Below are 72,089 nucleotides of genomic sequence, written 5' to 3'. Positions count from 1 at the left end.
GAAGAATCATTTGGATATGTTCCAGATATGGTTACCTTTCCACTGAGCAGATCCATTAGCAAATCCAAGAGCAGTTGGTTACCCACCATGGCTGTGTGCCACTATTGCACAGTGTGAGCATCACATCAGTTGCTTATATTTTACTTTTTAAAAAATATTTTATTTTTATTTATTTAATTGAGAGAGAGAAAAAGGGAGAGAAAGAGAGAGAAATAATGGGCATTCCAGGGCCTCTAGCCACTGCAAATGAACTCTAGACACATGTGCCACCTTGTACATCTGGCATATGTAGCAAGCGTCTTAACTGCTAAACTATTTCTCAAGCCCTGGTTTTACTTTTTCAAGTATTGACTGAATTTGGGGCTTGCTATTGAGTAACACATAAAAATGGTCCTACTTTATTTGCTGTTATTTTCATCCAGTTTTCATAGACATAACCATACTTTTAAAAAGTCAGTGTTGCCTGAAGTTCATATTGCCAAAAAGTTTGGAAATGTTGATTTAGATGTGGGTATAAGTAGCCAAAAATTGTTTTTGTATACTAACCCCTAATTTTGCTTTGGAAAGATACTAAGTGTAGATGAGGACACTGAAAAAGAGAGATTATTTTAGACTGGAGGGCCATCATTATGCAGATAATATTCAGCTTTATTCAGCCATACGTCTTCCTTTCCTTTAGCCCAGATGGTAAAATGACTCATCGATTCCACTGGCCAGCAAAACAAGGGAGAGAGATGAGGAGCTGTTATAATCCAGATAAAAAGGATGATGTTTCAGAAGCAAGGGGAAAATATTTCTAGGCAATGATGATGGTACATTGATAGTACTTGTTAATACTTTGCATTCCTTTTTAGATTCACAGCTTGGGTCTCACATTGCTTCCAGGATTCCTGGGGAGTAGTTTTAACCAGGAATTCTTTTTATGTTACGGGTGTGCATTGAAGTTGTAAATATTTTTGACCTCCAAATGACTTACCATAGTCATTTCTCCTTGTGAAGCCTAGAGATTACTTTGTGAGTATATGACTTTTTTTTATTACTTTTCTTGAAAATTACCCAGCAGTTTTATGTAGGGTATATTTTAGTTAATGACATAACTAGGATGAATGCATAATTCCTTCACTGAAGACCTGGGGAAAATGCCTACTAGATAGGAAGAAGCAGGAGATAGAAAATTGTGAGAACTGGTGTACACAAATAAAGGTAGAGAAGAGACTTATGTGTATGCTTGTTTCTGGGGTTATCATTATGTGAGGTTATACTGATGTTATATGTTGAAGTTTATAGATGTGTAGTCATAGAAAATCTTTTTTCTTTCCCATAGTGGTTATTGAACCTAGGGTCTTGCATGCATCAGGCAAGTTCTCTGTCACTGAGCCACATTCTAGCACCTGACAAAGAAAATCTCAAATCTTCCTTCTTTCCCCACATATCTAAATAAAATCTCTACTTTCTAGGAAAGATGACTAGGCTGTCATTGACCAGAAGTTCACTTTCTTTTTTAAGAAATTGTATGCATGTATGTATGTGCATATGAGAGAAGAGAGAAAGAGAAAAGTAAATGAATGAGGTACTAGGGCTCTTGCTGCTACTGTAAACAGAGTCCAGACACATATGCTCATTTTGTGTATCTGACTTTATGTGGGTACAGGGGAATCAAACCCAGGTCCAACAGGCTTTACAAGCAAACACCTTTAACCAATGATCATCTCCCCAGCCCAGAAGTTAAATTTCTACTATAAGAAAGAGTGAAAATAAATAGCTGTGTTCTGAACTATTAGTGGTACAAATGTATCTGTGAAGCTAACTTCCTGTTTGATTTGCTAAGGAAGCCATTAATCTGAGCTTCTTAAACAAATACAACAACATAACATTTACAGTTGCCCATTTTTTCTGACATTGGGTAAAATATTCCTTTTTTTAAAAAAATATTATTTTAGGGCTGGAGAGATGGCTTAGTGGTTAAGGCACTTGCCTATGAAGCCTAAGGACCCAAGTTTGATTCTCCAGGTCCCATATTAGCCAGATGCACATTGTGGCTCATGCATTTGGAGTTCGTTTGCATTGACTAGAGAACTTGGCATGCCCCTTCTTTCTCTCTCCAGCTCCCTCTTTCTCTGTCAAATAAATAAATAAAATGGGTTTTAAAAAAATTATTTGAGAGAGAGAGAGCGAGGACAGAGAGAATTGGCTAGTCAGGGCATCAGCCACTGTAATCCAACTCCTGGCACTTTCACCACCTAGGGCGTCTGGCTTATGTGGGATCTGGAGAATTGAACATGGGCCTTAGGCTGTGCAGGCAAGTGCCTGAACTGCTAAGCCATCTCTCCAGCCCAGGTAAAATAGTTCAACTGAGACATTGAGGGATAGTTCTCCACATTGGAGTTTGCTTTTCAATTGTTACCTGGTGAGGGCTATTTACAGGCTCCCTTCCAGCCAAACTGAACTTTTTCAAAAAGTATACACTTTATTAGGATTCCTCTACAAACTAGCTGATGCTGCTTGTATCACCCAAATGGTGTCTCTCTTAAAGTCATTTTATTTTATTATTTATTTGAGAGAGGGAGGGAAAGAGGGAGATAGAGAATGGGTACAACAAGGCCCTCAGCCACTGCAAACAAACTCCAGACACACATGCCATTTGTGCATCTGGCTTATGTGAGTACTGCTGAACATAGGCTTCACAAGCAAGCACCTTAACTGCCAAGCCATCTCTCTATGCCCCCAAATGTGTCTCTTATACAGTGGAAATCTCTTGTTTTGCCCACCTAAGGGGTTTTTTAGAAACATTTTTATTTATTTGTTCATCAGAGAAAGAGGGAAAGAGAGAGAGAGAGAGAGAATGGACATGTCAGGGCCTCCAGCCATTGCAAACAAACTCCAGGTACATACAACCCATTGTGCACCTGGCTAACGTGGGACCTGAGGAATCGAACCTAGGTCCTTTGGCTTTGCAGTCAAACGCCTCAACTACTAAGCCATCCCTCCAGCCCTTCCTAAGATATTTTTGTATTTACTCTTCTTATAAGACCTAGATTTTCCATTGTGAAAGAACATCTTTTCTATTGCAGACAATCATGGTGGGTTCTTGAATTAAATTGCTCATCCCACCTCCAAGAAATGTATACTCAGTGTTAAACCAGTGAGATTTGAATTTGAACAACATAAGACTAAACATTTATGAAGATGATTCATCAAGATAGTAATGTTTGTTAAAAAGAGATTGCCAAATATCTCACATACGTTCTAGATATCCTGATTTCACATTCTTTTTTATTAATCAAAAATATGAAGCAGCTTTTCTTTAACCCTATTAGCCTTTCCCCATCTATTAAATTCCAAATCTGTTTAAATTAAAGTTAATTTATATTGCTTATAAACAAAGGCCCTGATGTGTGATAAATAATATCTCTTCATACATAGCCACATTTACTCTCAGAAACATGTTAATATTTTATGTTGCATGTCAAAGGAAAATTAATGTTTCAGATGAAATGAGTTCCTAATAACCAAATTTTAAGAAAATGATTTTATCTTGGAAATAAATAGATAGGTAGATGCATAGATTAGATAGATAGATGATAGATGATAGATAGATAGATAGATAAATAGATAGATAGATAGATAGATAGATAGATAGATAGATAGATAGATGGGGTTCTATCCTGGATTATCCAGGTGGTCCCAATATACCTAAATGGGAAAGAATCTAATGAATCAAAACTGGAGCTATGAAACCATGAAAAAGACATAAACAGTCATGGCTAGTGTTAACAACGGAATGGGGTGCAGGGAAGAGACATGAGTCAAGGACTTTAATATTTTTTAAGATTTAATTAATTAATTAATTAGAAACAGAGAGAGGGAGACAGATGCAGAGAGAGAAAGAAAGAGAGAGAGAGAGAGAGAGAGAGAGAGAGAGAGAGAGAGAGAGAGAGAATGGGCGCACCAGGCCCTCAAGCCACTGCAAATGAACTCCAGATGCATGTGCCACCATGTGCACCTGACTTACATGGGACCTGGAGAATTGAACCTGTATCCTTTTGCTTTGCAGGCAAGCATCTTAACTGCTAAGTCATCTCTCCAGCACTTTAATATTTTTAAATCATGAAATAATTCAAATAATTATTAGATTTTAGAAAAATATAACTATACATGTTTCCACCAATTTTATTAATATTTTTGAATTTTAATGTTTATTAAATTGTGAATTTTCCAGAATTTTTAAAACGAAATAAAACTTCAGATGTTAACTATCTTGAGTATAGTTTTCTTAAGTCTATTTCCCAAATTCTGAAATAAATTTCTTAGCCTAAATTTGTCATTCCTGTGGACCCTTTTTATAATTCTTTTTTTAAAATTTTATTTATTTATTTATTTGAGAGCGACAGACACAGAGAGAAAGACAGATAGAGGGAGAGAGAGAATGGGCATGCCAGGGCTTCCAGCCTCTGCAATCGAACTCCAGACTCGTGCGCCCCCTTGTGCATCTGGCTAAAGTGGGACCTGGGGAACCAAACCTCGAACCAGGGTCCTTAGGCTTCACAGGCAAGTGCTTAACCGCTAAGCCATCTCTCCAGCCCCCTTTTTATAATTCTATTATTTACATGTAAATAATACATGCACATTTTTAAATTTAAGTTATATCTTTCTATAGAAATGATTCAACAACTACTTTTAATTCACTGAGATCTGTGTTTTTGAATTTTATCCATTGTAAAATATTTATTTCCTCTAATTTGGATATCTAGTTATGGATAAGCTAAGAAGCTATAACAACCCCCCTTAAAATAGGGCAATTTAACACTAGTTAAAAGTTTTCTTGTGGGGTATAATGGTGCACACCTTGAATCCCAGCAGAGGTAGGAGGACCCCTGTGAGTCTGAGTCCATCCTGGGACTATACAGTGAGTTCTAGGTCAGCCTGGCCTAGAATAAGACCCTATCTCGAACCCCCTCCACCCATAAAAGTTTTCTTTCTTGTATAATAGCCCAGGGGTGGATAGTGCAAGGCCTTTCTACCATTCTTGGTATGTGGTTTTCATTTGGAGAGTACATTTAGGCTCTCCTCATTCCTCACATTGGCTAGGGAAGGGGAAGAGCAATAGCAGCATTCTTTTCTGGCAGAGATATGATATAGATTACTTCAGCTCATATCTCACTGCTAAACTAACTCAGAAAATGCCACCCAGCAAAAGAAGCTAGAGAATATTACCTCTAACACAGCAGCAAAATGACCAGTTATGATTTGTAAATTATGTTACTAAAGAGAGGACATGAAAAAAATTTGCCAGTCATGGTGGCCTTTAATCCCAGCACTCGGGAGATAGAGGTAAGAGGATCACAGTGAGTTTGAGGCCACCCTGAGACATTGTGGTCAGAAGCTCATCAAGGATATAGGACATTGAATATTATAAGCCAACTGAATCATGTTGATGTAAATTATTATAGCCAACAACAGCATGATACACATTAATTTTCTCGGGAACTTTAATATATGAAAATACTGAGAATTGGTTATTCCCGGGGTTATCCTCTTTTGCCCCCTCTCCCATGCCTCCTACAGGGGGTGTGGGGTCCCACAATCACTGGAAGGTCATGAATGCACCAGTAAGTCCTTGTGGGGAAAACAGTACTTCACAGTACACCTTCTCAACCTGTGGCTCTTACACTCCTTCTGTACCCCTTTCCCCTTCCACAATGATCCTTGGGCTTGGGAGGGCATATGAAAAATCTCCTTTAGTGTTCAACTTTTAGCAGTCTTTTATTTTCTACTTTTGAGTTTCCTCAGTGTCTAATGCCACCTTTATAGAGATCTCTGACCAGCAATAAAATCAGCACTGATAATTAAGCCATCACTTCTCCTGGAATATCCTGGACCAAGTGGGTGTGATTGAGATGATTCGTCCTGTGTTAAATGGTCAGCTTTATCTTCTTGTCATTTTGATGGGTCTTGGGTCTCCCAGGTATTTGCTGCCATTTGCAAAAAGCTGATTTTCTAAGTATGGGTGAGAACACCATTGATCAAAAAGCTTACACATTTACATTTAGAAGTCTTTTTGATGAGCATAGAAACTCTATTTAGCCAAAGAATAGTAGAAGCTTCCTTCTAATGTCTATGACCTCCCAACCAATACGTGTCTGACTTGGTTCTCTACCCAGGCATGAATTTCCTCTCAGAGTGAGCCTTATATCCAATCAGAGAGAAACTGATTAACCCCATAATTTATGTACCACAGTTGTACAGGTGGGTACAGCTTGCCTTGCTGGTTGATTCTGTAGCTTGCGGGATGCACACACTGCTCATTTACCCTGTTGGTAACTTTCATCTTCAGCTGCCTGCATGGGACTTTCCAGCACTATGAGAGCTAGCTGGCAGGGAGATGGCTTCCATCTCAATTCAAGATTGATTTCTAAATGTTCTGCAGCTGCACTCTGGTATCTTCAGCAATAGGGTTTTGCCACATAGTTCTGGTGGGCAACCAAGATACATACTTATTTTGAAGGATGTAACCATTCACTATGATAGACAAGATCCTGCATCACAAAGAGGAAAACAAATATTGAGCTAAATAAAAATGAAAATATAAACTATTAACATCTATAGGATGTAAAGCAGTTCTAACTGAAAATTATGTTCATAAATATTTATATTAAAAAACTAAGTGAAAAAAATCCAAGATTCTATCCTAAGAAGTAAAATGACACCCTATTCCTAGTTAAAAAAAATAGGGAAATAATAAATTTAAGACCAAAAATTTGCGATAGTAGAAACATGAACATATTAAGTAAAATCATCTTTCAAAAAGCTTTCTCAAACAGGTTAATAAAATGACTGCTCTCTAGCAAAACTGACACAAAGAAGAGATACTAATTACCAGTATCAGGAATTTAATAGAGAATATCATTATAGATGCGGAAGAAATTCAAATGATGATAGAAGATCACTAGAAAAAATTTACATTAATGGCTGGAGAGATGGCTCAGCAATTGAAAAGAACTTGTTTGCAAGGCATGATGGCACAGGTTCAATTCCCCAGCATCCGTGTAAAGCCAGATGTAAGCCACAAAGTGGCACATGTGTCTGGAGTTTGTTTGCATTGGCAAGAGGCTCTGGCATGCTCATTCTCTCCCTCTCTCTCTATTCAAATAAATAAATAATTAAAACAACAAACTCCAGGGGCTGGAGAGATGGCTTAGCTGTTAAGGTGTATGCCTGCAAAGCCTAAGGACCCAGGTTCAATTCCCCAAGACCCATGTAAGCCAGGGCACAAAGGGCACATGTGTCTGGAGTTTGTTTGCAGTGGCTATAGGCTGTGGCATGCCCATTCTCTCTCTCTGTCTCTCTTCTCTCTGTGCTTGCAAATAAATAAATAAATAAATAAATATTTTTTTTTTTTAAATTATTTATTTATTTATTTGAGAACGACAGACACAGAGAGAAAGACAGATAGAGGGAGAGAGAGAGAATGGGCGCGCCAGGGCTTCCAGCCTCTGCAAACGAACTCCAGACGCGTGCGCCCCCTTGTGCATCTGGCTAACGTGGGACCTGGGGAACCGAGCCTCGAACCGGGGTCCTTAGGCTTCACAGGCAAGCGCTTAACCGCTAAGCCATCTCTCCAGCCCAATAAATAAATATTTAAAAAATACAAACTCCAGTGGCATTTAAAAAAAATTACTTTCACAAATTCCATAACTTCAGTAATATGTAAAAATGCCACACCATAATGACATTTTGGTTATGAATGGATCATATATGGTAGCAGATTCATAAAACTATAATGAAATGGAAGAGTCATATAGTGTAGTAATTTGTAGCTGTGCTAAAGTTATAGCACAAGATATTATTCTAGTGTTTAGGGTTATGCTACCAATTATGTAAAATATATAGTTCATAAAATTATGTACAGTACATAATGCCTGATAATAAATAACTAGGTTACGGGCTTATGTATTTGTGATATATATATTTAAATATATAAAATATATAAATATATAAAATATATATATATATTTTAAAATTTATTTATTTATTTGACAGAGAAAGAGGGGGAGAGAAAGAGAGGGAATGGGTGTGCCAGGGCCTCCAGCCACTGCAAACAAATTCCAGATGCATGCACCCCCTTGTGCATCTGGCTAATGTGAGGCCTGGAAAATCGAACCTGGGTCCTTTGGCTTTGCAGGCAAATGCCTTAACCACTAAGCCATCCCTCCAGCCCCTGTATTTGCTATATTTTTAATCACTATTTTAGAATGTTGTATCAGATGTACCAATCAGAAGCAGTTTATGGAAGGAAATGGCTTATTTCAGGTTACAGATACAAGGGAGAATTTTCATCATGATGGGGAAAGCATGGTAAGGGCTGATAACCAGTGCCACATCTTCACATTAGCAGGGAAAAAAATAGAGAGTAGCAAGGCCCACACCTACTGGTATACTTTCTCCAGCAAAGCTTTGCCTCCTAAAGGTTCCACAGCTTTCCCATACAAAGCCATCAACTGGAGACTAAGTATTCAAACACATGAGCCTATGGGGGACATTTTATAGTCAAACCATCCTAAGTGTGCTTCTTCTTGGTTATACTGACAGCAGCCTTCCACATCTTGTATTTATCATGCTTCTTAAATGTACATTTTTCTTTGTGCTTGCTTCAATTTCATGGTTTTTTTTTTGTTCATCATGGCCCTAGAATCAATAGACTATACACAATCTATGTAACCTATATCCTAGTTTTATAGTTGGCTTTCCAAACTACGTATGTATGTCTCTATATCTACATACATATATCTTTTATCTATCTATCTACAATTTGTGAGATTGAGACAGGATCTCATGTAGCCCAGACTGGTCTCAAGCTTGCTATGTAGCCAAGGCTGGCCTTAAACTTTTGATACTTCAGCCACCATCTTGCAAGTACTGAGATTATAGGTCTGCATAATCATACTTAGCTTACATCCTGATATTCACATGAGAGAAAAATGATATACAATATATTTCTCAGAATATCACTTTATCATTAAGTGGTTCATGGCTGTATATAATCTGAATAGTCCCATACATGCTAGATAAATTAAATAGCTAAAAACCTTGTAAAAGCTCTCTCTACCCACATGTTTTAGTAGCAAAAGTATGCTGAGTAAAATTAATAGCATTAATTCTACAGTCTCTTCTAGGACACAGAAAAGAGAGGAGTATTTCACAACTTATATCAAGAAGCCACTATACATATAAAATTAAATCTAGCCCAAGCATACACACTTGGTCTAATGTCCCCAAATCAGTTAACATAACATATCAATAGAATACAGGCATAAAAGTTAAATAATAATCTCAACACATACTGAACACATAAATTTTTAAGAAGTGATAAATATCTGAATAAAGCCAGTGACTACATTTACTTCTTTATAAATTTGTTAAAAGAAAGAATTTCAAGATTTAAATATATGTAGATAGACTGTACCTTACAACTCTAGCTTAGTGGATGAGGAGTAGATAATGGACTTATAAGATTGCAAGATTTCAAGATTTTTCATGAAATTGTATACTATTAACTACGAGTAGAGCAAAAAATTAAGGTGAAAAATATCCTAATATACAAAATATCGGTAAGAAAATAACCAAGCAGTGTATCTTAAATAAGCAATTTAAAAACTAAAATGAATTTATAAATGGTATTAAAATGTCAAACTTAATAAAGGATAAATTGAACTAAAAAGCAGAAGATATAAGTAGAAAGGAAAATGTCCAAACCTAGGTATATTGATAATTACAATTATTGTTTTTCTTTATTAGTTATGTACATACTCAGTGTGTGAACAGCCATGTTGGTACCATGGTTAGCCTCCTCCCTGTCCTCCCCCCTCCAAAAGGACCCTCCTCATTGGGGATTGTGGGTCATGCATTGTGGGGGTAGCCAGCACTTATGGGGAAGAGGCAATGTCTCTGTGTATAACGTCCCAACTTGTGGCTCTAACAATCTTTCTGCCCCCTCTTCTGCAAATGTCCCTGAGCCATGTTGGGTTTGTTTCAGTTCTGCTTCAGTGATGAGGTCTTGGGAGTCTCTGTATCTCTGGACATCTGGTTTGGTAGGAATTGAGTGTTTTCTGTATCTATCTTCTTCACCCTTGTGCTGATAACAGGTTCACAAAGAAAGCAGCACTCTTGCTCAATTACTCTATGATTTCATTTGGGGCCCCGGTGAGGTGTGATGGGCTTATACTCATCAGACTCTGCATCCATCTGAGAAAGAGAAGTGGACTCTCCAGTAGAGAGTGAAATCAGCACTGGATAAATGGGATAACCATTATTATTTCAGAGAGAATTTAATAGGTGTAGGCCCTCTTGTAGCCCAAGATTAGTGGGAACTTGATTTTGGAGTGCAAACTTGTTTTTTGGATATGGTTCTGACTTGCTTCCCAGTTCCAGCTATGGGTTCCGTTCCACTGAGCAGATCCATTCGCCAATTTAAGAGCAGTTGGTTACCCAGTGTGGCTGTGCACCACTATTGCACTTGTGTGAGCATCATGTCAGGTTGTTTGCTGCTGAGTAGCTTAGACCATGAGTTGCTTGGACAGATGTTGGCCATTTTCCCCCAGTCACTCATGTAGCACCTTCTGGCTCTAGACAAGCTAAGCATCTGGGGACTGACTCTCTTCCAGATTCCAGCCAGTTCTCTCTATGTTCCTTATCAACAGCAAATGGTATCTTTGGCAGAAGGGTCTTACCATTAACCTTTGATGGGTAATCAAGTGCTCTGACAGTAATCTGTTTTCTTTTGGGAAAACTTGTAGGTCTTTCTGATCAGCAGCTCCTTGTGGATGTTAAACACATCCTGGTACTGGGAGTTACAGGCCAGCACTAAGGGAAAAGAAGGAAGAAAAAGATAGGTAATATAAAAGAGAAAGAGGGGCTGGGCGGGGGAGAAACAGGATAAGATTAAAGTTAGTCTTCATTGTATCCTCCTCTCCATGGCCCTTGATTCAGGTGTTCCTTCTAAGGACCTGATGAAGGTTCAACCTTTTAGTCTGCCTTTCAGGATATAGGGTTTTATGGTGCCAGTTCCATTTGGGTCCAGTTTTGTGTGCTCCCCTTAACCTCCCTCCCTATTTTCCAGTCCTCGAGATGCCTATTGGGTATGTCAGCCTCTTGGGCAGATTCAGGTTAGGAGCCATAGATGAGTGAGAACATGCGGTGATTGTCTTTCTGTGATTGGGTGGGTTTTCTGAGAATGATCTGTTCCAAGTTCGACCATTATCTTCAAATTTCGTTGTGTCATTTTTCCTTACTGCTGTGTAGAATTCCATCATGTAGATATACTCCATCTTTGTTATCCATTCATCTAATGATGGACATCTGGGTTGATTACAGTTTTTAGCTATTATGAATTGAGCAGCTATAAACATGGTTGAACAAATTTCTCTGAACTGAGGCATGGAGCTTTTAGGGTAAATGCCCAGTATTTGAGAGTAACAGACAGACAGAGAAAGGGGCAGACAGATAGAGAGAGAATGGGCATGCCAGGGCCTCCAGCCACTGCAAATGGACTCCAGATGCATGAGTCACCTTGTGCATCGGGTTTATGTGGGTCCTGGGGAATTGACCTCCAACCAGGGTCCTTAGGCTTCACAGGCAAGTGCTTAACCATTAAGACAACTCCCCAGCCCCATTCATTTGATTTTTTAATGTTTGCTATCCTTCCTGGGATAAGGCAGAATCTCATAGTTGTCTTAATTTTCATTTCCCTGATGGTTAGAGATGTTGAACACTTTCTTAAGTGTGTGTTTGCCATTTGTATTTCTTCCTCTAAGAACTCCCTGTTCAGTTCTCTGCCCCATTTTGTGAGTGGGTTGTTTGACTTTTTTTTTTTAATTTTTATTTATTTATTTGAGAGCGACAGACACAGAGAGAAAGGCAGATAGAGGGAGAGAGAGAGAATGGGCGCGCCAGGGCTTCCAACCTCTGCAAACGAACTCCAGACGCGTGCGCCCCCTTGTGCATCTGGCTAATGTGGGACCTGGGGAACCGAGCCTCGAACCGGGGTCCTTAGGCTTCACAGGCAAGCGCTTAACTGCTACGCCATCTCTCCAGCCCTTGTTTGACTTTTTATTGTTTAGGTTTTTGAGTTCTTTGAAGATTCTAGAAATTAGGCCTCTGTCAGTTCTATAGCCAGAAAAAAATTTTCTCCCATTCTATGGAAAATCTATTGGCTCTGTTTATTGTATGTTTGTCTGTGAAAAAACTTTTCAGCTTCATGAGATCCCGATGGTTGAGTGATTGTTTAATTTCCTAAGCTACTGGTTATTATCACAGTTTAAAAACTTTTTAAAAAGATTTTGTTTTTATTTATTTATCTGAGACAGAGATAGGTAGAGAAAGAGAGGTTGAGAATGGGTATGGCATGGCCTCTAGCCACTGCAAATGAACTCCAGATGAATGTGCCACCATGTTCATCTGGCTTATGTGGGACCCAGAGAATTGAACTGGGGTTCTTAGGCTTCGCAGGCATGTGCCGTAACTGCTAAGCTATCTCTACAGCCCTGGTTAGCACAATTATTAATGGACTAAACACATTATTTAAATAGCAGAGATTTTATGTAAAGGATAACAGAATCCAACCACAAAAGCTCTACAAGATATCCTCTTTAAACATAAAAGTACAGCAAGTTGTAAGTAAATGGAAGGAAAAGATATGAAAAGAATAGACACAAGAAGAATGCAGTAACTTACTGATGTAAGACTACATAACATTTGGAGAAGAATACATTACCAGAGGAAAAGTGGATATTTCATGTAGTGAAAATGTTAAGTCATTAGAAAGACACAAAGCATAAAACACGTAATGTACTCAGTAACAGAACTTCAAGTGCATGGAGCAAAAGCTGCAAGAATTAAAAAGAGGAATAGACAATTCCACAGAGATAGCAGGTTATTATAACATTCCTCTCTCAGATTTACAGAACAATCAGGTAAGAATCAATAAAGACAGGGAAGACATGAGTACTAGCAGCCATCTTACTTGATGTATTGATGACATTATACCCACTAAATGTAGCATGGGCATTCTTTGCAGGTGCATGTGTCTACAAATTTAAAAACACTGCGCACACACACACACACACACACACACACACACACACACACAAAATGTTTTCTAGGCTACAGAGATTGCTCAGGGGTTAAGGTGCTTGCCTGCAAAGCTCAAGGACCTGAGTTTGTTCCCCAGTATCCACATAACACTAGATGAGTCTGGAGTTTGTTTGCAGTGGCTAGAGACCCTTGTGTGGCCATTCTCTCTCTCTCTCAGATAAACAAATAATGAAACATATAAAAAACAATGTTTTCTGACTAAAGTAGAATTACATTAATAAAAATATATTAATAAATAAAGCATAAAATTTGGCAATTAAATCTTATATTCCTGAGGACAAAGAAAATCAGAGATCTAAACTTAATTATATGTAGATAGAATATGCAAAAATGTGTTGCATTGAACCAGCTATGCTTAGAGGAAAATGGGTACCAGTTAGTGTTCGTATTAGGAAAGGAATGTCACAAATCAGTTTTCAGGGAAAATGTATCACCTTCAGAAAGCTAAAAAAAAATAGAGGAGGAACTTTAAAAATATTTTTAAAAATTTATTATTAACAACATATTTTGTATGGGTACATCACTCATGGGTGCCCGCTTTTTCCTTGTCTCTGCCCCATTCCATTGGGGACCCACCTCAGTGGGGTTGCTGGTATTCCCTGTGGGGTTATGGTTTATGCATCGTGGGAGCAGCAGCCAGTTATTTTTGGGATGAGGGAATGCCTCTGTGCCTGATGTCTCCACCTGTGGCTCCTACAATCTTTCCACCCTCTCTTCTTCAAAATTCCCTGAGCCAATGATGGGTGAGTTTTAAGTCTACTTCAGTGATGAGCTCTTAGGAGCCTCTGGATCTCTGCTTTGGTGGGTGTTGAGTGTCCTCAGCATCTGTCTCCTACACGGGTGCTGACTGTCAGGCTCAGCATGGAAACAGCACTCGTGCTCAGTGCCCCAGTTCCTCTGTGGCATCAGCTTTGGCTTGGCTGAAGGGTGAGGGAAATTCCTAGACAAGGAACTTTTAAAAAATCAAGTATATTAAACAACAACAAAAAAAGAGGTAGAAATAAATAAAACAAAAAATGAAAATATGGCAAAACAGTGAGCCCCCAAACTTGTATTTAAAACATATGTTTACTTATTTATTTATTATGAGAGGAAGAGAGAAAGAGGTCAATCAAAAGAGAGAATCAGCATGCCAGGGCCTCTATCCACTGCAAAGAAACTCCAGATGCATCTGCCACCTTGTGCGTCTGACTTACATGGGTACTACGGAATTGAACCTCGATCTCTAGGTTTCACAGGCAAGTGCCATAGCTGCTAAGCCACCTCTCCAGATCACAAACTGGTACTTTGAAAGATCAATAAAATTGATAATGTTCTTGACAAAACCATCAAGAAAAAAAAACCAGAAATTGTTAATACCAGGACTAAGAGAGATACCATGATAGATCATAGATACCCCAGATATTGTATATATATTAAGAGTGTAATCTGAAGAATAGTATTTCAATACATTTGGCAGCCTGGATGAATTACTTGTATGTTTTAATTTTTTATTTTATTTTATTCTTTTTGTTTTTCAAGGTTGGGTCTCACTGTGGCCCAGGGTAACCTGGAATTCACCATGTAGTCTCAGACTGGCCTTGAACTCACAGTGATCCTCCTATCTTGGCCTCCTGAATGTTGGGATTAAAGATGTGCACTACCATGTTTGGCATGTGTATCTTTTAAACACACCATCTTTAAATTCCAATTAAAGTTCAATACTGCTGCAAGAACAACTTGAGAAACTTTGTGACAATGATGTTAAAACTAAATAGAATTACAGAGGGAAATACCTTGTCAACACAAAAATAAATATCCTCAACAAAATTTATCAAACTGAAGTCAACAATATGTAAATAGAAAATATATTATGTGAAAATGAGTTTATTCTGGAAGTTCAAGGTTGACTAAATAGCTGAAAATCAATCAGTATGATTAACTATATTCATAAAAGATAAAATTCAGCTTTTTTAATAGATAAGGAATAGTGTTTTAATAAATGTAAGTCTATTTTATGATTAAAAACCTTAGAGTAGAAAAGAACTTCCTCCAACCAACTCTCCTACAAAATCTCCTACAATTAATATCAGTATTAATTAGAAACAGTCCCATTTAAAAAATATTATATATTTTTAAAATTATTTTGTTTATTTTTATTTATTTATTTGAGAGCTACAGACAGAGAGAGAAAGACAGATAGAGGGAGAGAGAGAATGGGCGCGCCAGGGCTTCCAGCCACTGCAAATGAACTCCAGATGCGTGCAACCCCTTGTGCATCTGGCTAACGTGGGTCCTGGGGAATTGAGCCTAGAACCAGGGTCCTTAGGCTTCACAGGCAAGCGCTTAACCACTAAGCCCTCTCTCCAGCCCAATTTTTTTGAGAGAGACAGGAAGAATCAGGGAGAGAGAGAGAGAGAGAGAGAGAGAGAGAGAGAGAAAGAGAAGGATAGAGGGAGAGAGAAATATAGAAAGAAAGAATGGGAGCAACAGGGCCTCCTGCCACTAGGAATGAAGTCCAGATATATGTACCACTTTGCACAACTGACTTTATGTGATTACTGGAGAACTGAGCCCAAGGCCATAGGGCTTTGTAAACAAGAACCTTCATCCACTGAAAATTTCTCTAGTCCTCGTTTTTTGTATCTATGATTAGGAACAAGCTAATTTATGTTGATGATTACTAATAAAATTAACTGTATGATCCAGTTGTAATGTGTAAAGAAAGTCTAAAAACTTAGACTTTGAAAGATGTAAAACTCTAACTTGTAAACAACATGATTAGATATGTAAGAAGCCCTAAGGAATCTACAAACAAGGTACTAGAGCTATTATAGGAAATTCAAATTTCTAACATATAAAATAAGTGTTTATAAAATTATTATACACTAACAAAAAGTAATTTTAAAAAATAAACCTCTTGTACAGTAGAGTTTAAAATATGTTAGACTATACATTGAAATTTGTAGTAGAATTATACATTGAAAAGTACAAAAAATTACAGATCAGACTTATAAAGGCCTAAGCAGCCAACTCTATCTTCACAGATACCTATCCTCCAGTTGAGGGTGGATGTCAATCCTTCCAAGTCATCCATAGCTTTGATGCATGGACATCTTACAACTAACTAGTCTTTTATTTGTGAAGGAAATGTTGAATTGGTTAAAATATCATATGGAGGCTGGAGAGATGGCTTAAGAAATGGTTAAGGGACTTGCTGCAAATCCTAAGGATGCACGTTTGATTCTCCAGTACCAATTTAAGCCAGATTAACAAGGTGGCATATGCATCTGGAGTTCCTTTGCAGTGGCTAGAGGCGTTGGTGTACCCATTTTCCCACTCTCCCTTTCTCTGCCTCCTTTTCTCTCTCTCTCAAATGAATAAATAAATAAATAAAAATTTAAAAATTATGTGGACCTAGGGGCTGGAGAGATGGTTTAATGTTTAAGGCACTTTCTGGCAAAGCCAAAGGATGCACAAGGTGGCACATACATCTGGAGTTCATTTGCAGTGGCTAGAGGCCCTGACATGCCCATTCTTTCTCTTTCTGCTTGTTTCTCCCTTTTGATCTCTCAAATAAATAAGTTTGAAAATTATATGGACCTAAATATAAGAAATGAAACTACACCATTACAAGAAAACATCATGTATTTGTTGCTTTCTGGTTGCTGTGAGCAAATACCTGACCAGAAACAAGGAGGGAAAGGGTTTAATTTGGCTTACAGTTTCAAGAGGAAGTTTTATTGCACGGAAGGCATGGCAGCAGGAACCAGTCACATTCCATTTAAGAAGCAAAGAAGCAGGGAGTGAACAGAAAGTGGGGCTAGGCTACAAACCCTCCACGCCCACTGCCACTGACTCATTTCCTCCCACAGGGCTCTACCTCCTAAAGGTGCCACAACCTTCCCCAAAAGTGTCACCAGCTGAGGACCAAGTGTTCAGACACATGAGTCTGTGGGGGACATTTCACATTCAAACCATAACACATGGGTAAATGACATTTTAGTGTTATTGTGAAAAAGGCTTCAAACGATGACACAAAATGCAGTAAGTGACATTTTTATTACATTACTATAAAATGTTTATGCATCAAAGACATCATGACTTCACAGAAACATTTGACAAACTTTGAGAAAACATACATGAGAGAGGAAGCACTTATATCCCAAATATTTTTTTAAACTCTATATACAAACCACCCCTCACACTTCAGCCAAAGCCCAGGTGAAACCACAGAGGAACTGGGAGACAAGCAAGAGTGGCGCTTCCATGGTGAGCCTGACAAGCAGAGCCTGGGTGAAGGAGACAGTCAACACACCAAAGCAGTAATCCAGAGGCTGCTAAGAGCTCATCACTGAAGTAGATTGAAAACACATCCACCAAGGCTCAGGGAATTTTGTGGAAGAGAGGGTGGAAAGATTGTAAGAGCCACAGGCTGGGGCGTCATACCAAAGACATTGCTCCCTGCCAATATCTGACTGCTGCTCTCACAACACATAACCCACAACCTCATGGGGGATACCAGCAATCCCACTGAGGAGGGCCCCTGCAGAATGGGGGCAGGGAGAAGGACAAAAGATGGTACCAACACATGATATATCCATAAAAAGTATATCCTTAGTAAAATATACTATTTAAACAAATAGAAGGAAAAATATCTTAGTATATAAAAAAAGTACTCCCATCTGTATTATAGTATCTAATACCATTATCCACTAAAAGAAACCAATGATTCTTGGAGAATTGGCTAATTCTACAACTTGGGAAGGTAAGATAACAAGCAACTTGAGACCACCTGTAATACACACATACACACACCACACACTAAAACTCACACTGATGAATGTGTGTCAAAGGAGCTCTGCAGCTCACTCAAAAAGTTCTTAATGGCTGGAACAGTAAGATATTGAGTGAAAATTCATTTTTATAGATTTATTGCCCACAGTATAACCTAGTTATCCATAAGTCCATACTGATGTAAGGAAATGATTGGCTAAAATAATTGGGAGAGAAGAGATAAAAAATCTTTGCAGAAAAATTCCAAATGATTTATAAAGCTGATCCATCTCCAAGGAGACGAGGCATACTTCCCACTGAATAAGTCTAGGCTGTGCATAGCAACTTCCTTTTGAAGAGGAAGGCATAGAAAGAGGGAAAAGGAGTAATTTTAAGGCAGAGAAAAGTGACAAACATGACTTTAGCGGTGTAATCAAGATCAACATTCATATTCATATCATTTATTGGACATCATATGATGAGAATGACATTACACCCCTGACCCAACCTCATGATGGGAAATACATCAGCAAAACATGCTTCTTAAAACTTCCTGAGAAATTGCATGGTGAATAGGAGCAAAGGGAGCTGGGGAGATGGGTCAGTGGTTGAAAGTGCTTGTGGCACAAGCCTGATGACCAGAGTTCAGATCCCCTGAGCCCTCATAAAGTCAGTCACAAGTAATGCGTGTATCTGTCATCCCAACTCACCTGCACTAATGTGAGTCAGGAAAATCCTGATGCTTGCAAACCAGCTAGTCTGGCATGTACTGTAGCAAACCATGAGAGAAACCCTGTGTTAAACAAGGTGGAAGGTGAGAAGCACCACCCCAAGATTGTCCTCTAACCTCCATATGTGTGCCATGGCACAATGCACCTAGACATAGTGTGGTGGTTTGATTCAGGTGTCCCCCATGAACTTAGGTGTTCTGAATGCTAGGTTCCCAGCTGATGGAGATTTGGGAATTAATGCCTCCTAGAGGCAGTGTATTGTTGGGGGCGGGCTTATGGGTGTTATATCCAGTTTCCCCATGCTAGTATTTGTCACATTCTCCTGGTGCTATTATCCACTTTATGTTGGCCAGGGGGTGATGTCCACCCTCTGCTCATGCCATCATTTTCCCTGCCATCATGGAGCTTCCCCCTTGAGCCAATAAGTCAAAATAAACCTCTTTTTTTTTTTTTTTTTCCCACAAGCTACTCTTGGTTGGGTGATTTCTACCAGCAATGAGAACCTGGCTGCAACACATAGACACATCCAACACACACACACACACACACACACACACACACACACACACATGCACGCACACTAAATTTGAAAAACAAAATGATAAGGAAATATGCAATTAAATATTTTTATTTCCTGGTTATCACCCTAGCACAGAAAAAAATTATCATTAGGTAAAAACTGAGGGAAGCTGAATAAACTAGAAACTTTATTTAAAGTGTTACTATGGGGGCAGGAGAGATAGCACAGCAGTTAAAGGGCTTGCCTGCAAAGCCACAGGTCTCAGGTTTGATTCCCCAGGACCCATGAAAGCCAGATGCAGAAGGTGGCACATGCATCTGGAGTTCATTTGCAGGGGCAGTGGTGCACACATTCTCTCTCTCTTAAATAAATAAATAAAAATAAAAATATCACTATTGGCTTATAATTGTAAGAAATATGCCATGATAATAATGTATGATGTTAGTTATAGGAAAAGTTGTGGTTTGGGACTTATGCAAGAACTCCTTGGGCTATCTTTTCAAGATTTCTGGAAACTGAAATTGTTCTACAATACCTAATCTCCTTTTTAAAAATATTGAATAAAATAAAAATAGGATAATGTATTAGAAAAATGAGGGAAGGATGGAAAGAGGAAACTTACAAAAACATATTTAGATGACTCTTACATTTGTGACAAAGTATGCAGTTACACTCATATTTAGAGAAGTGCAAACTGAAAAATTTACTTTTGTCTTTCAAAACATTTTCCCTATTTTGAAGATAGTACTCCCTCCTGTTAATTAAAAGCTCTTCTACTTGAATTCTAGTAATAAAAAAAACCTCAGTCACAAACCCTAACATACACTAAATGCCCAGTTATTAACAGCTAGCAACTTGTTATTTGACCTGTGGCAAAATCCACCCTCGTGGGCAATTGGGAAGAGAGTAATCATCTGCACAGAGTGTGCAGTAGAGGCAGCCATGCTATTGAGGATGATAAACGCACACATATATGGATGAATAGTGGTTAATTAACTGAGCTGGACCCAGGATCTAGGCTATGCTGCTAGAGAGGAGATCCCTTGATTCTGCTCCTCGTTCCATTTTCAATGTTCATCCTATCAACCATCACTGTAATATGTTTGATTTCTATCAAGAAAAGTCACTATTAAGAGATTCTCTTCCTTCTCTTTTCTCTCTCTACCTCCCTCCATCTTTATTACCCATAAATTAGGATAACACTGATTAGAACATATCCCATCAAAAGCCACCTGAGCCATCATATTCCCCCTTCAGGCTCTGAGAAGATGCTTGTTTACAGTGGTTGGGTTCTTGATGTGGTTGGGTTCTTGATAGAGTGGGAAATATTGAAATCCAGCTTGTGTGTCTGTCATCTTCTGATTCTTTTATTCATAGCAAATCTCTTATTGCTAATATTTGCTGTATTATATGTATTGATGGCTTAGCCTATCAAAGAAGTCACTAGATAGCCTAGAATTTTCAGGTGGTCGTAGGGAGAGGCCACTAATAATTATCAATTTCTATAAGTCTTGTGCAACTAATTAAAGATCAACTACTCAGGAGATTGCAGGACACATCGCAATGTGAATTTATTAGCTTAAGATGATAGCAACTGCCACGGGAATAGAAGACCCCCAACCCAAGTGGAGAGTTTGTTCTCTTTCTACTTTCAACGTGCATGTGACTAGAAGGCTCTATGCTAAGCATAGACACCTTAACTGGCATCAACTAAACCACATAGTTGTAATCATGGACCCAGTCTTGCCATAGAGACCAAAGTACTCAAATATGATACAATGATTCCCTTCAGACAAGAACCTGCTGATAGAAAACCTGTCAATACCATCCTCTTTGTGTGTGTGTGTGTGTGTGTGTGTTGGGAAGGATTCCAAACTGTCTTCTGTGACTGTCATCTGCTGGATTTCCTTGGCTGATCTGACAGCATCTTTATGTTATGGTTCTGAAGGCCTGGGAAGTTGTCTCCTATGCAGGAGCATTTGCCCATTGAATATCTGGCACTTGTGCTTCTTTTACAGCTGAGATCCAATAAAGTAATTTATTTGCTTCTTTTTAAAGTTCTTGATGCCTACCTATGTCCTCAAAGCACAATACCTTTAGCTTCTGAAAACACAACCTTTCAAATTTGTTGTCATATGGAGAAAAACTCATAAGAAACTGACAAATGATAGACTTTGAAATTTCTCTTCATATGATGAAATGCAATAGACAGGCATAAAAACTGTTAAGTTGCCAAGTTCAATTAACTATAAAGGATATATTTATAAAGTCAGCAAAGCAGAATTTTTGCTTAGCCTTCTTGCGTGCAGTCCTTTTGGATAATTCATCATCTTTTTGTGATTAATTGATTCTTTAAATATTTGATACATTGTTTTTCTTAATAACCTTTTAGTAGTGATTAGCATCAGATGAGGATAAATTTGTGTTTAGAATGAGTGGATAATGCTCTGAAAACCTTTTGTGAAGACTGTAGTCCACATTTGAGTGAAAATCTGAACATAATGTTAGAAATGCCAAAAGAATCACATTATCTGCTAAACGTTATTCGGATCCTGTTGTCTACACATCTTTTTTTTTCTTTATTGAACTTTTCATATGAACGGTACTAATAACTCTCAATTATTTTCCAATAAGGCAAAGTTTAAGAATATTGAATATTAACTCACCGCAAGTCTACATTATGACTATTTGCCAAGTTAATATCATTTTTCACATGGCCCTTGTTTTACACTGGTTTTTTTTTTTTTTGAGAGAGAGACAGAGAGAGAGAGAGAGAGAGAGAGAGAGAGAGAGAGAGAGAGAGAGAGAGAGAGAGAGGGAGGGAGAATGAGAGAGAAACGGCACATCAGGGCCTCAGCCACTACCTTGAAATGCTAGATGCTTCCACCATCTAGTGGGAATGTGCAACCTTGGGCTTGCCTCACCTTTGTACATCTGGCTTACATGGGAACTGGAGAGTCAAATATGGGTCCTGGGCTGGAAGGATGGCTTAGCAGTTAGGGCATTTGCCTGGGAAGTCAAAGGACCCAAGTTCAATTCCACAGGACCCATGTTAGCTAGATGCACAAGGGGCACATATGTCTGGAGTTTGGTTACAGTGGCTGGAGGCCCTGGCATGCCAATTCTCTCTCTCTGCCTCCTTCTTTCTGTCACATAAACAAAAATAAAATATATTAAAAAGAAAAAATGGGTCCTTAGGCTTCACAGGCAAGTGCCTTAACTGCTAAGCCATCTCTCCAGTCCTACACTAATTTTTAATAGCTTACTATATAGTAGATAAATAAAATAGTTCATAGCCCAGAAGGACTCTAAAATGGACAACTTAATTTTACCTCATTATCGGTTCATATTGACAAGTTTTAGGGCTTTGGAGAGGAACCAAACCTAGAGTAAAAGTAGGCTCTGGGTGTGGTTAAAGAAGTGCTTGGCTCTGTGCCTATGTCAGTAACATCTGGGCAGTCATCCTGAGGGACCCCCAGTAAACAGTGAGTCACATGTACATTGATGGCATGAAAGACCTAGAACTTTCACATAGAAACTCACCTCAGACCTAGCTCTCCCCCTCCCAATTTCTAGGAAAGAAGGGCTCAGCCTTTCCACATCCTTATAGCTCTCAAATATTTTTGTCTTTTTGTTATATCAGGTTAATCTCTCAATGCTTGCATTGCATAAAAATAATACAAAATCTGAAGGAAATGCAAGAAGAAACAGGTGGAAATATACTAATCATATAAATCCTTCCTATATTTCTCCCATTTTAAACCAGAAGAAATGGACAAATGTAGAATAAAAAAAATTACAACTATTAAAGCAGAACTTATATCTAATGTGTATAATAGGTAATATATCTTATTGGATATATATCACATATCAAGTATATAGGACATTTATTTAAATTGGCTATATATTAACCCCCACCCACATCTGAACAAAGTCACAACACAAGTAGCACTTTACAAACACAAAGCAATAAAGGTAAAATTTATTAAGATTTTTGTTGCTTGCTATTTTTTATGATTTGAAGACAGGGTCTAACTCTAACCTAGGTTGACCTGGAGCTCCTGGTGATCCCCTACCTCCGTCTCAAGAATGCTGGGATTAAAGCTTGTGGGCCACCACACATGGCCAGTATGATTTTTTTAATTTTTTTTTTTTATTTTTTGAGGTAGGGCCTCACTCTGGCCCAGGCTGACCTGGGATTCACTATGTAGTCTCAGGGTGGCCTCGAACTCATGGCAATCCTCCTATCTCTGCATCCCCAGTGCTGGGATTAAAGGTGTGTGCCACCACTCCCGGCTCCAGTAAGAAATTTTTAAAGCCACATACCACAAGCACATATTTTTTTTTCTCCAGTGTTAGGGATTGAATCCAGGGACTGTGCATGCTGACAAATAATTGACCACTAAGTTACATCCCCAGTCCTTACACTGTTAATAATTACACTTAATAACAATCATTGAATCAAATGAATCATCAAAAAATTTTAAATGAAAAATAAACTAAAGTTATACAATGATAATACTTACAAATATATTCTGAATTTAAGCTGGAGGAAACCTACTCTTCAGGTTTTTTTTTAAAAAATATTTTATTAGCCAGGCATGGTGGTGCACACCTTTAATCCTAGCACTTGGGAGGCAGAGGTAGGAGGATCACCATGAGTTTGAGACCACCCTGAGACTCCATAGTGAATTCCATGTCAGCCTGGGCTAGCATGAGACCCTATCTCGAAAAACAAAAAAAAAAAATACAAAAAAAAATATTTTATTTATTCATCTGACAGAGAAAGAGGTGGATAGAAAGAGAGAGAGAGAGAGAGAGAGAGAGAGAGAGAGAGAGAGAGAGAGGGAGAATATGGGCATGTCATGGCTTCCAGCCACTGCAAATGAACTCCAGATGTGTGCACCCCCTCTTGTGCATCTGGCTAACGTAGGTCCTGGGGAATTGAACCTGGGCCCTTTGGCTTTGCAGGCAAATGCCTTAAATGCTAAGCCATCCCTCCAGTCCCTACTTTTCAGTTTTAAACTATTAAGCTATGTTAGGGAGGGTCAAATGCTTTCATATGTAGGTAGCATGATGTGTATTCTTTTAGATTTCTTTTTTTAAGCTGGGCTACTCAATGTTTAACTGCTTTAGTGTTTACAAAGATGTGACCTTAAAAGCAGATCAACTCATATACAGCAGGGCAGCAGTGTAATGTAGTTAAGAACTGTATGCTTCTAGAAGGGCTCTGAGTATGGTCATCTACATGCTATCCTTTCATTTCTATCTACTTTTGTTTCTTTCTCTTTGGTTAAGAGTTTTAAATATGTGGGCAAATCTATAGTCAAACAGAAAGAAAATAGCACAAACTTGCTACTTATAGAAGGAAAATAAAAGTTTCTCTCCCTGTGAGGAAAAAATGTCTTCTTTTTCTTTTTCCTCAGTTCTTGTCTGTCTCCAATGGAATTTGTTTCTGTCTTCCCATCTCGTTATCGTTTGTTCCCCAAACCAAGAAGGCAAAATAAATATGATTTTGCACAGTGCTGCTTTTCTGGTTCTATAGGGTGTTGGGGTGGACTTGAACATAACACAGGCAAGGGAGGGATCATGGCTGGAATTAGCCACGACTTGTCATTCAGTGAACCCCAGGAAGCAGTGGGCAGACAGACCTAGCTCAACTCCTCAGTGGGACCCAGTAAGATCAGGGTGGAGTTCTGTGATGAACAGGGGATGATTTTGCCCCTCAGTATCCTTTGTTGATGGTTCATTTGGGACTGCTACAACTTTATGCCCCAGGAAGTGAATATAGCAGATCATTAGTTCCCAAGTCAAGAGAGCAATATTAAAGCACAGTACATGACCTCAGCCATGCCCATAATGGTTAGATTTGGAAGTTTTTGTAGAACCCACTGAGAAACTCTCCAACCTCTTGAGGCAGGTGTTCAGGCATTCAGGTAAGTCCTTGAATCTGAAACCCTGGGTTCATGTCTACTTTTAACCAAAGAATTCAATAAAATAAGACCGAGAAAGATAGTTATTAAATTATTATATTTATTTAGGGAAGCACAGATCCAAAGGAATAAAAATGAATATCCCATGTAGTTTGAGAGCCCATGGGGTGGGCCTGTAAAAAAGGTGGAGAGGGCAGAAAAGAAAGTACAAAGAACTCCTGCCATGTGGAGGGAGGAGGGGTTAAGCACTCATGTGAAAAGTAGGGATTATGGGGTCTGTGGTACTTTGAATAGCTGCCCCCAATATACTCAGTGTTTTATTAGGTTGTAGTTTGCATCTGCAGCCATCTGGCTGGAGGAGGTATCACTGGGTGGATCTTAAGGTGTGGTGGTGGGTTTAGAATTCCAATCTAAAGATATTCAAAGTGCCTAGTTCCACCTGGAGTTCCTGAAGTATGCTGTGTGGCTTTTGGCTTGTGGCCTCTCTCTCTCTCTCCTTGGTCTTGTGAAAGCAGACCAGCTTCTTCTGCCATTATGGAACTTCCTCTGGATCTGTAAGCTTCAATACATATCCATTCCTCCATAACTGTGTCTGTTCTGGATGTTCATCTCAGTGAACCTGAAGCTGTCTGCTACAGGGTCCTTCACTCTCCTTGGCCCAAGATGATGAGAAACCAGAATCTAGAGGTTCACCAGTGGTCAGTCATCTGAGAGTGAGAAAGAGAGAGAAAAAAAGAGACAGAGACAGAGAGTGATACAGAGAGAGATTGAATCCTCTGATAAACGGTATTTATAACCTCCTTATGGCAGTAGGTTTCACCTACTGGCTCAGGTGAACCAGAGAGAAGCCATTGATTGGTCTGGGCTGGAGGTAGGTTCAGGCAGAGGCCAACTATGATGTCAAGTTCTGGATTTGAAGCTTGACCAATAACAGTGTCAGGATTCTAGATAAAGACACACATATGTCACATTCCATTATTATACTTTCCACATTATACTCACACATATAGACATTGTGACTCTAAATATAACTCCTATTTTATTTATGCTAATTCTATCAAATGGTCACTACTTGGTTTAATAACTTAGGTTTAAGTAATTTAATTTCAGTCAGTATAACCTTTATCCTAGTGTTAGATAAAATATGTTGGAATAGCTTGCCTAAGCTTTATGAATGTTAAGTCATGTGTAAGACAATGTTGTTTTATGTCAATAAAATTCCTGTTATGCATAAGATCAATTGCTATTCAAGATTAAGCTAAAAACATTGGTTGTCAAATAGTGTTTTCTCTTTCAAAACAGATTTGTCAAAGGTTGTATTAGAGCTTAGCTGTTTTGCTTCAACAATGACCAGATTTCTGCTCCATTATCTGGAAAGTAACTGTCTCATTTCTGACATCTCAAGTCCAGTACTTATAACAAATTAACTCTTAAGCATATTCCCTACTTTATGGTACAGCCTCATCCTCCTCATCTGAAAAAAAAAAAAATTTCAAGCTCCAACCCACACAGGTATCTGAACTAATCAAAGATGTTTTCAAACACAGTTGCCAAGACTTTATACTCTCTTACTTGTTATTTTTGCTGATAACTTCTAGGTTAAGTTAATTGATTTAGATATATATTATTTTCAATACTGGTAACAGGTTCTGCCTGTATTTATAGCTATTAGAAATTTAAAGGATAAGATGTGCCTACTTTCTTTGCTTCAGACATGGCCTATGCCAACTCAGGACAACTCAACTTAAAAAGGTTGGACAAAATGACTTTATCTCTTGTGCCATTCTTTATCTAGATCTGTTTCCATAATCAAATGTACTGTATGTTACATCCAGGTTGATGTAACTTCCTTTCTAAATGTTATAATAACCTATGTAAAAGCCAAAGTCAATTACATTCACCAGAGCTAAAAAAGCCAACATTTTAGTCCTTGCTCCCAGGTCATGAGGCCTCTAGAGATGGTAGGACACATCTATACTGGCCCCATGACAAGATATCTGTCTTCCTGATCAAGGAGGATGCAGAGACTCTAAAACAAAACAGTCAGAACTGAAGAAAAATGAGTCTTCTTGGCTCCTCCCACCCACAAAATAAAGTCTTGGCCAACACAACCCTGACACATCCTAACAGACAACACCAGTATTGGAAAAGCTGTAGGACTACTCGTGGGTCCCTAAAGTCTCCTTTGGAGAGCCATTAGTGACCTCCAACTAATTGTTCTAATTCTATAATTTAAAAAATCCATAGATGTCAAAATGGTTATTTTCAAATCTAAACTATATATATATGACTCTAAGCAAGGGTCACTAACTAAAAAAACTTTCTTATACTGAAAATAATGGTAGATCTCTTCTAACTTGTACCAGAACATCGTTAAATAATTCCTGAGGTCAAAATATATTTGTATAGCTCTTAATGGCACTCAGTGGCTCTGTGCTATGAACCTGTGGCCCTGGCTACCCCAAGGACAAATTAAAAAGGTACACTGTACAAGGGCATTATACAAACTATGGTATGTTCACCACTATAAAAGTTAAATATTATGTATATATTCCTGATAATGCTGCTAAAATCTCATCTGTTTTCCAAGGCATACAAAAATAGATTCAAGCCATGTCAAACATTATTGTGCCATTTGATGAATATTTCTGGAAGAAACTCCCGGCCAGTTCATGCTCAAATGGTCCTAAAACAATTTAACTCCATCTACCTGGGTTCCCTCAAAGCTCCCCAAGGTCTAAAAGTCCACAGGGAGGACAACCCTAAAGATGACCAGTTTGGTGGGTGCTCACTTCTCATTAACTCCTTACTTTTATATTCCTTCTCCCCAACTTTTTCTTCCAAAACTTTCTTCATACACTCCATCCATAAACTTTCAGGGTCCTTTAAAATAGTTCCCATTTCTGGCAAAGACTCTCTAACTTCCATATTTCTACACCCCATTCAGACAGAAATAATTCAAGATCTGATGTCATTGCCCCTGTCCTCTGACAGTAGTTAGAGTGTCTTCTCATGAGAGGGGGGGAATAAGAAAGGGGGTACTGTTAGGATCACTGGACCTCTGAAGGTAAAAAAGACAAAAAAACTCTGCATTTGTTAGAAATCAAAGATGATCTGACTTCTTATCTCTTGCCTAATTCCCTAGACTTGTTTCTCCACAAATAGCCAGGACCCCTTGTGAGAGGGAGATCTTTCGTAGGATTTAAACATTGTGGTTGGTCAAGTTCAGCCCCTGGAACTTGGTGCCAGGGCTAACCTCTTCCTGAGACAGCTCCTAGCCCTAATCAACCAGCTGTCTCTCTGGTGGAAGACAGCCCACCACTATAGGGTTTAAAGACTTTTGTAAGGGGAGGGCAGGCTCTCTGACCACTTGGAAACTTCCAACTGTGGCGAGCTTTCCCTCAGCTGGGTCTGGGTTGGCTCTGCCCAGGCCCAGCTGGGAGGTAGCCCTAGCACTTACTGTCCACATGGGTTCTTTATCCCTTTGAGCTTCCCACATGGTAAGAGCACCTTGCATTTTCTTTCCTCTCTTTTCTTTCCATGCTTTTCTCTAGGCCCTCCATTTGGGTCTCTAGCCATGTGGGTACCTTTCTTTGACTCTGTACTTCCCTCAATAAATATAGTAATTTAATAATTATCCTTCTTGGTCTTGTTTTTATTCAATTCTTTGAATAAGATTAGAAGCAAACCTAGAGTTTGGGGTCCAGAGACTATCCTGGACCCCTACAACCCTGTTACAATACTGTCCCAGACCCATAATTATTATGTACTTTAGGTATGTAGACTAGCCAATAACTATCTATTGTTAGTCTGGTAAAGGACATAGAGGTTTCTGAAATTTCTTGCTAATTGAAGCATGTTTTGCTTTTATTTTTCTCCAACCTTAAACAAAATATGAAAGGTGGCATGAAAGTGACATGAATATCTACCTACATATTTAGAACTCAATGATGCCATGTCTTATAACTGGATAGAACAGGAGTTGTTCTACAAATGAGAATTATGCTCAAGAGTAATTTTCTGACATGAGTTTATATGCCCTGATCTAGTATCTATGCTTACAAAATTTTAAATACATAAACATAGGTGTATGTTGAGATTTAACTATATTTGAAGGTTTATCATATACAGAGAGAAATTTCCAAAAAAAGAATGAAAATCAATTTAGCAATCAGAATAGATAATAATGATATAGTGCTTACAAGTTGAATGAGGTAAGGTTTTTATATATATTAACTCTTTTATATATATTAACCAAATTCATAGTATTTTTTTTTCTCATTTGTGGATAAAGCAATTAAGTAGAGAAGTATCTTGCCAAGATCCCTGCTTCAGTGACAAAGCCTGCTATGACCAAGTCTTGGAAGTCATGCCAACTTTTTTCATTGTTGTTGCAGTCTCTTCATCACAAGTGAGTCAGAAAGTCTGGCCAGTGTTCCAGGGAAAGGAACTACACTCTACTCTTGATGTGAAGAGTGTGAAAAAAAAAAATCTGTGTGTGTTTTTAAAACCACCACAGTCACACACTGACAGCTTTGGAATTTAAATCCAGGAAGTCTGAGTCTTACATACTATATAAAAAGGGATTTGTCTTCAGACTCTAGTACATGTATGTATATCATAACTATAGATATTAGCATGTTAGAGTAGTGATGGTTATTTTTCTTCTTTTCAGCAGCAAAAGTCTTTTTTTAAGGTTTAAGCTGCATATAAAACATATTCCTAAAGGTCCTATTAATGAAGGTGGGTTATTAATGTCTTGGAAGGAGAGGGTTGGAACTGTTCATTGAGCCACCTTCCAAATTCTGTAAACACCTCAGGCAGCTCAGAGAAGGGCTCAGGTCTCCTCAGAGTGGTGGTCTGAAACTGATTCCTTAGACATGAAAGTTCAAATGAATACTATGGGTGATAATATTTAGCATGCACTGTTGGTGAGAAAACATGTTAAAAATGCTGTGTATGTTGTGCTCCTATCTTTTGTTATATAAAGAAAGCATCCTGGGCTGGAGAGATGGCTTAGTGGTTAAGGCTCTTGCCTGTGAAGTGTAAGGACCCAGGATAGATTCCACATTACCCAAGTAAGCCAGGGGCACAAGGTGGTGCATGTTTCTGAAGTTTGGTTGCAGTAGCTGGAGGCCCTGGTGCACCCATTCTCCCTCTCCCTCTCTCATAAGTAAATAAATTAAAAATATAAAAATATTTTTAAAAAGCATCCTCACATATAAAATCAAGTTTATGAGGAAATATGAAGTATGAATAGGTTGATATTCTTACTAGCTTATGTTATTTTCAATTGTTTTTACCTAAATTTCTATAACTGCCTTTGCAAAATAGTGAAAAATCATGACTATTCTTACTGACCTTAACCTTTCTGAGAGATAACTTCTCCTATACCCACACCTTCAACTCACTCATAACCTACAAATAATGTCTGGTTAAATTTTTGACTGATGGCACACCAAATTATTTTTGAAAGTTCTGAGTGAACTTAGAGGCACAGTGTTGTTGAGGAAGCTGTGTATTTAACCTGTTTGTTAAGTGCAAATTCAAGTCTTTAAGTCCTATGTCATATTTTGAATTCTTTGTTCTTTTTTTGTTCTATTGACTAGAAATCCTAAAACTGCCTCACTGTTTTTAAATTAGCAAAAACATGGCATTTGAATAAATAAGAATCTATAGAGGGAAATACCATTTATTCTATATAGAGACCCTGATTCCTCACATTTAACTCTTATTAATGCCCCTTGCACTGAGGTAGAAATTCAGTCCTCGTTCATTGCATCTGTTCTAGTTCAGTAGTGGACAAAATTGGTTTGTATGTAGATACCATCTTTCCACAATGTATAACAGAAGAGAAAGCCATAGCTTCTTTTAAGCACCAATAAAGATTTTTCCCTTTTTGATTAAAAAGTTTGGTTTTTCTTTTAAAAGTCACCAGGTGCTGAAGAGATGGCTTAGTCATTATGGCACTTGCCTACAAAGTCTAAGGATTCAGGTTCGACTCCCTAGTACCCATGTAAAGCCAGATAAACAAGGTGGTATAAGCAATTGGAGTTCATTTGCAATGTCTCAAGGCCCTGGAGCACCCACTCTTTCTCTCATCTGCCCCTCTCTCTCTAGTAAATAAATAAAGTATCAAAGTCACTGAAGCAGACTAATAGGTTCAAACCAATTTGCTCTCCCCTTCAATATGTTAGCTAAGACTCAGATATTTAAGAATAATCATAGGATGTTGGGCTTGTTTGGGGTCTTAGAGACTAAACATATAGATTTGTATTGCTGGTTAGAGGGTATCATGGCACAGCACAAAACAACGGGAGGATTCAGCTCTTCAGCCTCAGAGGGGGAGAGACTGTTCTTTTCCAATCATGCCAATGCCACTTTTTGTTGGGAGAAGGCCTTTCTGAAAACTTCCAAAGGGCTTGAGATTTCTGGCATTTCTAGGTAATGATTTTTTCTTCTCATGAGAACATGAGTTCATTAGGTCATGACCATTGCTCATGAGCACAGTATGACAGGGTCACTGTGCCCTTTTCTGAAATAGCTTCATGTCTCTCGTAAAGGTATGCAGTATCTATAAATCTCCTGCAATGAAGCTATAATTACATTTCTCATTGAGGTCACAATTTTGCCTTGGGGCAAGAATAAAAAGGGTGAGATATGCCCTCTTTAAATAGGGGTTCCCTTCTGAGTCTTGGATTTAAAAGTATAGGTAAAATTTTTGTCATCTACTCCCCAGTTGCAAACTGAAAGACCTCAGCCCTGGGGCTCAGGATAGATCTCTTTAGGTAGAGAACTGGAGGCCTTATCTTTTGTTTATCTTTGAGCCACACAGGGAATAAGGGGAGCATGAACTGTTTGTTCTATCTGCTGGTGACCTACTATTTTCTTCTCGTTGCAATAAAAAAAAAAAAAACAAAAAAAAACCTATGTTTGGTATAACCCCAAACAAGCAATGAATCCAAGTTTCTCAGATCTCTTCTATGCTTCTCTTGCAAGTTCTGTGGCTAGCATGAATAAGGGCCATGAGGTCCAGAGAAATGAAATGACAGAGGTAGGGCATGCTTCCACATGAGGAATCAGCTGCTCACGCTCTTAGGCCATTATAAATATAGCTAAAGGAACTTGACAGACACAGAAACTCAATATGTTTAGAGAATGCAATGCAAAAGTTGAACAACAGAACCTATGCTGGAAAGGGCAAAGATCTTGTGACCCAATCAACACACTTTCTCCCAGGGGCAGGGATGTTCTTTAGTCACAATATGCTGACTGGTTTCTTTTCATCCTGGAGTTTGGACATGAATTTATAAATTTGGGAAACTATTCTCTCAGCTGAGAAAATGAGAAGTCTAAGGAAATGAAAATGTTTATTGTTAAAATTGTATTCCAAAATAAAGCTTGTAATTTTAATAATACTTAATGTGTCACTAGGGTGTTATGTTAGAAAGCGAATGATACTTGGCAGGTCTTCATTATAGGCTGATAGATTTAAAAAGCAGGAAAAAATGGAAATGACAGTCTTTCTTCCATGTGACAAGTGTGCATTCAAGTTTTGCTGCAAAGAATTGTCTAGCAACTGAAGACGGGTTTGCAGATTGCTGCAGGGACAACGGCCCTCCACACAGCGGTGACCTAAGCACAGTATTATGTTAGCAGTTGCCAGCAGATTCAGGAACTAGTTTCCTCCAGCATGTGATAGCTTTCACACTGTGAAGCAGACTCCTGTATCCCAAGCTGGCCTCCAACTTTCCATGTAGCCAAAGATGACCTTGAACTTACCATTCTCTTGCCTTCACCTCCTGAGGGCACCATTGAACCTGGTTTACCGTGTGCTCAGGATCGCGCCCAGGGCTTTGTCAATGTGGGGCCAGTACTCTACCGACTGAGCTGTATCCCCCGGCTCTGGCACTCACTCTTACTGCTATTTCACAGTGCTCGTGGACGCAGTCCTCTTAGTTTCTCATTGCCTTGCACCCAGTTTCTATAATTTGCATAGCTAATCTACACAATTTCTATTTTCTGACAACAAAGTTCCTTGTTATGATTTCATCTTTTTTAAAAAATATTTTTTGTTTATTTTTATTTATTTATTTGAGAGCGAGAGACAGAGAAAGAGAAAGAGGGAGAGAGAGAGAAAGAGAGAGAGAGAGAGAGAGAGAGAGAGAGAGAGGGAGAGAATGAGCACGCCAGGGCCTCTAGCCACTGCAAATGAACTCCAGACGTGTGCTCTGCCTTGTGCATCTGGCTAACATGGGTCCTGGGAAATTGAGCCTCGAACCGGGGTCCTTAGTCTTCACAGGCAAGCGCTTAACTGCTAAACCATTGCTCTAGCCCATGATTTCATCTTTTAGTACTATAACTGATTTTAGTCAGACACTGAGATGGTGACTTGGTTTACAAAGTTTTGCCTTTCTTTCATCTATTTGCCTTCGTGTAAACTGTTCCCTCCACGTAGAAATCCCCTTTCTGTCTTTTTGAAACTTGTCTCTTCTTAAAAAGCTGGATGTGGTGGCACAAGCCTTTAATCCCAGCACTCAGGAGGCAGAGGTAGGAGGATCACAATGAGTTCGAGGCCACCCTGAGGCTACATAGTGAATTCCAGATCAGCCTGAGCTAGAGTGAGAACCTACCTGGAAAAACCAAAACCAAAGACAAAAGAACAACAACAACCTTGTCTCTTCTGAAAAGATTCAGTCCACAAATTATTTTGATGCTAATACCTTCATTTATGCCTTATGCGAACAGACTAGATCACTCAGTACATTATCATAGCAGAAGAATTGGGTATTAGGGACACACAGGGTGAATGCTTACACCAGAGAAGAGAGAGGAGCCCTACAGAGGAAGGAAACAAAAGGAGGAGGCAAGGAACTTCCCATATGCAGTGCATCATGACCCACATTCAATGCTGCAGAAAAGGAGAAGTGAAAACATCTCTGGTCTGTATTTTCATCTGCACACAGTGAGTCACAGCATGATTCATGAGTCTAAGACAGTGGTTACTCAACGGTGCCCTGAGCCTGAGGAACACACGCAGGAAGTTGACTTCATGTTTCACATACCTCCTCAAGTTATGTGTGTGAATTGAATACATATTCAGTACATTAAAATTAATTGAATAGAATCAATCTCAAGAAACCAAGATATACAAATTCTCACATTTTTGAAACTTAAATTGTTTAACAAATGAAATGATATCAATCAATATTTGTATGACATCTATGTAATAAATCTTTGGCAAAAGTGATTAATGCATTTATTAACTAAACTCAACAAGACCACTTTTCCAATACATTTGTTCTTGCTTTGTTTGTTTTGTTTTTTCAAGGTGGGGTCTCACTCTAGCCCAGACTGGCTTGGAATTCACTCTGTAGTCCTAGGCCGTCTTTGAACTCATAGCGATCCTCCTATCTCTCACTCCCAAGTGCTGGGTTTAAAAGCATGTGCAGCACCCCACCCCACCCAGCTTTCTAATACATTTGGATTAGGATATATTTTTGTTTGATTTTAGCAGTGAGCCACTTTGTCTCTCATTCGAGAAATGAAAGTTTTGTGAAAAATTTTTGGATGCAGCAAAGTTTCTAGAATCCTTTCTCCCCACCCCCTCCTTGTCCTTTTTAAGTAGCTGCATGTACCAAACACAAAAACTTTATGGTGCAGGGAGCGGCTACAGACGCCATTACAAGATGGCGCTGACTTCCTGCTGAGAGTGGTGACGAACAACCCCCTACTTGGTCATATCCTGGCGACAGTCTTGCTTGATGCTGCGCGTGCACATGATGTAATGCATCCTGGGCCTATCCCGTGGCCCTGGGTGATGGGGGAGCAGGTGGCGGCCAATCCGTAGGTGTCTAGTAGTATTACACCCTATAAAAGCAGCTACACTCCTGCGCCCTGGCCCCTCACCATCAACTTTTCTGTTAACCAAGAGGCTCTCCAATAAAGTGTGATCGAGAAGGATCTTTGTTTGCTGATCGTGCTTTTCCTGCGGGTCAGGGGGCTCGCAGCATTATGGGGTGGGGGAGATGACTCAGTCGGTAAAGTGCCTGCTGTGCATGCATGAAGACCTGAGTTTAAATCCCTAGCACCCGTGTGTAAAGCTGAGCATGGTACTTGCAATCCTAGCACTGGGGAGCTTGAGACAGGAGGATCTTTTGCTCTCTAGTCAGTGTGGACAAATAGGTGAGCTCCAGGTTCAGTGAGAGACCCTGTCTCAAAAAATAAGATGGAGAACAATTGAGGAAGACACCCGAGGTTGTCCTCTGGCCACATACACATTCACACATATGCACCTGCAAACACATGTCATACACATGAGCACACCTACCTAAGCTTAAATTTACAAGTTTATATACTGAAGAGGGACGGATTTTTGTATTCATCACTGAGTTTTTTTTAAGAATATAAGGGTGTTGAAAAGGTGATTTTTTATTTAGGGAAATAAAGTAATAAAATGATAATATTTGCTAGAATTTTACTTTCTAAAGAATCCTATCAAAATCCCTTAGTAAGCCAAGCATTCATTTCCTTTTTTACATGTGATAAGTCTAGAAATACAGATACTTACTTAGTGCTAGCTAGCCATAGAAATATTATTTGAGCCGGGCGTGGTGGCACATGCCTTTAATCCCAGCACTCAGGAGGCAGAGGTAGGAGGATCGCCGTGAGTTCAAGGCCAACCTGAGACGACAGAGTGAATTGCAGGTCAGTCTGGACTAGTGTGAGAGCCTACCTCGAAAAATGAAAAATAAACAAATTAAAAAAAAGAAATATTATTTGAAATGTATCAGTTCCATTTGATAACTTTCTATATTTAAACTTTTTTGAGCAAAAAAAATCTTATTGTATATCCCAGCCAAACCTCAAACTCATGCCAATCCTCCTGCCTTGGTTTCAGAAATATTGGGATCAGAACTGTGTACCTCTAAATTCAGCCGCATCTTGCAACTTTTTAAAAAAATTATTTATTTATTTATTTGAGAGCGACAGACACAGAGAGAAAGACAGATAGAGGGAGAGAGAGAGAATGGGCGCGTCAGGGCCTCCAGCCTCTGCAAACGAACTCCAGACGCGTGCACCCCCTTGTGCATCTGGCTAACGTGGGACCTGGGGAACCGAACCTTGAACCGGGGTCCTTAGGCTTCACAGGCAAGCGCTTAACCGCTAAGCCATCTCTCCAGCCCCATCTTGCAACTTTTGAGATGTGTCTATTCCCTTTCCTTCTACTTCTTTCTGTATTAAAGCACTTCATAGAAAAATCTGGTCCCTAGCAGTCTTAGATTGATACCCAGCTTGTCAGAACCAGCTTTACAAAGTTATTTATAGCTAAATAAGAGAGTTTTTAATTTTTTTAACCCAAACACCTTAGCATAGTTCTAATTTAACTTCAAATAAAAATCAGGAGAGGAGATAGAAAAGATGAGGGAGTGGGAGGAGGGTCAATCAAAATTTAAAACATGGGTTGGAGCGTGATTCCGCGGGCAAGTCGGCGGCGAGCAGCCTCTGGCAGGAGGCGGGCACGGCGGGCAGCGCCGTGAAGCCCATTTTCAGTCCAGATATGAAGGAGATAAGCGCCTGGTATCAGAGGTGCCCCACACTGTGCATTTATTCCAGCTGGGTAGCACTGTGAAACAGGGACGGGATAAGATTCGAGAAATGTTTATGAAGAATGCTCATGTCACAGACCCCAGGGTGGTTATCAAGGGAAAGATGGAGCTGGAGGAAACAATCCATGTGTGGAAGCAGCGGACACATATTATGCGGCTCTTCCATGAAACAGAAACACCAAGGCCAAAGGACTTCCTGTCCAAGTTCTATATTGGCCATGACCCCTGAAGACGCTCAGTGGAAAGGTGCATGTTGATACTTATTTTAAAATACAAGTAAACTCATGACTTTATGGCTGCTTTGTGATAAAATTGTATTGGTGGACCAGAAAAAAAAACAACAAAACATTATGACTAAGCCATGGGAGAACCAACTTCTTTGCTACCTAATAATATGTAAAGAGAGAGCTTGTCCAGAAGTATCCCATGGAAGTGGATAATATGCTCAAGCCATACGTTGTCATTAGAAAAAATTCAGTGCCAGGGTTGGGATACCTTCCAGTAAGTTGATGGACAGGTAGGCCCCTACCCCCCCCACCACCAAATATTACAGGCGATTGTAAATGCTGTTTGTTGCCCACAAGAACTAGATGATTAACGGCCTTGTTGCTAAAGACTCCACACACCTAGGCCACAGTCACTCAGAATTCAAGCCGGAGGTGAGCTGGAAGTCTCCTCCCTGTTGACTACCTGTCAGAAAGCTGGAAAAAGTTACGCAGTATGTGGCCTTTTGGGAGAGAGAAGTCATCAATGGTGTTATGAAGCAGGGTACACTGCAAGCCTTAAGGCTGGCCAGCCAGGCCAAATGTGCCACTGGTACAATAGTGGCATGTCTGTTAGGGAAACCAACTGCTTTCTAATTAGACTGGAGGCCCGCTCCACGGGAGGGAATACATGCCTGGTACTGAAAACCTAGTCAGAAGCCTATGGCTGGGGAGGTCATAAACTCATGGGTTCAGCTAGACTGACAGCCCAACAAACCCCAGGGATCCCTTGACTCCATCTCCCCACTGCAAGGATTAGAGGAGTGTGCTACTGTGATTGGCTTTTATGTGGTTACTGGGCATATGAACTTAGGTCCTTCACAAAGCAAGTACTTACGCAATTGAACCATCTCCTTAGCCCCTAGGCAACTCCAGCTTGAGCTTTTGCTGCCTCATAGTACTGTGGTCCAGGGCCCTTTCATTCGACTTACACACTATTGGCTGTAGTCTGTCACATATGTTCAACATATCTATGAGGAGAGCTGTGAAATACTATTTTCTCTTGTGCTGAGGAGAAGAAAATGAAACAGGAGCACACGTATACAAAGCATGGCTTCCACAATACTATAAGTGAAAATTGTTTAAAAGTATGTTATCTGCTCTTGGAAAAGTAGCCTATATTATTGAAACCAAATTTGAGCTGTATTCATTTCCGATTCTTTCTGTTCAGGTTGGCATTTATTTATATACAATTGGGCATCTCATCATGGAATTTATGAACATCCTTGGGTATTGTCTTTAGAATTTATCACTACAATTTATTTTATCTTGATTTAATATTGCTAATGAGGATGCACTAGAAGTATAAGGATGTATTAGTTCATCCTAATATGCAAGTGAAAGTATATCTCATGATTTCTTTTTAGCTTTTTGAAGTTATTATAGCATCAAAAATGATTTGCACATCTCTGATAATAAGTATGGTCTCACAATTTTCACTGCATTAGCATTTGATGAATCTGAGGATTTACATTACAAAAATGAAATTATATCTAATAAAAATACTCCATAAGTGTCACAAAGACAAATGAGATATTTTTATAACTTAAAAATGTATCCCTTCTAAGAACATTTTTTAACATAAAATAAGAACCAAAACTCCCCCCAGATACTATAGTTTTAGGCTAGTTTGAACTTAACTAGAATGAAATTTTTAAATAAGAGTTTCCCTTCCAAACTTTAAAGTATAGTTAGAGAAGGCTGAAATATTTGCTGTTGGTTTGCTTTATGAATGTGAAGACATCTTGAATACAAAAGGAAATCAATGACTATATATTCAACATCTGAGGCTTTTCCTTGGCATACAGGGCATTTGGAAGAGGCCATATACCTGTCATTTGAGGTCTGTGGGTTGACCTACTGGGTACAACATAAAGGTTATATATGGCAGCTGGCCTGGCAGGTCTGAACACTAGTACAATATTTATGGATTCCAGCTTTGCTTCTGGACTCTTTATAGTCTCAAGGAAGTAACAGGTGAGATCCTGGAATATAACCTTGCTGTTGGAAGTGATACAAAGTCTTGCATTAGCCAAAATAATAAACAGACAAGCCAGCAAATAAAGCTTTCTAAAAAGTCAACAAAGGGGTCTCACTTGCTTCTTAAAACATTGATAGCACAAACTAAGACTGAACGAGAAAACATTTTGAGTCCTTAAATCCCAGTGATCCAGAAATAGAATTGAAAAATGATTTTTGTTTAATTTTTCTTATAGGCTTTAATTGTAAAATCACGAATATTTTGCTGATGTGTGTGTGTGTAACATGCTGTGTGTGGTGTATATATGTGTATATGTCCTTGTGGTGTTCCATGCGCTCACCTGTGGTGGCCAGAGTAGAATTTCAGGTATCTGTTTCTGTTCCTATTAAATACACTCTCATTTTGAGTATCTTTTATGAAAATTGTTTCTGAGTCTCTTATTACTACCAGAGCTTTCTGTTTTTCATTAGCCTGGGCTTCTTTGGTCTCTGGTCTCACTTGTGGGATTGAAGTTTATAGATGTACGTGGCCATGCCTCATGGTCTAGGTGGGATCTGAAGATTTGAACTCGGGCAGTTTCAGGCTTCCTCAGTCCCTCATATCTGTGCAGAAAGCACGCTTAACCACTTAGCTTTCTCTCTAGCTGTACAAAATTTTAACTGGAATGCCAAGGGAGACTTAAAAAAAAATGAAAGTAAAAAAAAAAAATCTCAAGGAAAAAAATACTCTCAAAGTAGCTCAAATAATTACTATAAGCAATTTTTCCTTGTCTAAAACATGGAGTGTAGACACAGATCTTTCCAGTGTCCTGAAACATATGCCAAGCCTTGCTAAACCCAATGATTAAAAGAACCAAGAAAGGATTGGTCCCGTCATGGGATCCATACCAGACATGGCACCAAATTGGAACAAGGCTCCTAGTTACTAACACAGCCATTGGGGTCAAATAGATATTGTGATAAGAGAAGCCTAGAAGTGTCTGTAATCTTTTTAGAAAATATTTTATCTTCATTTATTTATTTGAGAGAGAGAGAGAGAGAGAGTAAGCAAGCAAGAATATGTGTGCCAGGGCCTCCAACTGCTTTGAACAAATATCAGGCACATGGGCTACCTTGTACATCTATCTGGCTTATGTGGGTCCTGGGAAATCAAACCTGGGTCCTTTGGCTTTGTAGGCAAGCACCTTAACTACAAAGCCATCACTCCAGCCCTTAATTTTTTAAAATTTATTTGAGATAGAGAGAGAAAGAAAGAGAAGAGAAGAGAGAACAGACATGCCAGGGCCTTCTCCTACTGCAAGCAAAGTTCAGATGCATGTGCCACCTTGTACAGCTGGCTTATGTGGTCCTGGGGAATCGAACCTGGGTCCTTTGGCTTTGCAGGCAAGCACCTTAACTGCTAACCATCTCTCCTGCCTATGTCTATAATCTTAAGGCTTAAAGAATGTTATTGATCTTCTGATTGGAAGTTCAATTGAAGACCAGACACCTGTCAAAAAAAGTTGCTCATTTTACAGTAAATAACCTCCTACCCATGATTATGCAGGCAACCCTAGTTCAACTCACTGCATCAAAAAAAGGGGGACATTAAAATAACCTGGGGACAATGAGGAAGGAGAAAAGCATTAGAAGGAAAGTGAGGAAATAAATCAAAATATATTCATGAATGAAAATGTCAACAATGAAAATAAATAAATAAAAATATTAAAGGAAGATATTTGTGTGTATTTATGTCTTGGGAATCTTGGGTGCATATATGCCAAAATTAACTTTAATAAAAGTGAAAACAATTTACCTTCAGTTTTGTAGTATTTCTTTTAGGTCAACTATTTAAAAAAATCTGAATCATTACAAAAGGAAGGATGCTTCAGCATTCTAACTAGAATATTTTCTTGAAAACTGGAAGTGCTGAGCTGGGGAGATGGCTCACTGGTTAAAGATGCTTGCTTGCAAAGCCTGCCTGTCCTGGTTCTGTTCATTCCCCAGAACCTACATAAAGTCAGGTGCAGAAAGTAGCCCATTGTCTGGGGTTCATTTGCAGCAGCAAGGAGCCCTGGCATGCCCATACTTTCTCTCTCAAATAAAATAAACAACTTAATTAATTAATATTTTTTATAAAAGAAAAGTAGGAATGATTAGCAGGAAAGAGCTATATGAGAAGGTAAGTCTAGCACATGGTATTGCGACGGGAAGAAGTCCAGAGGAACGGAGGGGACCAGGAGATCCTTGGTATGACAGTGGCAACCACCAGTCCAGCTCCAGATATTAGCAGGTCTTATAATTAAATAACTATGTAGTAAGCAAGTGCAAGAGAGGCTCAAAGACATCAGTCCAATTGGCAAATGTTGATGAGGAATTTGGGAAGGGGCAAGGTGAAATAACAGAAGAAAATACAATGAAGTATAATTGAGGCTCTGAACTTGATCAGAACTATAGTTCTAACTCCTCGGAAAATTAATAATGAAAAAGACCATTCCTGTAGCAGGTACAGAATCTGTTTTTATAAACAAACAGGGAGCATTCCAAACATACATGAAAAATTTTGTCAGTAGTTACCTCGTTAAATACACAGTAGAATACTGAACAGCCACAAACAAAATGAGTGCTCTCTCCTCACCCTAAATCTTTAAAAAATAAATTAATAAATCAATTTGGGAGAGGAGGAGAAAGAAAGAGGGAGAGAGAGAGAGAGAGCGAGAGAGAGCACTCCCGGGCTTCCAGCCACTGCAAACGAACTGTCAACGCATGCACCACCTTGTGCATCTGGCTTATGGGAGTACTGGGGAAAAACAAGCCTGGCTCCTTATGCTTCACCAGCAAATGCCTTAACAGCTAAGCCATCTCTCCAGCCCTTTCTCTTGGGTGAATGAGAAGCAGGAGTTGGAAGGAGAGTTTTCACTAAATTCCTTTTTATATATTTAAACTACATGGCATATGGGGGAGGGGGAGTGAAAACAGGAAAAACAAGATTGTGGTTCCTGGCAGGAGTGACTTGTCATTGTCACCTGCCTGCAGTTCCTCAGGTATGGTCGCCTATAGTGACATTCGTTGGTGCTTCCCAACGCTACTGTTGGGCCATTGGTTTTAAAACTACTGTCTTCATAGTAGGTCATGAAATCAGCTTAAGTGAGTCCATCCAGCATTGAAGATAAACAGTAAAATAGAATAGAAATTGCCCGAGTCTGTAACAGGCAACAAGAGTAAATAAGGGTAAGTACCATTGTATGAACTTTTAATTTTTTTTTTTTTTTTTTTTTTACTTCGCTTAAGCACATTAGAAAACCTAAATGCTCAGTGGTGGTCTTTCCTAATCAATGTAGTCTTTTTCAGTTCTTAAGCACATAGTACTTCAATATAGAAAGCTTGAAGCTCCCATGTGTGGGTGCCAGGGTTTCTAGGCTGTGGGTGTGGGTTCTCCTCTTCAAAAGAAGGTGTCTCTGCATCTCTTTCTATGATCACCATGCACTTAGTTACAGGCTCTTGGTAGTGGGCCTCTATACACGGAATGCGTCTGTTCTCACCTTCTTGTGGAATTCTGTGTTGCAAACAAGGCGGAAGTAAATGTGGCGGAAGCAGACCCAGCCTAGGCTCCTCTGTGCCCTGAGCTTGAGCGACTCTGCGCCAGCTCTCCTGTTCACCTTATGGCAACGCCTTGGATCCTGTAGCCACATCATCGGCATGCCTCTGCCTCCATTTCTGCTCATGGGTCTAGCTTTTCTCAAGATCCTGTCCAGAGCTGTGTGTTGCACGGAACCTTCCCTAATTCCCTCAGCGTAAAGTGGTTTCTCATGTAGCCATCATTTTCTCTTGATTGCAATGGAAAGAAACTCAGTTGGAATTGGGCTTGAACAAAAAGAATTGGAGCTTAAGTAATTTGGAAGTTCACAAGTAGGCCAGATTCACAGGCTAAAAGTTTTCAGAACTCTTTTTCCTTCTTTTCTCTCTTCTTGTTTTCATTCTTGCTTAACTTAATTCTTGAATATATCCTTTCTTTATAATAGAAAAGATCACTAGAAGCTAAATGATCGTATGCTGAAAGTTTTAATTCCAACGTGAAGGGAAAAATTGTTTTCCTCAATGATCATGTAAAAAGTTCCAAGAATGTGCCTCAGTAGCCTAACCTGAGTCATGTACCTAACCCTCAGTTAGTTTCTATAGACAGGAATTCCTGAAATGCTCTCCTGTGAGACCCGTCTAGTCCAGAACAGTCACATAGTGTCTAGAAAGGAGTGGTCTCCTTCCTGGCTGCATGTGAGCGTACCTCAGGGCTAAAAGAGGAGACAGGAGTCTGAGAGACAAGAAGAGCAAGTGCCCCTGCTGCCTTGTAATCTGTGCAGTGAAAATAACAACTTCCTAGACACATTTTCTTCTGCTAATTCCTATGTGAGAATGAATCATTTATGATGAGTGCTCTAGTCAAACCATTGTGGTTAATATTTCAATTCTTAAGTTACTTTATTCAATTGTTCAATGTTTTTTTCCCCCCCTTAGGCTGCATGCCTTGGGAATTTTATTTCACTAACCTACTTGCCAATTCTATAGAGAGCTAAATAGTTCATCAGTATATAAAAGTCATAGTAATTATAAAAACAACGAATTCGCTATTTTTGCCTTATAAATTTTGGTAATCATTTCAATAAAAATAGAAGGTTAAAACCTATGAAAAGAAGACCCAAGCATACTTTGAGGAGCACATCTCTGACTTTCGTATTTCTGTATTCTTTCTCAGGAAACGGAGGGTGTATTTAAAGAGAAACATCTTAGTACATCTGACGGATTTTCTAGTCATTCAGTTTAACACCCCCCCCAAAGTAATATCGTTTGTTTTCCTTTTATATGTTTTGAAACATGAGTCTCTCAAAACTATTTCCTAGCATATGTCAACTTAGCACTTGTCTCCGAACTGATAGCCAGCAACAGCCACGTGTGCAATCCCTGTAACTGTCAGTTGTTTTCTGTTAGGCCCGTGTTCACTGTGTACTTTGTCAGTAATATCTTCACTCTAGGAGAGCTCTGCTTCCCTGACTTGAAGGAGGCATATGGATGAGAGCAAAGAACATGAGTGCATAAAATGATGTATTTGCACTTATATGAAGGTACAGTGGAGAAAGGTTTCAGAAAGAAATACTAGGTCCAAAAGTCAAGGTCATAGGTCACAGACTACCCTGCCTCACCTCGTAAAGCATCCATCATTATGCGTCATCTTAATCTCTCCTTGTTACTCAATATCAAGAGTATGTGGAGGCAGAATCAAAGTCTATTAACCATATGTAAGGGCACCCGGCCATATCCACAGCAGCTCTTACATTTCTTCCTTTAATCCTCAGATGGAATTTAAAGTGCATCAATGAGCTTCAATTTCTGTTTTGGAATTCATAACAAAATGATAGTTTGACATTTACTTTTGAATAGAAGGAGCCTAAGTTTGTCCCTGGATAGATCAATATTTTTGCCTGCTCTCAGATCATCTAGTGCTTAGTAAATATTTAGCAATTTAACAATCTTCAGACCCAAACCTACAAATTTGGAACCACCAAGTGACTGGCTTTTTTCCCCCTCTAATACATTCTGTTCATTCCAGTGATATTTCTGTATTTTGTTTCACTTGGGCAACAGGGAGTGGAGGTTTCTTTATAGGCTTGTGAAGATCTAGGCACCCTGCATTTCACTATCAATAATGAAGTCAAACTCAAGCCTTGATATTCAGGACATGGAATTAATCCTATTCCATGATTCTGAGATCCAGCATTTACTCTAACAATCATCACATTGGGGTATCTTGAGTGGTCCTATATAAATCATAAATACCATCACATTCACTTTGATAAAGAAAGAATAAATAAGTTATGGGACTTGTACTTCCATAGGAAAAACCTGATGGCATATCTGTCTGATAAACTTGGGAACTCCTGTCACATCTTCTGTCATCTTCAGCAGCAGGACTTTAGTAACATTTGAGGGTGGCCCTGATAAAAGTGATGCCATGGAGCCCACTGGGCAGTGCCTGACAGCCTTAGTTTGGTGAGAGATGAGACATGCTCCATATTTCAAAGCACGTTTCCCTGTTCAAATTACATTTTTCCAGTATATGACATATCACCTCTATAGGTACACACATATATTTTTGAGTGACATTTTGTGCAGAAACTGTAAATCACAAAGACTGAGCAGAACAGTCTCAGGTTAATTCCCAGAGTGATACAACATTAGGCTTCGCAAGGTGCCTTCTCCTCTTTATCTTTGTCTTGCCCTGCTTTTCCTTCCTTTATTTCTGTTCTTTCTTCAGATGTGACAGGCATTGTACATACAAAGAATATTTACAGCTAATGGGATAACAGATGAAAGGGACTTCAATACTTTTGTGTTTTGACCTATTGTGAAAAGGTGAAAGCCATTCCATGAAAAGTCAAGTACTGTAAAAATATATTGATTTTTGGTTCACTAGAGAGATGCTATGAGTTATGTCCTTAAAACTTTCTGACACATGAAAAAAGTTAAATAATTCCAATTTCAAGTTTTAGAGTCTATTTACTGAAGCCTTTATTAAAAGCAGCTGTCATGCTCCTCTTTAACTGTGGACAGAGGGCAAAATGCAAAGCTTCCAAACTGACTGTGTTGACAGAAAGCATTTATTGAAAACGCTTTGGATGCATGTGTCACAGTGAGGGTGAAAGTCACACTTCTGCACAACTTTATGTCATATGTTTAGTGTTTTAAAACAAAACAGAAAGAACACTTATTTACCACAGTAAAAGTTTTTCTTCAAAATTATTGGCTAAAGTAACAAATTACTTGGGATTTTGCCTGCCTTGAGGAAAAAAAATAAAAGGTCTAAGAGGCTTACAGTTTACATGAGGGTACCTTGTATGGCAGGGTGAATATTTAAGTAAAATCTGTATCTAGGCGTAATCCCAGCAAACATCCTTTAATAGATATCCCATTCGATCATAACAATGTGAGTCTTAAGATTCATTCTTTGGAACATACATTTTCATAAACTTGATCTCTACAGAACTTTAGTGTACAAAAACTGGAAGCCTCCTTAAGCTAGTAGGAAATAAAATGAAAGTCAAGATAGATTGAAATGTTGCTACTTCGTGTATTTCAAGATAATTGGCTTCCTGGGAAGGATTAGAGACCAGTGATTATTTGTATATCATTTGCATAATTCATATCCGGCTGAATGTAATTATGATATACTATACAGATTATTTAATAATGAATATAATGTTTTATTACCATAAAAGCTTTCAGTACCTGCCATGCATATTATCAAATAAACTTGTAGTTCACTCTAGATTTAATTGGATTTCAGATTTTTATAGAGGTAGACATAAACCACGTCTAATAAAGTAAGCACAGCTAAACTCAAATTATGATTTTTCACTGGTCCCTGGCAACAATCTTCATACATCCAGTTTTTCATACTATTTCTATCAAATATTTTAACTTCTCTCCCCTTTCTTTTGTTAATTTCCCAGGAAGAAAAAAAGGTATTCTTTATTTAAACTTGAAACAGTTTCTTCTTCCCCTCTGCCCATCTCTCCTTTGCAGCGTTCTATTGCTATACAACAATCACACCAAACCTTGCCAGCAATGATGACCAGCTATCATTTTAATCTTTTATTACTGCTTACAAATCTACAATTGGTAAAGGGCCCAGCAGGGAAGGCTTTTATTTGCTCCACATGGGGTCAGCTATGTATTTCAAGCTAGTTGAGTCACATCAAGCCAGATAATGCTAACTGTCTACTAGTAATATAGCTGGGCTGTCATTTGGGGACCTCTCCACATTGTTTCGTGGGTTCCTTCAAAACAAGCATAGACGCTGAGTATCAAGGGAGTATGTTCCAAGAGGCCCAGGAAGAAGCTGCAAGATTCCTTGTAGTCTAGTCTCACTGATCCAAGGAAATCACTAAGACAGCTGAGATTCAAGTCAAGAAGAAAAGTTCTCTCCGAATGAAGAGCAAAATAGTTGAAAGTATTTTCAGCCTACATTATAAGCTCCTCTTCTGTTTTTCCAATGAAATAACTGAATTAAGCTAATTTATAATGAGGTACATTTAGCTCACAATTTGGAGAGCTGAGCATCCTAAAGCATTACACATACTCTGTGGCTATGCCACCTTGTGGTGGATGCCAACGGTGGGAGTGTCTAATGGGAAAAAGAGATCACATGTAGAAATAAGAAACTAGGAGCCTGAGTCCCACAATTACTTCTTTTATTGCTTGTGTATATGTTGTATGTATGAGTGGGTCTATACATGTTCCTATGGGTGAGGGTATGTGTGTGTGTGTGTGTGTGTGTGTGTGTGTGTGTGTGTGTGTGTGTGCTGGTGCACTCACATATATGTGAGCATTCTTTGGGAGGCCAGAGTTCATTGCCATTGAGTGATTTATGTGATTTCTACTATCTTCTTTTTAGAGACAGAATCTTTCAGTGAACCCTCAGCACTCCCATTTGGCTAGACCACCCAGCCAGCAAACCTTGGGGATCTGCCTGTGCCACCCCAGTGTTGGGATTATAGGCACACACTGCCACACCTGGAAAGACACATTTTTGCATATCTATATGTGTACAGTATGCATGTGTGCATTTATGTCCCTATATGCGTGATTATGCATGCACACCCATATGTGTTGAGACCAGAAATCAATGTCAGGTGTTTTCTTCACCTTATATTCTTGGAATATAATGTAGTTCTTGAGAACTTTAATATATGAACATACTGTAATTTTAGTGTTCCCATCATCCAGTTATTGTCCTTTGTTCCCTCTCTCCTGCCACCTATTGACTGAGGGCCTCTCTCGTTCAAAGAAGTGTTTCTTCATTTTTGTTGTCTCATTCCTTTTGACTCCCACTGTCCTCCATGTCAAAATGTTGACAGACTCGGAACAGTTCAGGTCTTGTAGGGGTACCAGCAATGCATCAGGCAGTTCATGTCAGGAGTACAGTGCCCCAAATTATAACTTTGTACCTCGTGGCTCTTATATTCTTTCTGTCCTGTCATTAGCAATGTTCTCTGAGCCTCAGAGAGCATCATGACAGAAATCTCCTTTAGTGTTTAGATCTCTCAACAGTCTCTTCTTTTCTACTTTAATGAGTTTTGAGTCTCCTCAGTACCTACCACCATCTCCATAGAGGAGATTCTCTGGCTAGTGATGAGAGCAGCACTCATATTTAATCCACAACTTCCTTGGCAATGTTCCCTGGGCTCTGGTGAGTGTGATAGAGATAATTCTTCCAGAACTAAGCCCTGTGCTTTCTCTTCTTATCATTTTGATGACTTGTGGGTCTCCCCAGTATTTCCTATTACCTGTAAAAGGCAGGCTCTCTAACCAAAAGTGAGAACACCATTAATAAAAATGCATAAACATATACTTTTGAAGGCTTTTTTGGATGGCCATAACCTCTCTATTTAGCCAAAGAACAGTGGAAGCTTCTCTCTGGGGTCTATGACTTTCCAACTCATAGGCTTTTGACTCAATTCTCAGTATGAAGTGTGAATTTCCTCACACTACCTGGCTTCACATCCAATAAGAGACAAGTTGATTACTCCCATAACTTCTATTGAACCCATGGGTACATCTTGCCTGGCTGGTTCATTTTGTAATTTGAAGGATCCACTTTGTTCAAACTATAGATGACTTTTTCTCCCCAGAAACTCACATAGTGCTTTTCAGCACAATGATAGCTAGCCAGCAGGGGGATGGTTCCCATCTCAGTTTTCAATTTGCTATCTAAATGTCCTGAGACCACAGCCTGAGGTATCTTCAGCAATAGGGTCTTACTATTTAGTTTTGGTGGGTAATGAATTACTTTGACAATGTCTGCATTGTCAAAGAGAGAATATGTGGCATTTGTCTTTCTGAGCTTGAGTTAACTGATTTAGGATAAATTTTTCCAGATCCATCCATTTCCTGTGAATTTCAGAATTTCATTTTTCTTTATCATTGAATAGAATTCCATTGCACATTAATACCACACTATCAATTCCTAAGTTGATGACCTTCTGGGCTCATTTCATTTCCTAGCTGCTGTGAACAGAGCAGTAACAAACATGGCTGAGAAAATATCTTTATAATGTAGAGTCTTTAGGGTATACACCCAGAAGTGGTAGAACAGGGTTATATTGTAGATCTATTTTTATGTTCTTGAGAAATGTCTATCCTGATTTCCAATGTGGCTGTACCAGTTTACACTCCTACCTAGAGTGGATAAAGGGCTCTTTTTTCTTCATATCCTTACAAGCATTTATTGTCATTTGATTTTTTTTTTTTTTGATGAAAGCCATTTTGACCTGAGCGAGAAGGAATTTCAAAGTAGTTTTAATTTGCATTTCTATGATGGCTAAAGATGTTGAACATTTTTAGAGTTGTTTATTAGTCATTTGTGCTTCATTTATTAAAGATGCATCCTACCCCATTGTCACTGATTTAATTGATTTTTATTACTTAGTTTTTTGAATACTTTGTCTTGTTAAACCTCTGTGAGATGTATAGTTAATGAAGATTTTCCTCCATTCTGCAGGCTGTCTATTCATTCGGTTGATGGCTTGTTGTAGCTGTGCAGTAGCTGTTTAGTCACATGAGGTCTAATTGGTTGAGTGTTTGTCTTATTCCCTGGGCTACGTGCTTGGGCCTTATTCAGAAAATCTGTCCTTATGATTATATCTTGGAATCTATTGAGATGACCATGTGATTTGTGTTCTTGAGACTATTTCCATAATGTAGCATGTTTATTCATTTCTGCTTGAAAATCAACTTGATCAAGGTGGATGATATATTTTTTGTTCATTTTTATTTATTTATTTGAGAGCAAATACAGAAAGAAAGAGGGAGTGGGAGGGAGGGAGAGAGAGAATGGGCATGCCAGGGCCTCCAGCCACTACAAGTGAATTCCAGATGCATCTGGCATACGTGGGTCTTGGAGAATCAAACTGGGATCCTTTGGCTATGCAGGCAAACACCTTAACCCCTAACCCATCTCTCCAGCCCTGAAACAAAATATTTTTTAAAAGATGGGTTTCTTTGAGACAGAAAAACTTTAGATCCTATTTTTGATCTAGTTTGTCTTTTGATTAAAGTTGAGTTTATTGAAGTTCAGAGTTATTATTGAAAGATGTGTGTATGTGAATTAATACCTATGATGTTAATGATTTTAAGTAATTTGTTTTCTTCTTCAACTTCATTTGCTTTAACAGTTGTTCTAGCTTTGATTATTGTATTTCCCCTCTTGTAGCCTCTTGAATATGTTTATTCTTCTCTTGAATGTGAAGTATTTCATCTGGTGTTCTCTGTAGGACTGATGTAATGTTCATATATTCATATATCTGGATTAAAAAACATATTTTTAGTACTTTCTTTTTGTTTACTTACTGTGTTTTGTGCCTTAACTCTGATGTGACATGAGAAATTTATTTTCTAGTCCTGTCTATTGGGCATTTGGTATACTTAGTTCTTGTACCTAGATGAGTGTCTTTTTCATCAGATTTGGAAAATTTTCTTCTGTAATGTTATTGAAAATATTCTCTATGTCCTTGACCTGAAGTTTTTCTTTTTCCTGCATACCCATGATTCAAATGTTTGGTCCTTCTAAGAGACCTTACATTTCTCTCATGGTCTGTTCATATGTTTTACTAAACTTTTCATGATTTTGGCTTCCCAACCTATTTCCTCTGCCTTGTCCTCCACTCCTGATATTCTGTCTACCACATAATCTATTCTATTGTATGACTTTCCTGGGAGTTTTTATTTGAATTAATTTTTTTTTAATTTCCATATTGTTTTTCTTCATTATATTTATCACTTTATTGGGTACTATTTTCATTACTTTGTTTAACTGTTTCATTGCATTTAGTTGATGGCTTGTGTCCTCTTGGAATTAATTCAGACACTTGTTTATGTTCTCTTTGAACTCATTCAAGTATATATTGAGTTTTTAGTTGAGTCTCTTGCATTTCATTCTGGTGTTGTTAATGTTCTCTTTAAGTTCTACATATTTCTCATAATTGTGTTTCAGAATTCTTTACCTTGAATTTCTTCTAATTAAACTAGTTGTTGCAGTTACCTTATTGTTGCTTGAACAAGCATCTATCCAGAAACACCTTATAGGAGAAAAGATTTTATTTTAGGCTTACAGTTTCTAAGGGAATCTTCATCATGGTGAAAGATGTAGCTCACTTCATCATACATTCAGAGCAGAGAGAGAAAACAGAAAAGCAAGCATTAGCAAGCATGAGCTAACTCTTAACACACAGGCTTGACTCACTTCTGCAGGCTGAAAACAGCAATAGGAGAATAAGCTGAAATCTAGCAAGGTGGAGCTGACTATAACATCCTTAAGCCTGTTCCCAACAACACACCTTCACAGCAAGGATCCACCTCCCAAATTGCCACCAGCTATGGACAAAGCATTCAGAACACATCAGTATTTTTGGAGACATCTGTTTCAAACCACCACAATAGTTCTTGTTGTAGGTTTCATTTATGGGAGTAGGCATTCTTAGTGAGGATTTCTTGCCGTGTGCGTGTGTGTGTGTGTGTGTGTGTGTGTGTATGTGTGTGTTACTTGTTTCATTTTAGGGTTTTCTCACTTGGAGGTAACTGTTTTGTCTTGACAAGAATGTAGCAACAGAGACTGTACTAGAGGACATAGGGTGGGTTGGGCCCAAGACCATTCCCATGACAGATGGAAAACTAACTGGACCTGGTCCTCCTATCTCCCAGAAGGCCTACAAGCACCTGGGTGTGAGGACAAGGGTGCTGATCACAAGTTCACCACAAATAGTAGTCTGTACTAGGTGCTACTGGTACCACTGGCTCCTGAGTGTCCTACAGGAACCTGTAGTAGGGGTAGTGTATATGGATCGTGAGCTCACTGGAGGCCCATCTTATCTTTTGAGACAGTCTTTCACTGAACCTGGAGCTTACAAGTTCAGTGAGACTAGCTAATCAACAAGCTCCAGAGGTCCTTCTGTCTGAACCTTGCTGGCTCCAAGTTTACAGATGTGCACTACCATACCAGGCTTTTACATGGGTGCTGGAAGCTGAACTCAGGACCTCATTCATATACTACAATCAAGTTGTTTGACAACACAGCCATCTCCCTAGCCCTGACCCAAATCTATGCCAACAGTGCATCCTCAATGATCTAAAGGCTTCCCATTAGGATCCACTCTGCAAATGTCCACCACCTTCCATCACTGTACTGAGTACCAGGCCTCCAACACATAAACTTTTGAGGGAAGAACATATGTGCTATGTTTGTATTTATTCAGATCCTAATGAATCTACTTTTATATTTCTCAAATATGCTCTACATACATTGATTCACCTAAATTCTCTTGTGAACTGCAGACAAACAAAACTTCACTGGCAGTGCTAACGGACCAGAAGGACATGGCTTGTGAAGCTTTCTGCAGTGCATGGGCTTAGCTCTGAACAGCTACAAAGACAGCTTTGAATCAGCCAAGGGAAAGAGTTGAGCTGGGGAGGGTACTGGTTAAAAGGAAAAGATGCTTTCATGGAAGCGTTTCAGCATTGTTGCCATCAATTTTCTTATCATAATCCACAAAATCATCCACTACACTGTCCCTTCTGCTCTGTGGAGATTCCGTATGAGTCTATATGAAAGTTTGTAAAGGGAAAACAGTGATACAATTGAGGCATCATTGGGTTCTTTATAAAAAGATCAGAAACAACAAAATCATATTTTCCTTCCCTTTGAAATTCTAAATAGATCAAAAAATTAAACTGATTGAATTCTTTCAATGTATTTGCAATCAATGTATTGAATTTGATTTGCTTTTTAGAAGGATATTTGTTCATTCTGTTGTCAGTGTAGATGGAAGCCTCATGCCCATTATATAAGGTGGGGATAATGAATTTTATTATTTAAAATTATAATGGACTATATCTTGTTGAGTCATCATTTATGTGGCAGGTTAGCTGGAAATAGCTTATAATTTACTGTGCTTGTATCCTTTATTTAGGACCATAACCTTCAGTTATGACCCTGGTCTTGTGGGGGAAATGGTGTGTATCACCACAGATCCCAATGTTAGTGGTTTCCAGGAATGCATTGTGGACACAGACAAGCACTGCCTGTACTGTTCCAGGAAGTGGAAATGATACAAACCAGCATTTGAGTGAATGTGAAATCCACCCTGAAACCAACCACCAGATCTGGAGACAAGATGAGTGATGGTTCTAATACAATTTTGGAGAATAACACTAAATGGAATTTAGAATCTTGTGCCTGGATTTATCTCTGTTTATGACTCTGTAGGTAGCCGATTGCTTTTCTCAATCATGTGACAAAATAATCATAGAGGACAAGAAAAGTCAGAACAATTTAGTTTCCAATAAATTCTCAGTAAATGATGTACTACATAAAGACTAAGAAATACTTGAAAACTCAATTGAAGTTTATTTTATTTGTTCTCATACTCACTTTATTTGCTTGCAATTTTCTAAAATAAGGGAAAAGTTAACATGCATTCATGTATTTAAACAAATGACTTTTGAGAAGTACTTTCCCAGAAATTATTTTGCATGTGTGTTGTATGTACATGCATGTACAGATACATGTGTCTCATGTGCATGTGGGAAGACCAGAGGAGGACATCAGATGTCCTCTTTTTTTGTTGTTTTGTTTTTTCGAGGTAGGGTCTCACTCTGGTCCAGGCTGACCTGGAATTAACTCTGTCATCTCAGGGTGGTCTTGAACTCATGGCGATCCTCCTACCTGTGCCTCCCGAGTGCTGGGATTAAAGGCGTGCGCCACCACACCCAGCTCAGATGTCCTCTTTTACTCTTTTATCATTCTTCTGCTTTATTTCCCTAAGACCGAGTCTATTCTTGAGCCTGGCTGGAACTTGCCATTTTTTAGTTTTACTGGCTGACCGGTGATCTCTAGTGATCTTCTTGTCTCTACGACCTACACGCATTGTGACCATGACCAGCTTTTTATACAGGAATTGGGGCTTGGACTCAGGTCCTTATGCTTGCAAAAAATGCTCTTACATGCTGAGCCATTTTTCCAGCTGAAAGAAGTACATTCCAGTCTGCATTGAGTACCTGATTTGTTTGATCGATCATCTTATATTCAACTATTCCTGCAAAACATGACTGAAACAACCTTATTGATTTTACATGAAATTTTATGCTCATTGGGGCCAATTTTAAAATCTGAAATCTTTTAAACATTTACTTTTACCTAAAATCTGCACCTACAATGCAATACCAAGTGAAAAAAACATTTAATTGTATTTCCTATATTTTTTATAACAATAAAGAAAATATCACATGTAACTAGTTTCATATCCAACTCTTAGAGTACATCTAGTGACAAGTTTGGTTAATGCGCTGCTCATAACTTAGTAATAAGAAGCTGAAAGAAAACTCCATGACGTGTTCTTCTAAATCTCAAGTACAGTTGAGCAACTCTAGCCAAAACTAGATTTTTAAAGTTTTGTTTTCAGGGCTGGAAGGATGGCTTAGTGGTTAAGGCATTTGTCTGCAAAGCCAAAGAACCCAGGTTCGATTCCCCAGGAACACATTAGCCAGATGCACAAGGGGGCACATGCATCTGGAGTTCATCTGCAATGGCTGGAGGCCCTGGCACACCCATTCTCTCTCTCTCTCCATCTTTCTTTGTTAAATAAATAACAGTAAAATATTTAATTTTTTTATTTTTAGAGAGTAAGAGAGAAACAGAGAGAGGGGGAGAGAGAGCCTCAGGCACACAAGTGAACTCCAGATGCTTGTACCACCTAGTGGGCATGTGCAACCTTGCACTTGCCTCATCTTTGTGTATTTGGCTTACATGGGATCTTGAAAGTCAAACCTGGGTCCTTAGGCTTCACAGGCAAGGACTTTAACCACTAAGCAATCTCTCCATCCCCAAAAGTAAATTATTAAAGGAACAGAAGAATGTCTTCTTTACACAACTACACAACTCCCCCAATCCTTAATGATTTTCATACTTGCTTTATTTTCTTGCAGTTTTCTAAAATACGGAACAATGTTGACACTTATACTTGAAATTTCTCCTTGATCAGATCAAAAGGCACATAGAGTTTAGCCGAGGATAGTTAATGCAGAGGGAGGATAAAATATATGAAGAGACAAAAATAGTCTGGTTTCTCCTGAAATGAGAATGAATTACCAAAGTGCTCCTTCCCTTACTTTAGGTAACTGGGTGTAATTTATGGAACGTTAAAAGAAAAACAAACATGAACAACAAACTTCTTGCAAGTTAACTCTGCCTTGTGCCATATGAGAAGTAGCTCTTACCATTTAGCCCAAGTCCCTGAAGTACCACGACTAAGATCCTGTTTTTTCTATTTAGTGCATAATTTAACATGATTATTTGTATAGAAGAGGCCTGAATTTATGCACAATAATAATGGCAGGTAGTGGATGGGAAAGAAAATGAAGCATGACATGAAGGAGTGTGGTTTATATCAAGGGTAGTCTGTTATCATTTCTTCTTTTGGCTTGCATAGGATGCTGCAAGATGGGTGACTATAGTGATCTGACATATAATAGGAAAATACAATTATAAATTTCCACTAGTTTTGTAGGAACTTGTGAACATAATTTGAATTGTCTGTATTTGTCTAGAAGAATTGTTTCTTAAATAGTTAAATCGATATGATAATTGTAGTACCTGTTAGAAGTTATCAGTTTCAAAAACAAAATCTCAAAAAACAAAAACAAAATAAAAAATATCTACCAGATACCATCTTTCTATTTTCTACACATGTTTTATATAAATGTAATAAGGTTGCACTATAAAAGAGATTATGAAAGGACCCAAGCTCTGATATTATTAAGAATAACAACTGCCATGTCAGAAAATGCTTATTTGGGCTGGAGAGATGGCATTTGCCTGTGAAGCCTAAGGACCCTGGTTCAAGGCTTGATCCCCCAGGACCCATGTAAGCCAGATGCACAAGGTGGTGCATGCATCTGGAGTTCATTTTCAGTGGCTGGAGGCCCTGGCATGTCCATTCTCTCTCTATGTGCCTCTTTCTCTCTTTGTCTGCCTGTCACTCTCAAATAAGTAAATAAAGATTAAAAAAAAAAAGAGAAAAAAAGAAAATGCTTATTTAAAAAAAGTCACAAAACTTGGAACTGAAAAGATTGCTTAGTGGTTAAGTGCTTGCCTGTGAAGCCTAAGGACCCCTGTTCGAGGCTCCATTCCCCAGGACCCAGGTTAGCCAGATGCATAAGGGGTCGCCCAGGTCTGGAGTTCATTTGCAGTGGCTGGAAGCCCTGGCGTGCCCATCCTCTCTCTCTCTCTCTCTATCTGCCACTTTTTCTCTCTGTCACTCTCAAATAAGAACGAACAACAACAAAAAAATCAACAAAACTTGAGGTATGGAAAGGTAGCTCAGCTACTTCCTGTGCGAGCCTGAAGATCAGAGGAGGCACGAGAACTCCTGTGAGTTGGCTCTCTAGGACTCATGAATAGCCTGGCTTGGCTGCTTGTCTGTAGTCCCAGTCTTGTGGGGAGCAGAGACCAGAGAATCACTGGGCACAGTAGACAAACTTATGGAAGGCAATACTTTGCATTTCCCTCCTGCTGCAGGAAGGCACACGGAGAGTCGCATGGGCAAATACAGTTGCATCCACCACATACATACATACACATGCACACATGCATGCACACACACACACACACACACAGCACACTCACTCACATTCCATACCACATTCCATACACAAATAAAATAAAATAAAACTTGAAGGTTGGAGGAAAATACTTCCTTTCTGTCATGATATTTTCAGTATATAGTGAATATCCAAATACTTGGTACTCAACTTTCTCAAATCTCAATATGATACACATTTTGCCTACTTGTTTTCAATATTGTTTATACAAGAAATGACCCTGGTGTGGTGGTGCATGCCTTTAATCCCAGCACTCAGGAGGCAGAGGTAGGAGGATGGCCATGAATTCAAGGCCATCCTGAGGCTACATAATGAATTTCAGGTAATCCAGGGCTACAGTTTGACCCTATCTCAAAATACAAAAGTAAAAACAAAAACAAAAATAAATGAAACAATTTTCTGTGTTCTCTTTCCCATTGTCCCCACAAATGACCACCACTATGAACTTGATTCTTACAATTTTGGATAATTTCCTTGCAGCACAAGGTTTTTCCTCTCATTTGTGGTTTCATTTAATACACAGAAATTTAAATTATAATCATGAGGAATATATAATTTTTCATTGTGCTTTATGGTTTTGCTATCACATTTAAAGAATTCAACTTTATCCTGAAATGAAAGCAATAAACTTCTACATTTTCTTCTTATAGTTTCACATTCTTTAAACTATTTGGGGTCATAGCTATTTTGAAATTTACTTTTTATTTCAGAGAAATAAAAATAAATATTAGTTAGATTTTTTACATAAATAATCAATTGTTTGATTTCAGGGATGCTACCATGTTTTATTTGCTTTTTTTCTTAAATTTGTATTTGTTGCATTAGTCAACTAAGGGAATTTACTTTCATCAATCAATTTTTATCTTGAAATCAAACAATTTAAGGTTTGTTTTATTTTATTTTGATTTATTGAGGATTTACTCTAGCCCAGACTGACCTGGAATTCACTAAGTATTCTCAGGCTGGCCTTGAACTCATGGTGATCCTCCTACATCAGCCTCCCAAGTGCTGGGATTAAAGACATGCCTGACAAGTTCTGAATTATTATAAGTGGACTTTATGACCTCATTAATTTATACAAACAAGTGTATTCTTTTAAGTGGAATTTTATCTAATTTTGAGAGCCTTTGTATCTATGAACATTGTATAACTTTTATCCACAACCTTCTGTTTAATAATGCTTGACAATTTTTTATAATAAGGATTTGCATATCTTTTACTAGATTTATTCCTGAATACTTTATATGTCTTATACTTATTATTAAAGAGGACATCTCATATATTATGTATTATAATTGGATAATATGAATATATATTGACATGCTATTAACTTTTGCTCATTTTGAGAAGACATGAATGAGAATGTCCAGTATTTACTAGCACAGATTTTAACTAAACAAAAAAAAATCAGATAAATTCTTGGTGATCTAGATCTTGGCATAAATTAATAATTTACTATATAAGAGTGCTCACTAAAATGTTACAGGTCCTTTAACTTAAGGTCATTAATATACTGAACCTCATTTGGCAAAGACTTAGTAACCCCATCTAGTGGCAGCTTGAAGTGAATTGGAAAGTGCATTTCTAGGTTTTCACTGGATAGCTATTTACATTAAAAAAAAAAATCATGATTGCAATCAATATTCTTGTTAGACATGTCAAGAAACAGCAAGGGTTAGTTTGACACATCAAAATTAATTATGCCTGTGTTGTTTAATGCTGCTAGTTTCAAGGTTAGAATGAAATTCTTGTTATGGAAAAAAATATGTACAGACTCCCATACTGGAGTTCAGTTGTCCAAGTGGAAACTTAATTTTCAAGATTGTTATTCAGGGAGTTATCATAGTCCATGTTTACTCAAAGTTAAAGCACAAGATTATTAGCAGCTAACCAGAGTCAATCCACATGACCTTTTTATAGTAACATGGTCCCAAGAGTCTATACCAGGAAGACTGTTTCAGTTATGAATGTGGTCTCTTTTTATAACACACTAGAGTTCTTTGTGTGGGACTTAAAATCTTATGCATAATTTAGCTCAATTAAGAAAACACATTGGGGGGCTGGAGAGATGGCTTAGCCTTTAAGCATTTGCCTGTAAAGCCTAAGGACCCCAGTTCCCAGCTCCATTCCCCAGGACCCACGATAGCCAGATGCGCAAGGGAGTGCACACGTCTGGAGTTCATTTGCAGTGGCCAGAGGCCCTGGTGTGCCCATTCTCTCTCTCTCTGCCTCTTTCTCTCTCTAGCTGTCACTCTCAAATAAACAAATAAAAATAATACAAAAAAATTAAAAAACACATTGGGGCTGGGTGTGTTGGTACATGCCTTTATCCCAGCACTCAGGAGGCAGAGGTAGGAGGATCACTCTGAGTTCAGGGCCACCCTGAGACTACATAGTGAATTTCAAGTCAGCCTGGACTAGAGTGAGACCCTACCTCTAAAAAAAACAAAAAGTGAACAAAACAAAGCAAAACACCATAAAACCAACCAACTAAACAAAAAGACACATTAGGACACTTTGCTAATTACTTGAAAAGGTATTATATTCAAACTACACTCAAGGTGGATCAAAATATGCACAATAAGACTTCAAATATGTAAAATATATATGAGAGCTTGTTAAACTTGTGGATGGGAAAACCTTTCTAACTACCAACAGAAACATTAAGGGCAAAGGTTGGCTAAAAACTTCTATGTAGCTTTAAAAAATTAAAACAATAGTATCATATCTTTGGTATAATTTAAATGAAAATATCCTGTTGGCATAATTAAGAATGAAGATCACAATAGCATTCTATATTGCTTGAGAATCTAACTGGAGTAAACTTTCTCAAGGGAAATTTGGCAGTGCTATTGAAAGCCTTAAGATATGTGTAACCTTTACCCCAGATTCCACTTCTTAGACATTACAGGAATGCAGCAACAAAAAACGATTACAAGAATATTCTTCATGGCACTATTTAAGATATTTCAAATTTAACAAAAATGTAAATGATAGGCAAGTTGAGAAATTAATAGAACATATACTTACTGCAGATTTTTATGTTGTTTTTAGCATTAATGCTACAGAATATTTGAAGACATTTAAAATACTTTTAACATATTCAATCACATTATTACACAATTGAGTTTAGAAGCAGTCTCAGAATAGTATTACATAAAAGCAGAAAGTGAGTTATAAATCATTCTGCTTTCCACTTTTTACAAAACTTGTTTACAAAAATAGTTTAATATTTTATTTTATGAAAAACACAGAATGAAGCCAGGCATGGTGATGCACACCTTTAATGCTAGCACTTGGAAGGCAGAGGTAGGAGGATTGCTGTGAATTCAGGTCACCTTGAGACTACATAGTGAATTCCAGGTCAGCAAACAAACAAACAAACAAAAGACAATGAAAATATTCGACAGGGGCTATTTTCTGAATAACATGCTATGGGCTGAATTGTTTGCTCCTGTCTTCGCTTCCAGTGCAATAGTATTTGGACATGAGACTTGGTATGTGACTAGGGTTAGATAAGAGCCAAAGAAGGGATCCTAATGGTGGGTTAATATTTTAAAGAAGGCATACCAGACAGTGCTCTCTTGCTCTCTCTATCTTCTTTCTATGAGAGAGAATAAATGTCTGATACTTAAGATGCTCAGTCTTTGGTATTTTGTTATGGCTATCTGAGCAGATAAATACAAATGGTGTGGTGACTATTATTTTTTATCATTATTTTGAAACTTCCTGCAATAAACACATTGCATATGGAACTTTAAAAGAAACTTTAAGATCTACTATTGTGAAATTAAAGAAACTCTCCAGCATATACAGATGATTAAGTGAGAAATTTGTAATTAATTAAATGAGTTATTCAAACTCAGCTTACTATTTTCTCAATATAATCTTATTAATTTTTCTCATATACTAATTATTTGACCTACAATTAAACAAAACATATTGAATTATTTGTTAGCTCTGAATGTCAAAAATTGATAAGGTTTCTAAAGATATCACTTAACCAAGGGTTTATTTTCCTCCATCTTAACTACAATTATTATGTGGAAACTTTGACTATTTTATTATATTTCCAATTAGTGTAGGTAACTAGCATTCTGTTTCAGGATTGTATGCTAAAAAATGGTGAAATGGGGCTGGAGAGATGGCTTAGCAGTTAAGCGCTTGCCTGTGAAGCCTAAGGACCCCAGCTCAAGGCTTGGTTCCCCAGGTCCCATGTTAGCCAGATGCACAAGGGGGCGCACACGTCTGGAGTTTGTTTGCAAGGCTGGAAGCCCTGGGGCGCCCATTCCCTCTCTCTCTATCTGTCTTTCTCTCTGTGTCTGTCACTCTCAAATAAATGAATAAATAAAAAAAAATTAAAAAAAAAACTAATTAAAAAAATGGTGAAATGTTCTCTCCACACTCTTATAGGGTCCTTACTTTCCCAAAGAAGGATCTGGAAGATTTGTATTTCCTGACTTCCTTCATTAAGGTCCAGACATGTGAACTCATTCCATCTTATAGCACTGTCTTTAGGACAGATTTGAAGGGCCCACATGAAGTTGCATTGTATCTGGGAATGTCATTCTTTTAACAAGATAAATGTGGAAAAGTCCAATTTCCTAGGCATTGGCATAGCAATACTTCTAGAATCAAACCTAGCGCATCTTAAGTGCCAAGTGCCAAGTCTACTTTTTGCTAGAATAGTGGTCGGCCATTATGCAAGGATGCTCTATTTGTCACCTGATCCTCTGGCCCTACCAGATAGTCTGTGAACTATTTAATATTATTTCATTAATAATATTTCTTTTTAAATATGCAGAAGTATATTATGTATATTGTCATTAAGAACTCTAACCTAGAAAGATGACTCAGCAGCTAAAGACACTTGCTTGCAAAACCTGCTGGGCCAGGTTTGATCCCTAATAGCCCACATAGACATTTGTGTGCAAACAAGAGACCCTAGCATGCCCATAAACACAGACACAGACACACACACACACACACACACACACACATGCACACAGAGTAAGAGAGAAAGAATCATAAAAGAAAAAAGAAAGAACTCTGACAAAGGAATGTGGCTGTTTGTAGAGTGTGTTCCTAACATGCACAAAGTTCTGAATTGTCCCACATAAGCTGGCTGGATATGGTGTGCATGTGGTTAATTACAGCACAGGAGTTGGAGGCAAGAGAGTCACAAGTTCAAATTCATGCTCAAATATACCACATAAACAGAGAGTACAAGCCAGCCTAAGTTACATGAGACCCTGTCTTTAAAAAAGAAAGAAAGAAAGAAAGAAAGAATTCTAAGATGCTATCCCAATGGTAACAGTCCCTCCTTCAAAACAAAATAAAATCTACTCTTAGTAAAACTTCATTGTAAATTGCTTAATTGTCTCCAAAAATAATCATATTTATAGGTACTAAAGAGAAAATTTCCTGTAAATCAATGCTATTTATTTATTTATGAAGCTTTAGTAATTAAAAAGAAAAGACCTTTCTAGAAAAATGAAACAAAAAACTGGATTCCGCTCCTCAGCAGTTATCAGCAAAATTCATTCTTCCTGTTTCCTTGGTTTCACAATTAATCTGAGGATTCAAATAGAACCTGTGAAGCTGACAACTTCCTCATTAACACATGTTTGATCTTAGTAAAGCCTTCCATTCATTTACTGGGTTCATAACTACTTATTTCCCTAATGTGTAAACATTCTGAAATTCTATTTCATATCACATGTAATGTTGACTATCACACAAAACAACTTATAGGTCATCTGGAGACTATCCTCTGTGTCAACATTAACACCAGCAGGTGGATATTTTTATAAGCTCTCCTAGAAAGTGTCTGTTCACAATGAAGGACGACAAAGACAAGGGGAATTAACTGAAGTGTATTTTCACATGAAAGGATATAATTAGACAAAGGCCACCACATCAGGATCAAATAGCTGAAAACAGAATTTAAAGCGATTATGAGGCAGCTTAACACCCTGTTCCACCCAGCAAAAGTAAAAGTGAAGAATATTTTTGAGCCTGTACAGGGAGAAGCTATGTCACTCCACTTTGCCAGGGGTCAGAAATATCAGAAAGGTTTGACCTTCCTTATCTCTTCTTTCCTAAAGGAGTTTCCCTATCCTAGGAGAGATAACCACTTCCTTCTGAGAAAGTTAGAGGCTGCCTGGAGGATTAAGAATCCTGGAAAGATTGCCCTTTCCCAAAAAATCTCACTCCAGATATCCAGTGTCAGTGCTGGACTGACCAGTTCAGTCTCTACTCCCATAAAAGACCCCAACCTAGGTCTCAGGGTGGGCTTTCTCATTTTCCAGAAACCCTGCTCTTCTGCATTTCTTTCCTTGCGTTCTAAGCTCTCCTACTCTTAAGCTGTAAGCTCTCCCTATGATAAAATCTTTCTAGACCTTATCCTCTAGTCTGTGGATTTCACACATTGACGTTCACAAGACCACTGACTCATTGCAAGCTTTGCGTGGTGGTGATTTTCTAGGACCTTACTGCCCACCCCACGTACAAGATAAGGCTCCAGTGTTCTCAGAGGCATTCCAAATTCCCATGTCAATTCCAGTTATAATAATCACACTTGTTATATCTCAAAACTAACTTTTATTTTCCACTTGATGGACTACTATGCCCCCATAAACATCTATATTTTATGAATGTTATTATTTTTAGCCAAAGATTAACAGACATTTAGTATATGCCAGCATTAAGACTTTGCATCCTGTGCCTCATTAATTACTTCTGACAGCATGAAGCAGATATTGTCAGCCATATTTAGAGATGAAGTGATTCCAAGGCAAGTTAATAAATTGTCCAAAGAAATGCAACTACTAAATCATAGAGGCAGAACCTGCCCCTAGGCCTGTTAAACACCAAAAGTCCTTACTCTGAACTATGAAGGCTATGAGTCACATTGCTCACAGGTTTAAGTCAAGTGTAAAAAGAGTAAAAAAAATATAGGTACACTAGGATGCAACTATATGAAATATTCTGCACATATAGACAAAAGCTTGGAAGGGAAAAGGTCAGATGTTTTTGTGTTCCAGAAATTTTGACAACAAGGCAATGAGGAAGCAATCTGTAAAAGAAAATAGCAAGATGTGAACATAGAATAGGGACATGAAAGATATGTTAGGGGGCTGGAGAGATGGCTTCACAGTTAAGAAGACACTTGCCTGAAAAGCCAAAGGACCTCAGTTCAATTTTCCAGGACCCACCTAAGCCAGGTGCACAAGGTGGCACATGTGTCTAGAGTTTGTTTGCAGTGGCTAGAGGCCCTGGTGTGTCATTTATCTCTCTCTCTCTCTCTCTCTCTCTCTCTCTCTCTCTCTCTCTCTCCTCCCCCTCTCTCTCTCCCTCTTTCTCTCTCTCAAATAAATAAACATAAAATATTTAATTAAAAAAGGAAAAAATAAGTTAGGAACCTTGAATTTATTTGCTAAACATATAAAACACAGGGCTACACTCAGACTCTTTCTGTTCCCTACGTGGTTGGACACTAGATTGCTTTTCCCTTAGTATGTTTTTAGAAGCTGCTTGCTGTTACAGATAACACATGCACAGAGTAAGACATTCTGGAGTTGAGTCCCTGAGGAGTGCTGACCTAGTAAAAATGGAGGAAACTGGGAATCCGTGCTTCCACTATCACCTGCATGGCAACTGCTAGATTTGTCCTGGGGCATACAAGGACAAGTCCAAATTGAGTCCAGGAGATAACTGCGCAAACATCTTTAAAAGAACATGGTCTTGTTGTATGTGAGATGGCAGTGACCTTGGGACAACTCAGAAAGTATCATGGTGCTGGAAAAAAGTGACTAGAGTACCGAGTAACATCTCGATCACACCTTCCAAGGCTTAGGGTCTAATGCGGAAGAGGTAGTGGAAAGAATGTAAGAGCCAAAGGAAGGGTAGGACTCCTTATAACGTGCTCCCTCCAGACATAAAATGGCCTCGATATCCATGACCTCATAGTGCCTGACACTACTTACACAAGACCATCATAAAAGGAGGGAAAGATCATGACATCAAAATAAAAGAGAGACTTATTGAGATGGGGAGGGGATATGATGGAGAATGGAATTTCAAAGGGGAAAAGGGGGGGATATTTTTTATAATCATGAAAAATGTTTTAAAAAATTGAGAAAAAATAAAATTAAATTAAATTTTTTTAAAAAAGGACTTCATGAAGGTAAACATTTACTCATTCTAGGAGGGGAAACATTGTCTTAGAATCATAGGGATTAACTCTATGAGTTGCAAAATTGGCAGGTTCTTTATAAAAATGAGTGCTTTGAGAATTTCCACCTATAAAATAAGCCTAGACACAGTTGTATCATTGATGCAGTGGCTTGTGCTCTCACTTTCTAAGGAGTAAACAGTGGGAAGAGAGAATTGCAGTGCATGTCAATACAGCTCAGAGAAGGAAGGGATAGTAGGCCAGGGGTGGAAATTCCCTGAAGGAGTTGTTGCTAAAGTTAGAACACGAGATAGATACTTGAGGAAAAGGGTTGAAAGCTGTTCTGTATGAATAGATACTTGAGCAAATAACTAAATGAAAAAAAAAATACAATCCAAGGTGAACATTTTCCAAAGTATCAACTTTCATGTTAGGCATGCTATTTTTTTTTTTTATTATTTTGAGAAAGAGAGAGAGAATGGGCACACCAGGGCCTTTCTCCATGATGATCAAACATTAGATGCATGTGCCCCCTTGTACACATGTGTGACCTTGCATGCTTGCATCATTGTGCATTTGTTTATGTGGGACCTGGAGATTCAAATGTGAGTTTTTTTTTAATTAACAAGTTCCATGATTATAAAAAATATCCCATGGTAATGCCCTCCCCCCCCCATTTTCCCCTTTGAAACTGTGTTCTCCATCATATCCCCTCCTCTCTCAGTCTCTCTTTTATTTTAATGTCATGATATTTTCTTCCTGTTATGATGGTCTTGTGTAGGTAGTGTCAGGAACTGTGAGGTCATGGATATACAGGCCATTTTGTGTGTGGGGGGAGCACATTGTAAGGAGTCCTACGCTTCCTTTGGCTCTTACATTCTTTCCACCACCTCTTCCGCAATGCACCCTAAGCCTTGGAAGGTGTGATAGAGATATTGCAATACTGAGCACTCCTGTCATTTCTTTCTAGCACCATGATGCCTTCTGAGTCATCCCAAGGTCACTGCCATCTGAAAAGAGAAGATTCTCTACCAAAAGTGAGAGTAGCATTAATATAAGGGTATGAACATTAAGAGAAGTGCTTCCTGGGCAGTTTGATAAGCATAGTATATACATTTAGCCAGACAGTAGCAGACATTATACACCTAGGACTCATAACTACCCCTGTTTAAAGTTTTTATTATCAGGGATGTATTCCCTCCTATGGAGTGGGCCTCCAGTCCAATTAGAGGGCACCTGGATTCCATCATGACAAATGTGCCACTGTTGCACCCATTGGCTCATTTGGCTTGGCTGGACAAAGATAAGGCTTGCAGTGTTCACTGTTGAGTATCTTCACTGGTGGTATATCTTTCTCCCATTGAACTGCATGCAGAATGGCTTCTTCCAGCTTTCTGTCAGCTGGTCTACATGGAGGAGGTTATCAGTTCAGTTCCAGCAGGACTTCTCAGTGGCCTTGCAGCCTAAGTATGTGGAGTCTTCAGCAATAGGGTCTTACCATCTATTCCTGGTGGGAAACCAAGGGCCTTGGCAATGGCCTATAATGTTTTGGAGGCATCAAGGACCTCCCTAGCCAACAACTCACTGGAAGTTATCCTATCCCTGGCACTGAAAATTTTCTAGCAACATTTTATGGCTCCTGAGTGTTCCATTGGCCAAAAAAAGTAGGTTTCCATATGATATATTTATATCTTCTTAGAGTTTGATTAGCTCTCCTTCTACCTTTTCTTAACTCAATCTCTTCCCCTGACCTCACTTTGGCCCATTAATGTATTCTTCTACTTACATGTATACAATACCATCCTATTACGTACCCCCCTCCCTTCCTTTCTCTTCCCTTTATATCTCTTTTCTAGCTTACTGGCCTTTGCTACTGAGTTTTCTTCCTACTCACACATAAGTCCAATCATCTGTAGCTAGGATACACATATGAGAGAGAACATGCGACACTTGGCTTTCTGGGCCTGGGTTACCTCACTTAGTATAATCCTTTCCAGATCCATCCATTTTTCTGCAAATTTCATAACTTCATTTTTCTTTACTGCTGAGTAGAACTCCATTGTATAAATGTTCCACATCTTCATTATCCACTCATCAGTTGAGGGACATCTAGGCTGGCTCCATTTCCCAGCTATTGTGAACTGAGTGGCAATAAACATGATTGAGCAAGTATCTCTATGGTAATGAGATGAGTCCTTAGGATATATGCCTAGGAGTGCTATAGCTGGGACATATGGTAGATCTATTTTTAGCTGTCTTAGGAACCTTTACACTGATTTCCACAATGGCTGGACCAGACTGCATTCCCACCAACAGTGTAGAAGGGTTCCTCTTTTTCCACATCCTCACCAGCATTTATGGTCATTTGTTTTCATGATGGTAGCCAATCTGACAGGAGTGAGATGGAATCTCAATGTAGTTTTAATCTACATTTCCCTATTGACTAAGGATGTAGAAAAAATTTTAAATGCTTATATGTCAGCTGTATTTGTTCTTTTGAGAACTCTCTATTTAGTTCCATAGCCCATTTTTTTTAATTGGCTTGTTTGATTTTTTATTGTTTAATTTTTTGAGTTCTTTGTATATCCTAGATATTAATCCTCTATTAGATATATAGCTGGCAAATGTTTTTTCCCATTCTGTAATTTGCCTCTTTGCTTTATTCACAGTGTCCTTTGTTGTACAAAATCTTTGTAATTTCATGAGGTCCCAGCAGTTAATCTGTGGCTTTATTGCCTGAGCAATTGGGGTTGTATTCAGAAAGTCTTTACCAAGACCAATATGATGAAGGGTTTCCCCTATCTTTTCTTCTAGCAGTTTCAGAGTCTCAGGTCTGATGTTAATATCTTTAATCCATTTGGACTTAATTCTTGTGCATGGAGAGAGAGAAGAATCTATTTTCATTCTTCTACAGATACATATCCAGTTTCTCAGCACCATTTGTTGAACAGGCTGTTTTTTCTCCAATGAGTATTTTTGGCATTTTTATTGAATATCAGGTGGCTATAGCTACCTGAAATTACACCTGAGTCCTCAACTGTGTTCCATTGATCTACATGTCTGCTTTTGTGCCAGTACCATGCTGTTTTTGCTACTATGGCTCTATAGTATAGGTTAAAATCAGGTATGGTGATACCATCAGCCTTATTTTTGTTGCTCAGTATTGTTATAGTTATTCAAGATGTTTTGGATTCCCAAATGAATTTTTTTTTAAAATTTAATTTATTAGTTTTCTTTTCAGCAAATACAGGCAGTTTGGTACCATTGTTTAGACTCATCCATGATCTACCCCCTCCCATTAGACCCTCCTTGTTGATGTAAATGGTCGTGCATTGTGGAGTTAGCCCACAGTTATTGGTACGATAAATGTCTCTGCATATCATGACCCAACATGTGACTCTGACATTCTTTCCACCCCCCTCCTCCACAAAATTTCCCTGAGCCATGTTGGGTTCACTTTTGGTTTGCTTCAGTGCTGAGGTATTGGGGGCCTCTGAGGCTCTGGCTCTCTGATTTGGTAGGAGTTGATTTTTCTCTGTGTTGGGCTCCTTCCCCTTTGTGCTGGTATCCGGTTCATCAGGAAAAGAGCACCCTTGCTTGTTTCGCCAATTGTCCTTAGTTTCAGTCGGGCCCCTTTTGAGCTATGTGGGGGCAGCTCTCTCCTTATTATCTGCATCTACCTGAAAAAGGGAAGCAGATTCTCCAACAGAGAGTAAGTTAGCACCCAGAAAATTGAGATAACAATTACTTTTTTGATAGAGAGTTTGATAGGTGTAGGTCCTCTTGTACCCCATGATTGATGGTAGCGTGATATTGTAGAGTGGGCTTATATTTGGGTATGGTTCTGACTTGTTTCACAGCTCCAGCTATGGGTCTAGTACCACTGAGTGGATCAGTTAGCCAAATCAAGAGTAGTTGGTTCCTCACCATGGCTGTGTGCCACTATTGCACTTGTGTGGGCATCACATCAGGTTGTTTGTTGCTAATTAGGTTAGACAATGAGATGCTTGGACAGATATTGGTCATTTCCCCCAGTCTCCCATGTAGCACCTTCTGGCACTAGACATGCTGACTGTCTGGGGACTGACTCTCTCCTGGCTTCCAGCCATACCATTCCATTTTACATGTCAACTGTGTATGGAGTCTTCAGCAATAGGGTCTTACCACTGGCCTTTGGTGGGTCATCAAGTACTCTGACAGAAGACTGTCATTGTTTTGGGAAACCTTGTAGGTTTCTCTGATCAAAAGCTCATTGTGGATGGTAGCCCCAAGCTGGTAGTGGGGATTACAGGTCAGTGCCCACTAAGAAATTGAGGAAAAACATAACTAATATACAAGAGTTAGAGAGGAGAGAGAGAGAGGGAAGAGGGGGAGAGGGAGGGAGGGAAGATGTAGAAGATTTAGGTTAGTCTTGATCCTACCCTCTCCAGTGTCTTGTGCTTCAGGTGTTTCCTGTAAGAGTCTAGTGAAGGTTCAGCCATTTGGTCTGTCTTTTAGGAAGTAGAATTTTATGGTACCATTGCCGTTTGGGTCCAGATTACTGTTTTCCACCCTTCAATACCCTCCCTGCCCTCCCCATCCATCCTATTGTCTAGTCCATGAGGTGCTTGTTGGTTGTGTAAGGTATCTTGGGCAGATTCAGGTTAGGGGTTGCAGATGAGTGAGACTATGTGTCGATTTTTTTTTTCTGTGATTGAGTAAGTTCACTGAGAATGATCTGTTCCAGGTTCAACCATTTTTCCTCAAATTTCTTTGTGTTGTTTTTTTTCTTACTGCTGTATAGAATTCCATTGTGTAGCTATACCACATCTTTGTTATCCATTCTTCTAATGATGGACATCTGGGTTGATTCCAGCTTTTAGCTATTACGAATTGAGCCGCTACAACATGGTTGAGCAAATCTCTCTGGCTTTTGGTTTGAAGGTTTTAGGGTAGATGCTCAGTAAGGGTATAACTGAGTCTGTTGGTATTTCCATAGTCAGCTTTTTCAGGAGTCTCCATATTGCTTTCCAAAGTGGTTGTACCATCCTACATTCCCACCAACAGTGAATGAGTGTTCCTGTTTCTCCACATCCTCGCCAGCATTTATTTTCATTTGATTTTTTGATGTTGGCTATTCTTATTGGGGTAAGGTGGAATCTCATAGTTGTTTTAATTTGCATTTCTCTGATGATTAGAGATGATGAACATTTTCTTAAGTGTGTGTTTGCCATTTGTATATCTTCCTCTGTGAATTGCCTGTTCAACTCTGCACCCCATTTTGTGAGTGGGGTATTTGTCTTCTTATTGTTTAGACTTTTGAGTTCTTTGTAGATTCTAGAGATTAGGCCTCTATCAGTTGGATAGCCCACAAATATTTTCTCCCATTCTGTGGGTATTCTATTGGCTTTGCTTATTATATGCTTGTCTGTAAAGAAACTCTTCACCTTCATATGATCCCATTGGTTGAGTGACTGTTAAAGAACTTGAGCCACTGGGTTTTGTTCAGGAAGTCTTTTTCCATTCCTATATCATGGAAAGTACTTCCTAAATTTTCTTCCAGTAGTATTCGAGTTTCTGGTCTTATTTTGAGGTCTTTGATCCATTTGGATTTGAGTATAGTGCATGGTGCAATGTGTGGATCAAGTTTTAGTTTCCTGCATGTGGTTATCTAGTTTGTCCAGCACCATTTGTTGAAGATGCTATCTTTTTTCCAGCCTATATTGTTCAGGCCTTTGTCGAATATCAAGTAGCTATAGTTGCTTGACCCAAAGTCTGGGTCCTCAAGTCTATTCCATTGGTCTATACTACTGTTTTTATGCCAGTACCATGCTTTGTAGTATAGCTTTAGATCAGGTATGGTGATGCTACCAGAGGTATTTCTTTTGCTGAGGATATGTTTGGATATGCGAGGCCTTCTATTTCTCCATATGAAATTTGAGGTCATTTTTCTATCTCTGTGAAGAACACTGTAGGGATTTTAATTGGAATTGTGTTAAATCTGTATATTGCCTTTGGTAGGATTATCATCTTCACAATGTTAATTCTGCCTATCCAGGAGCATGGGAGGTCTTTCCATCTCAAGTCCTCCTCAATTTCTTTTTTGAGAGTTTTTATATTTTCGTTGTATAGATCTTTTACTTCCTTGGTTAACATTATTCCAAGGTATTTTATTTTTTTTTTGCTGCTATTGAAAATGGGACTATGTCCTTTATTTCTTTTTCTGTATCTTTGTCATTTGCATACATAAATGCTACCGATTTTTGTGCATTGATTTTGTATCCTGCTACTTTGCTATAGGAGTTAATCTCCTTCAGGAGTTTTGGGATGGAGTCTCTCAGGTCTTTTACATATACAATCATGTCATCAGTGAATAGAGCTAACTTAACTTCTTCCTTTACAAATTGTATCCCTTTTATTTCCTTCTCCTGTCTTATTGCTTGAGCTAGGACTTCCAGAACTATATTGAAAAGCAGAGGTGAGAGAGGACATCCCTCTCTTGTTCCTGATCTCAATGGGAATTCCTCCAGTCTCTCTCCATTAAGTATTATTTGGGCCTTTGGAGCTTTGTATATTGCCTTTATTATGTTAAGATGTGAACCAGCCATGCTGATTCTCTCCAATGTTTTGATCATGAAGTGATGTTGTATCTTGTCAAAGGCCTCTTCTGCATCTATCGAAATGATCATGTGGTTTTTATGTTTAAGCTTGTTTATGTGGTGTATTACATTGACAGATTTTCGTATGTTGAACCACCTTTGTGTTCCTGGGATAAATCCCACTTGGTCAAGGTGGATAATGCTTTTGATGTGTTGTTGGATTCAGTTTGCGAGTATTTTGTTCAGGATCTCTGCATCTATGTTCATTAGGGAAATAGGCCGGTAGTTTTCTTTTCTTGTGGCATCTCTGCCTAGTTTTGGGATTAGGGTGATACTAGCTTCATAGAAGGAGTTGAGTAGCTTTCCCTGTTCTTCAATTGTGTGGCACAGTTTTAGAAAGATCGGTTTGAGTTCTTCCATGAAGATTTGATAAAATTCGGCTGAGAATCCATCTGGTCCTGGACTCTTCTTTTTTGGGAGGTTTTTTATTACTTTTTCAATCTCCATGAGTGTGATGGGTTCATTGAGGTGATTAATCTGCTCTGAGTTTAGCTTTGGTAGATGATATGCATCCAGGAATTTATCCATGTCCTCCACATTTTCTAGTTTTGTGGAGTAGAGGTTTTTGAAATAAGTTCTGATGATTCTCCCAATTTCACTTATGTCTGTTGTGATCTCTCCTTTTTCATTTTGAATTTTGTTAATTTGGAATC

General features: G+C 38.6%; 1 pseudogene; it reads left to right on the top strand.

The window, feature by feature from the left end:
- Positions 1-12,869: 12,869 nt before the first annotated feature.
- On the top strand, positions 12,870-37,020 carry LOC123454065 (annotated as a pseudogene).
- Positions 37,021-72,089: the final 35,069 nt, after the last annotated feature.

The sequence above is a fragment of the Jaculus jaculus genome, chromosome 13, assembly GCF_020740685.1.
Source record: "Jaculus jaculus isolate mJacJac1 chromosome 13, mJacJac1.mat.Y.cur, whole genome shotgun sequence".
Taxonomy (NCBI): Eukaryota; Metazoa; Chordata; class Mammalia; order Rodentia; family Dipodidae; genus Jaculus; species Jaculus jaculus.
The sequence above is the reverse complement of the archived record's forward strand: the minus strand, read 5'-3'. Positions and strand labels throughout refer to the sequence as shown.